Below are 72,089 nucleotides of genomic sequence, written 5' to 3'. Positions count from 1 at the left end.
GAGCATTGGTACAGGTGCAATTAGACCAGTTTATTGATGACCATTGCGCCACCATTAAAGTCTGTCAGAATTAAGGTGTTAGGCATTATATTGAGGGACTCCAAGAGATCATGGTAGGCATTGTAGGTGTCCTGGTTCATGGAGGGAGACATATAGTTGATAATAATATTACCTACAGATAGTTCTAGTTAGAGTAGTTCTTGGGCTCATTTAGCCTTAGCAATCTGCAGTCTGAAGGAGTATTTGTCTTTAATAAAAATTGATACTCCTCCTCCTTTGGATTTCCTGTTCTCCTTTGATGGTCTGAGCAAGTGGAAGGCATTGTAACCTGGAATGGCGAGGGCGCTCTCCACAGCCTTAAACCAGGTTTCTGTCACAGCACAGATGTCGGCATTCTCCAAGGTAAGGGCAGCTTCCAACTAGTGCAGCTTTAGGTTAAGACTCCTAGCATTTAGCAGCATGACCCTGATGTCAATTTTTGAGGAACTATTTGTGTTGAATATGTTGTACTTGTGACATTGCCTACAAAAGGCATTATGGAGAGGCAAAAGCCTTTGTCATAAGCTGAAAACCTAATGGAGACAGGTGGAAACTGTTTCTGGCAAAGCATCAAACTATCAACCATGTCATCCCATTCTGACAGGAATTGGATCCCCTTTGAATGACACCAGAAATTAAGCCAGTTGTTAAAATCAGTCATCTTTTGTTTGTATTGGGGCATCATCCTAGGTGAGGGTAGTATGCTGTTTAAGGCTAGGGACATACCTACCTAGGACACATAATCAGAGAGCTCAATCATGTTTGTCTTCATATAGTTCAGAGAGGTATGTCTCAAGTCATTCACACCAACATGTACTATTACAGAGTCATAACAGTACCTGCTGCTGAGAGACATGAGTGCATGTGTGATGTTGCAGATCCTAGCACCAGACAGACCGTTGACCGTGACCTTCTCCTTATCCAACCAGAGAATGGCATGTCAGTGTGTCTCACAATAGAGTCACTATGACTATTGTATTTGGTTTAGTGTTATGAATTAGGGGCTTACTTGATGAGACACTTTAATGTGAGTTTTGATATGCCCTGCATTTATCTGCAAGTGAGCTATGTGTGGTGTGGTTGAGTTTAGGAGGTCTTCATGCTTTGGGTTGGTTTTTAGAGTGGACCTCCGCATATGTGAGTTTACGTGTTGGTTACATGGTAGGTGGCTCTTCAGGCCTTTCATCATGTCTTCTCTCCAGGGCCTCTCAAGGTGTTCACATACAATACCACAGTGATGTGGTATATAAACAAACAGGGAGGAACAAGATCTTATTGTCTTTGCTGTTTGGAATTTCAGGTATGAGATTTTTCTGTTAAGTAACAAGTGATACTTCAGGCATTTTATATCCCTTCTGGTCAGAACATTGTGGCAGACACTCTGAGCAGGTCCTTAACTCAGTCCCACAAATTTATGCTTCACAGGAATGTTTTTCTGGACATTATCCACCATTGGGGTAATCTTCAAGTTAATCTTGTTGCCTTCCCCCTGAAGCGACAACTTCCTCTGTTTTGTGCCAGAGTCCCAGGTCCTCTGCTATGGAAGGTGGACACCCACTCATTTCTTGGAAGGGGATGTTTATGCATTCCCTCCCTTTCCTCTCATTCCAAAAGTCCTGGTAAAAATTCAACAGGATGCTCCAAAAATGTTGTTGCTGACTCCCTTTTGGCTGTGGCAGCACTGGTTCCCTCTACTTCTGCATCTAGCCAGGGGCAATCATCACAAGTTATCTTAGAAGGTGGATCTAATCACACAAAACAAGGGATCTATCATCCATCCCAGCTGTCCACATTTCATCTGACCCTGTGGGTAATAGGATTTTGATTCCTGATTGACACCTTTTGTATAAGGAAATGCTGCATATCCAGCAGGAGGCCAGGAAACATACTAATAGGAGATCATACTTATCAAAATGGAAGAGGTTTTTCCATTTGGTGTCCGTCTCGTAACCTGGACCCACTTACTGTGGATGTTTCTTTGATTATCTCTTATTTGTGTGAATTGCTTAATGCTGGTTTGGCCTATACTTCTATTAAAATACACTTATCAGCTGTCTCTGTTTGTCTGCCTTTTTCTCCTCCTTTAGCTTCTAGATTTGAGGTGAAACAGTTTCTTAAAGGCATTCTTAATATTACACCTCCCATGAAGCCTTTTCCTCCTCCCTGGGATCTTAATTTTGTTTTGGAGAAGTTGACTCAGACTTCATTTGAGCTGGCTACTTCATCTTCCTCGCAACATTGTTCTTGGAAGACTGTTCTTTTGTTAGCTATTCCTTATGTGTCTCATTTACAGGCCCTTATGGCTTTTCCTCCTTTTTTGATCTTTCATGGGGACAGAGTGTCCTTGCACATTAACCCTTCTTTTATGCCTAAGGTGGTTAATGAGCTATCACTTAACCAGTCTATTAATCTACCTACTTTTTTCCCCTCTCCACAAACTAACACTGAGAGGGTGCTGCATACTTTGGACGTGCATATACAATTCAGAGTTTATTTGGATAACACTAAGGCTAATGGAAAATCTGATCAGTTATTTTTTTTCTTTTTATAGTTTCATAGTTTAGTACTAGGCAATCTGCCCTGGGGCATTTATAAGCCTAGCCATAGTGATGTGGCTTTCGCCACCCCATGTAATGATACAAAAGTGTACAGAAAAGATTTAGAATACTGTGCCTCTGTCTAGTAGTGACACAGTGAAGACCCCCTTACATAATAGAATTAGTTTACTGTGCCTCTGTCTAGTAGTGACACAGAGATGACCCCTGGGGTAAACCTACGATCTCCCATCCACTCGTCAAGATTTCTCTTGAAGAGAGTCAGTGAGGGGCTCTGCCTAACATGAACTGGGATTCTGTTCCAGAGTATGGGAAGCCTCTGAGTTATGAATCTGTCCCTCCAGCATGTCCTATTCATATTTGTGCTGAGGTTTAAATCTTTAGCTCTCGTGGTTCTGATGGATTTGGATTTTTGAGGTGGAGCATGTCCATCAATTCCTGATTGGACATGGCCTTGTACGCCAGGCACAGATCACCTCTAAGTAGGCGGTATGCTACTGAATAGAGCTGGAGTTTCTTTAGTCTGGCAGCATATGACATATGTTGGAGACCCTTGATCCTCTTGGTGAGGTACTTTTGGGGTCTCTCTAGCTGTTGCAAGTGCCGGGTGAGGTACATACCAAATGGGGCATTGTACTCAATCATGGGCCTGATAAGGGAGGAGTATAGGGGTACAATGACCTCCATTGATCTGGATGTGAATTCCTTCATGATAAGGTGGGCAAGGTAGAAAGTCTTTCTAACCACTTTGGCAACATGGGTGTCAAATGAGAGGTCACTATCGACTTGGTTCCCCAGGTCACTGATTACTTTTTCCGTACTCAGTGGGTTACTGTCTATGTGATAATTTGTGGGTACTTTGTTTTTCCCAAAGGGGATGACTATACATTTTTTGGCATTTAGTTTAAGGCCATGACTCCGGCACCAGTTGTCCATTTCAGTGAGGCCTTTCTGTAGAATGTATGTGTCAGCTGGTGTATCGACTATGGCACCTAGTTTGCAGTCATCTGCGAACTTTGCCAGCCACAACCCTCCCATGTTTGCTTTCACATCTGAGAAAGAAATGCCGAACAAGAGGGGTCCCAGGACAGAGCCCTGTGGGACACCACTTGCGACTGGCTTTGAGTCTGACATGGCTCCAGCGATTTTGACTTTATGGGTTCTATCCTTTAGCCAGTTTGCAACCCATCTTGTGACATATGGATTTACATTTAAGCTGTTGAGCTTGTCTATGATGCCTGAGTTGGGTATTGTGTCGAAAGCTTTAGCCAAGTCCAGGTAGGCTGTATGGACTGCTTTGCCCTCGCCAATGGCTCTAGTGACTGTTTCAAAAAAGTCAACCAGGTTCAAAAGGCAGGATCTGCCCTTTACAAAGCCGAACTGGGTGGGATCAAGTGTCTGTAAGTCCCCAATGTCTCTGTTTATGAGTTCCATAATGATTCTTTCCATAACTTTGCAGACCAGGCTGGTTAAGCTTATGGGGCGGTAGTTACCAGGGTCTGTAGAGGTGCCTCCTTTGTGGAGTGGGACTACTGTTGCTGTACGCCAGTGTTCAGGTACATATCCTGTAGTAAGGCTAAGGTTAAATAGCATTTGTATGTGCGGGTTTAGCTCCTCTTGGAGTTCACGTAGCATAACCCGGATACCATCAGGTCCCATTGATGCTGTGTTTTTAGCTTTGCTGAGGGCGGTTCTCACCTGGACATCTGAGATGACAGGGAGGTTACATTCAGCTGGGATAAGTATTTCTTCTTTTGGGGGTGAGGGAGGGGAGAAATTTGCACTGAACCTGTCTGCCAGAATGTTGGCAATATCTGTGGGTTCAGTGTATTTTTTGTCATTGTGAACTAACTCTGAATATATTTGAGGGTTTCCACCCAGGTTTCTAACATAGCAGAAGAAGGCCTTGTGGTTATCTTTCATTCAAGACCTTTCATTCAAGACCTTTGGAACTTGCTGTATCCAAGCAAACTATTTGTTGTTGTATTTCTTGGCTATTTCTGTTTGTTACACTTTTCATGGCAAGAGCCTTCATTCTTCACTTCATGCTCATTCTACTAGAACTGTTGCTTCTGGTGCTTTTTTCAAGGGCTTAGATACTAATCCGATTCCTGAAGCAGCTACCAGGACTTGTGTGCATAGTTTTACCAAGCACTACAAGTTGCATGTTACCTATAGGCCTAGGGATAGTTTTACTAGTGGTAGTCTTTAGGGCTTTTTAGGCTGCTCTTTCCCCCTCCCAAGTTTCCTCTTGAGCTTCAGCACTCTCCCATATGTTAGAATACTGCAGCAGTGAGTGTAAGGACATAATGCAGTTGTGTAAAATCTTATCATAACAGTAGATGTCCTTGCGTTCACTGCTGCAATATTTGCTCCCTCCCTCCATCCCCCTAGTCCTTTGCCTTCCTGGATGTACAACTTACCTTCTGGGTTCCTTGGACTGGTGTTCCTACTGGGACAGTCAGTTCTGTTTTTGGTATCCCTGAACATCACCTTTATGCCTTATGCTGCGCAAGGAGCAATTGGGTGCAGTTCACCGTACTTTTAAAGAAATGGGAGTCTTTGGTACACTGTTCAGACATAGGCCTTCCATGGCAAGGAATCCCATATGTTAGAATACTGCAGCAGTGAAGGCAAGGACATCTACCATTATGGTAAGATTTTACACAACTGTACTTGAGAAACCTGAGTGCATGCATGACTTTGCAGACCCTAGCACCTGACAGGCAGCTGACCGTGACATTCTCCATGTACCTTGTGAGGAGGATATCTGTGTGTCTCACTATAGATTTGTCTATGACCAAGAGATTGGCTTGGAGGTGTTTTGACTTAAGTGCTTAATGAGTGAGACACTGATATGTTTATTTTTGTGTGTAGTGGGTTCTGTTGGGACTATAATGTGTGCAGAAGGTTTGCATTTGTGAGGTCTCTGCTCTTTTGTTAAGCTTCTAATAAGTACCTCTGCATATGTGGGTTTATATGTTATGCATTCAGTTTGTTGAGGAGATGAAGTGTGTGTGCTGACAACCTGTTTGATATCTGGTTTGCTGTTACCTGAGATAGAGAGCATTTATTCTAGATCCATTGTATATTTGCATCTATCACATATTGTATTGGTAAGCTGTAGGAGTACATAGTTGTCAATATGCATGAAGCAATAGACACCTAGCTGTGTAAAAATACAAGTATCCTTATTAATCATATGTAGATGGTCATTGTTAGCAGAGCAATTTTGTGAACAGCACCAACTGGGCCTGTCTATGAGGGACATAGGTGACACCCCAGAGGCTGAAATAGGTTCCCACTGTGTGTGAAGTAGTACTCCAAATTGACCCTATTCAATGGCTACCTTGACTACTGGTTGGGTGATTGTACAACTGCCTCTGAACTGGCACCTGTGTCACTCATGGACATGGTCAGCTGGTGCTGCTCACAAACACGTTCTGCTAAAAACAACCACCCAACTATGCTTATTAAGAGTACTTGTGTTTTACACAGCTAGGCTTCTACAGACCCCAGTGCTAATACTTTAGCCTTATATGAACCTATGAAGCTATGTTCCTATGCAGGCCTTACAACCTGTTGTCTCCCACATGGACTGCTGTCATCTTCTATAAGTTCACCTGCAGTCAGGTGTAAATCAGACTTGTGTTGAAGTGTGTGTGTTAAGTCCTGTGTTTTGTAGTCAGTGTACATAGATAGGTAGGGGTTCTGTTCTCACTGCAGCCAACTGTGTGTGTCTCGGCATAAGTGTGTACCCTACAGCTACTTCTTTGATGGCCAGTATTTTGATACTTACACATGCATACACATCCATTTCATGCAGGTTTCCCAACCTCTTGTCTTCCACATGGCCTGCTGATGTCAGCTACTATAAGTCCACCTGCAGTCGTGTATAAACCAGACTTGTGCTGTGGCATGTGTGTTAAGTCCTGTGGTCTGTAGCCTGTGTACTTAGATAGGTAGGAGTTCTATTCTCAATGCAGCTGCCTTGGGAGGGGAGGGTATGAGCTGGTGGCTGACATTAGAGAGTGTCTTTTTGTTGTTACCATGTTCTCCTCCCTAGACACTGTTGATGTCATCAGCTATTAAGTGTTGTTTGACACACACCAACTCAAACTTGAGCAGTGGCTTGTGTGTTAAGATCTGTAGTCTGTGCACTTAAGTAGGTGATGGTTCTATTCTCACTGCAGCTGACTTGGGGGGAGTATGAGTAAGAGAGCTGTTGCTTGATATTATATAGAGCATTTTACAACAGCAGGTGGGACACCGCTATCTTTCCTCAACAGACACTGCTGATGTCATCAGCTATAAAGTGTTCTTTGACACTCCAAGTCAGACTTCTGCCATGGCATGTGTTAAGTCTTGTGGTCTGTACTTGGTGCATGAAGCTGGTAGGGGTTCTCTTCTCACTGCAGCCAACTTGGGGGGAGTGTTTGTGAGACAGCTGTTGCTTGATACAACATAGACCATTTTACACCAGCATGTGGGACACTGCTATCTTGTCTGCAAGAGACACTACTGATGACATCAGCTACATTACATTTTTGGATAAGTATTACTAGCACCAGGGCAGGTCAGAGACTAGCCTAGGGGCCAGCAGAGGTCACGTCATTTTATACAATAACATTTACATTGACATGGCTTTTACTCTATCCACATACATCATGGCATAGTGTATAGGCCCTGTGTTATCTTGCTGAGAAAGCCCAATGGTATCTCCAGCTGCTACATGTGTCTGGGAAGATACATATGAAAAAGAGCATTATACTCTATATTAGTGCTGTAATGCAGTTTAACTACAGTGCTGTCATACAATCCTAAGATGTCAATATGATGTTGTGACTTATGATGTGCACAGCAGTTTGGACACTTGGTGGTCAAAGCTCAGATTGCTATATAAATGTGTTCCCAGTGCTTATACCACTGGGTTTGTGCATAGCAGGACTTTTGTCAATGCTGCAATTAACATGGAACTCCACTTTTCAGACAGACAACATTACAAGCAGACATTTCTACATTTATTTGTAAATCTTGTGCCAATATCAGCATTCAGTTCTGTGTGTTAACTCCTCCTGTACTATATTATCACCATTGGTGGACTCAGTGATTGCACAAAACATGCAAAAATCAGCAAACTTGGTAAGACAAACACAAATCTACTTTAGCCCGAACTGTAAAGAAATTCAGTTCAAACAGTGAATGGCCAAGAACAGATCCCTGTGGGTTTGCAAATGGTGACAGCTGTACTGGTACATGTTGATTCACCAACTGTCACATGATGTTTTCTGTCATTGAGCCAATTGTTTACTCATCAACTGACCTAAGGCTTAATCCCCAGCTTGGGGGGTTTGTCAATGATACTTGCATGTATAATTGTGTCAACACCCTACAGCAGATCACAATAGGCAATACGCACTGTCTTAGCTTACTCCAGGCCTATCACATGGAATCAATGTGCTGTGACTACATCACAGATCACATGTGGCATGACCAAGCACATACACTTTCCTGTTATAGTGGAATACACAGTTCAACACAGCCTCCACACTGCCTATATTCCCATACAAGGGTGTACATCAACAGGCATCCAGCTGCATTAGGGGGACAGCACTTGAAGCATGCATGTATAGAGACATCCTATCTCTCCTTAACTATGAGGTACACCAACACATCATCATGGACCTCATATATATATATATATATATATATATATATATATATATATATATGTATATATATATATATATATATATATATATATATATATATATATATATATATATATATATATACTAGTAATATTCCAGGAGTATGCAACAGATCTGTGTGAGATGGTACTACATTAGGTCCCTTACATCTGATGTCCTCAAAGAAGTCATCAAGGAATGCATGATGACAACAGTATCACCTTGTGGAGCTTGAACAGGACAAGGCATTTGTCAAAAAGTCACACTGTGATATTCAATCAACACTGTTACATATGGCCAGAGACAGCTAAATCAGCAAATGTTTAGACTAGTGTATGACATATGTGGCTTGCATATGTTCAAATGTTTGATGTGACATATATCTCAGGTCCAGTGATCAGGTCAGTACATCAGGGGAGTCTGCTAGGCCGTTGCATGCCCCTTAGTTAAGTAATGGACATCACAGATGATATACACATGCTGTGTTCAAACAGCTGCCTGAAGGACTACAGCTTGTAGACAATCATTGACTACAAATGTGATTTCAGTATAATACACACAGTATCAACACATACCAGGGACTGCTGCCACAGTCATGATAACACCTGCATTGACAAGACACATGGAGGGATGTGCTGCATCAGGAAACAAACACAAGTATAATGTGTACAGCACACCCTATAATCACACTAATATGCACGTGACCTGTTTCCTGGGGGTAGACGGTAAGTGGTACATTCATCAGCATCAAACCTCTCAAATGTCCAGATGTTTGCAAATGACCCTATTTTTGCCTCATATTTTCGGTCTGTCTCAATTAAAATTTGTGATTTTGTAGTAAATCACTGAGGACTGAAGTGACTAAATAGTGACATAAATTTGAGTTTCAGACTTCATAGCCTTCAGAAAATGCATGCTAACACAAACCATGTTACTATAGAAACTTTGTAAGTTTGTAAGATCAGTATGTAAAATCTGTCAATATTTTTGTGCCTTTGTCCACCCATATTTTAGACTTTGTCCTGATTTCTTGTGTGAAGAGGTGGTGAGGTATGACCAGCATGTGGTCAAAATGCTGACTCCTCCAATGACTGTAACACAAGTACTAATTATGTGAAGGACATGCACATCAGAGGGCATAATAACATCATGGTTCCCAGCGTTCATCACACCAATAACTGAATACAATGCACGCTTTACCATGTACCTCCTTACACATGTTCCAGTGATGTGTAACTCAAGTGTGCCACCTTTGTCACAGTGCACTATCACACAGCTTGTTGTCCTTACCTAGTTATTCTTTCTGTGGAATATACATGCCTGTCTGATGGTGCAGAACACCAATCAAGTTGTTACACCAGATGCATGTGTGCTACCTGTTCACCTTATGCATACACTGCATACATCTTTGTTTGACAACAATAATGGCATGTATATAATTTGTGACAGTGTGACTTGTACCATACTGTGGTGTCCATTCTGTCACAAACAGGTATAGCAGTGTCCCTCCTCACATCAACTGCAGATATTACATACCTGGACTGTGTGCGCAGTTACCCTCATAGATCATGGATGTCTCTTACTAGTTGTTGAGTGTATGTTGCAAGCTTATCTGTTATCACTCATTACATATGTTCTGTTAGAGGCATGGGATTGGTGGTGATATTATTCAGATATTGTCCATGATTATGCTTGGTTCTTGTAATGTTTGCCATGATCCTTTCACTGTGGCCACCGTGCCACCTCTGCTGAAAGTACAGTCATATTCAGGTCTATCAGTTTGCACAGCTTCCCAATATGCACCCTACCACAGTTGTATGCCAGATCTCTGATCATGTCCTCTGCATTATTCATATAAGGATGCTTATCTCACACACACATCCTCCCCATTTTATGTCACCTTGGGTGTCAGTAACAGACAACACATTTTCACTTTACAATCCATACTGTACCATAAAGATATGTGCTTGGTGTCGTTGCTACAACTATCTTCCATTGACATGCCCTCCTCTGCTGTACATGCGGGAGTTTCACCTATACTCTTTCCCTGTGTTCATTCCTGCAAGTCATCTGTGTGCCCCTATTCAATACACACACCTCCCCTGAGTGATAATTTTACATGGCAGCCCCATGTTCTGTTACAGATCATAACACAGCTTCAGTACAGAATGGCAGGAATGGGATGTCATGATACTCTGCACTGTAGGCACACTGTCCTGTAATGTGTTTGGGCCATATACTTCATATTCATACCTCTTAAATGTACAGATATTCCCAGGATGTCCAAATGTTTTCCTTATAGAATATGTGGCTTTCTGCCATATCACTGGGCTGATCTCTGGCTGCTGTGTCTCAGTATGACAGACATTTGGTGCATACCTCTCAACTGTCCTGATCTGTGCAGAATGACCAGTTTTTGTCTCATATTTGTGATCATTTCCTCATAGCATATTGTTCTCCTGGCAAATCATTGGCATGTCATTGCAGAGTGAACTCAGTAACTGATAACTGACATTTGAGTTTCAAACTTCATGCTCTTCAGAAAGTTTATGCTAACGTACAGCCTATATATTCTATCAACTTCATAAATTTCAACATGGAATATTATCAATCTGTTCCTATTTGGGGCCCTTTACCTCCATTTTTATGGCTTTGCCCACATTTCTTTTTCTAAGAGGTTGAGAGTGTTACATTCAAACACATTCCCATGTGACATTTCTTGTCATATATGTCCCTATTACTGGTTGTTTCCCCCTCTCGTTAAGTTGGCCTTTGTTCAGATATGTTGTACTAACAGAATGACAGTTATTTGTATAGCCATGTCTCTCAACTGTATAGATTTATTTCCCAATGTCCAGATTTTGCCTCATATTTTGTTCTATTTCTCATACAATTGTGGTTTTCTGGCAAATCATTGTTAAAGTATTGAAGGATGAAGTCAGAAAATAGTGACATACATTTAAGTCTCAAACTTCATACCCTTCTGAAAATTCATGGTAATGCAAAACCCGCCATTCTATCAACGTTCTAAGTTTGCAAGAGCAATATTTAATAAGTGTATCCCTAGCATACTCTCAACTGTCTAGATTTTCACAGAATGTCCAGCTTTTTGCCTCTTACTTTTGGCCTGTTCCTCATACACTTTTTGGTTTTCTGACAAATCACTAGTATGATCTGAGGATTAAAGTCACTAAATAATGACATGCCTTTGAGTTGCAGACTTCATGACCTTCAGACAATGCATGATAACACAAATTCTGTTATTCTAGCAATTTTCTACATTTATAAGAGCAATATTTACCATGTGTCCCTATATTTGGCCCTTTGTCCCCACATTATGCCATGCATTATTCAGATGTCTTTCCTTAAGAGGTTGAGAGGTATGATCAGCATTACTTACAATGTGCACCATTCATTTGGGGGCGGGGCAACAAAGCTGCATTCTGCAAACCTGTCCTTCTATCCATTTTTTAAGTTTGTAAAACAATATTTAAAAAGTATCCCTATTTCTGGCCTTTTCACCCTCCCCCATTATTGATGGCTTTCTCCAGATTTCTTGCTCTAAGAATTTGAGAGGTATGCTGTGTAGACTAGTTCCGTGCATACCTCTCAACTGTCCAGATTTTCGCAGAATGTCCAGATTTTTCCATCATATTTTTGGCCTGTTCCTCATAATATTTGTGACTTTCTGGGAAATGATTGAGATGATCTTTGAACTGAAGTCACAAATAATGATATACATTTGACTTTCAGACTTCAAATCCTTCAGAAAATGTATGTTAACACAAACCCCATTTTAGCAACTTTCTAAGTTTATATGAGCAATATTTAAAATTTGTCCCTATTTTTGGGCATCCCTCCCCATTTTGTCAGGCTTTGTCTCAGCTTTGTCCAGATTTCTTGCACTAAGAGGGTGAGAGCTATGATTTGTATGGCCCTGGTGATCATTGTGGCATTCTGAAGAAATCTGCAGACTGTATGTGCTCTCCTTTACATGGATTCAATATCCGTGTGTTGGTTTATAAGGTTTCATGGACTGCAATACTGTTACGAGCCACAAAACCTAACTTAGGCATGCCACACCTCATAGGTTCATAGGTAGGTACTAGGCTATCTGCCCGAGGACATTTATAAGCCTAGCCAAAGTGTGTCGGCTTTCGCCACCCCATTGATTAATTAACTGAGCCTCTGTCAAGCAGAGCCAATGAAGTGATCCCAGGGGTGTATTTTCTGTTACCCATCCACTCGTCAAGGTTTTTCTTGAAGAGTGTTAGTGAGGGGCCCTGCCTAATGTAGTTAGGAATTTTGTTCCAAAGCATGGGGAGTTTCTGTGACAGGAATCTATCCCTCCAGCATGTTCTATTTATTGTTGTGGTGAGGTTTTGCTCACTAGACCACGTGGCTCACAGTGACTTGGATTTCTTTATGTGGAGCATGTCCATCAATTCTGAGTTAGACATGGCTTTGTAAGTCAGGCAGAGATCACCTCTGAGTAAGTGATATGCCACTGAGTACAGCTGGAGTTTTTTCAGTCGGGCTGCATAGGACATATGTTTGAGGCCAGTAATCCTCTTGGTGAGGTACTTTTGTGGTCTTTCCAGCTGTTGGAAGTGTCTTGTGAGGTACATCACAAATGGGGCATTGTACTTTATGATGGGTCTGATGAGTGATGAGTAGAGGGGCACTATAACCTCTTTATTTCTAGATGCAAACCCTTTAGTAATTATATGGGCCACATAGAAGGATTTCCTAATTACTTTGGCAATATGATTGTCAAAGGAGAGATTACTATCTACCTGGGTCCCCAGATCTCTTATTACCTCTTCTGTATTAAAGGGGCTGCCACCTATGTGGTAATTCGTGTGTGTTTTGTTTTTCCCAAATGGGATGACTATGCATTTTTTGGCATTTATCTTGAGGCCATGACTTTGACACCAGGTTTCCATCTCAGTAAGGCCTTTTTGGAGGATGACCGTGTCAGCCGGAGAGTCAGTTATGGCTCCCAGTTTGCAGTCATCGGTGAACTTGGTTAGCCATAGTCCTCCTGTGTTTGCCTGTACTTCTAAGAGGTATATGTTGAACAGTAGGGTTCCCAGGACCAAGCCTTGCGGGACACCACTTGTGACTGGTTTAGAGTTGGACCTGGAGCCTACTATTCTTACCGTGTGAGTTCTGTCTGTAAGCCAGTTGGCAACCCATCTTGTGACGTAGGGGTTTATGTTGAGGCTGGTGAGTTTTTCTATAATACCCGAGTGAGGAATGGTGTTGAACACCTTGACGAGGTCATGGTAGGCTGTGTGAACCACCTTTCCATCATCTATGGCCTTGGTGACTGTCTCAAAGAAGTCAACCAGGTTTAGTAGGCATGATCTGCCCTTAACAAATCTGAACTGGGTCAGGTTAAGTGTTTGGAGGTTCATTAATATGTATTGTGCACGGCCCACCGTGGTGTTCGTGGATACACTCCAAAGTTTAATGAATCCTGGTAATAGATAGCAGAAACAAATATTGGAATTGCTCACAGAGATGAAAATTGTTCCACTATAAGTACTTGAGTCCCAGGTGCTTGAAACCCACTGTTTCAAAGCTGGAGAAGTGAATATCTTGTAGGTCAGTTAGGCTGCTGCTCACACATGAAACTGAATATGAGTCTGGGTAAGCAGCCATGGGAAGGGAGCACTGCTTCTGCTCAAAGCTAAGTATAAGTTCAGCCAAACAGCCATGGGGAGGGAGCACTGCTTGTGCTCAAAGCTGAATATGAGTTTGGGCAAGCAGTCATGGGGTGGGAGCACTGCTTGTGCTCAAAACTGAATATAAGCTCGGGCAAGCAACTGTAGGGAGATGGTGAGAGGGTGGTTTAGGATTAGGGAGTGAAGGGGAATTTTAGGACTAGGGACTGTGAAGAGAGTTTTAGGAAGGGACTAGGGAATTGTATGTTTAGGTAGGGTGGTTAGAGTTTTATGTCTGGGGAGCAGGAAAGTAGTTTTAGGGTTGGGAAATTATTGGAGAATGTAGGTTTTGGGTGTTTGAAGTTTTAGGTTTGTGGAGTGGGAAGAAAGTTCACATGTTAGCTAGGGATTTGGGAATTTAGGTTTAGGGAATGGTGTTGGGAGTTTTAGGTTTAAGCAGAGATTGGGTCTCTAGGGTTAAGGAGGAGAAGGATGGTCGAGGTATACAGTTGTAGACCAAGAGTCCAATTGGGAATTAGGTGATGGTTTTAGGCTTAGGGTGTAAGTTCTATAGTGTATAGGTTATGCAGAAATGGGGAAATCAGGCAAGTGGGAGTTCAAGCACTTGCTTTTTTTTGACTAAATGGCATGAGCAGGTGTACTGCAAGCTATTAGCAAACAAACACCTGTAGTAGATCAATAAAAATCCAAATGCATTTAAACATGAAAAGTATATACTTTATTTTATATAAATCTCAGCTTCATGAACAAAGGACAGTGCAACATTTAGAATAAGGCCTTACTGTGAGCATTCATGCGTTTTATTCCAATCCTTTGGTTTCTTCTTTTCTTTTCTGTAAAATGGAAGTAGTCTTACATTTTCAGTTATGCATTATGCATTCTGCTTTTCTTTCTCAAAACAGGACTGCTAATGCACATATTCTTGGCTACAAACCAACCTTCCTTCTAAATTATAACATTTTATTCTTTGCCAAAAATTCAACAAAGTTGGCAACCAAGATAAAGCACTTTTTAATAATTACAGTGTATTAATGTCAGCATTTCATGACTTTCTGCATCTGATGCAAACATATAATATCAAAACTGCAAGCTATCATATCCCTTCCAACCAGCTTTCAGATTTTTAAGAGAACAGAATAGAAAACATTGATTAAAGAACTGATCACCTGAATTTTAAAGTAAGCCATAGAAGTCATTAATGGTAATGGGCAAAGTACATTTATTCATGATGTATTGTACACTTTTTATGTAGACAGCTATCCCTGAGACACCAGATGGTCTACGGTATATCATGTTCTAAAGGCTACACTGAATACACTCCACAGTCTACTATTATTTCCAAATTCTGATCGTTAAATATTAAATTTTTATCCTAAATTTTGTCAGTCATTACACTGTTCTTGCACTAGCTTATGTAGGAAAGAATTTTATCGATCAATATCTAGCTGATATTTTTACTTTGGGTAGAATAGAGAACTTCACATTAACCAACTGGTAACACTACTGCCGAAATGTGTACATCTTTGCATTTCATATCATGATCAAATCTCGGATTATAATCATGGTACTATAAATTTGAGAAATGGATTCAAGAAATTAATTTAGGGAGCAAAGCTTGAGAGGTCAATTTCTTGTACCTGCTTAAGAAACACATAAAACAACATTATGATGTAAGACCCATCAGTGTGGCGGTGTGAGGTGTGTACAGTTTTTAAAGCTGTTAGGTTATTTTCCCATCTCTTTTATTTGCTTAAAACTTAATGTTGGGACTGCATCATATTGCTAACTGCTGGTGTGCTGCAAACTCAGTAAACAATCAAGACTTGTTGTACTTAAACAGTTTTAGAATACAACAATGATCAGTATTAGCATGCTCATATGATATAGTGCCTTTAGGATTTCACATCTGTAATATGGCATAACACAACAGCTGGCTGAAGATAAAATATATTTTTACAATTTTCAATACATTATTTACAAAGCTTTGTGTCTATGTGACTACTGTATGTGTAACACTGTAATGTTTACTTTGCTGTAACTGTAAGGTTCATATGTAAGAACCTCATTATAATAAGCTTGTTATAGTGAGGTTCTTACATATGAATCTTGTCATAACAAGGTTAGATTTCTCTTTAATTCAGAGCATAATCGACACCCTCTGTGTGTCACATATTTTAGTAGAATGTGCATTTAAATATGGCTGCATATGTAAAGCAGTTTTCAAAAAGTATTTATCATATCGTAGTTATTCAGAATGTTGTTTTACTCTTTGTTTAGTAATATGGTTAGATGTTGGATATATTCTAGGGTAACATTATTTGCTTTATGGACATTTTTTAACATTTACTTAGAAGCAGTTGTATTTCCACTTTGTAGTTGCTTGTAGATTGTTCAGAAGTACTGTGTGGACCACAGTGGTCTCGTCAGTGGTGGGTTCCCCCTGCACATTCAAAGTGTGGCTTCCTGATGCCACTTTTTCTTCCTTAGGGTTCATCACTTTACTTCATACTGCCACATGAGATGTAGGGTGGTAATTCAGACCTCTACTCCAAAGGCACCTTTTAGGGTACTATACAATAATGTAAGGTCCACCCATAACAAGAGTTGAATTATTTTAGATTTCTTGCTGGATGCCAACCTCAAACTTGTTTTTTTTTTTTTTAATTATGCTGTATCCCAGGAGGGGTAAGACTTGTGGTGGAGTTGCTGTTTTTTTTTTTTTTTTTTTTTTTTTTTTTTGAGGACTGGATTAAGACTAGCACTAGAGACACAACTCATTTGAGCATACCTTAGTTAAAAAATATAGGTTTCTCTACCATCCACTCTGCTAGGTGAGGAGTTTCTTACAGGAGTTCACTTATTTTCTCCTTGACTCGATCATTGGATATGATCATGTGTTACTACCTGGGGTATGATCATGTGTTACTACCTGGCAATTTCAAACTTTAGTTGAGGATGAGTCTTGTTGATAATTTAGTTGTATAGTGAAAGGCTTGGAATTTATTTGGGTTGTTACCTCTGCAACTAGATTGGGTCACACCACGGATTTAGTGTTCCTACTAGGTGTGATGATGAGAAATTTAGTCATGGAACTGGTTTTGTGATTTGATCATTTCTTCTTAAGTTCATAGAGTGTTTCTAAGCTAATGACCACTAGGGCCTTTACAAGCCTAGCCACGCACCCCAAACCATTTGGGTCCCAGGTTTCATAGAGGGTGGGCATCTTAGAAGGCAGGAAGCGGGTAATACTTTTCTTATTAATGGCTTCTGTCCATAAGAGACATGGGGGCCAAACCAGGGTAAATTTACAATTTCCCATCCAATTGTTAAGGTTTTGTTTGAATAGGGGCAGGAATAAAGTCTGCTTTAGATGGATGGGGTGTCTATTTCATAGTGCAGAGATCCTTTGGCACGCATATCTGTCTCTCCAGAATGTTCTGTTTATGCCACAAGTGAAGTTCATATCCCTGGATCTAGTGTTTCTCATGTTGTTTTGCACATGTGCACGTGATCCATCAGGGCTATGTCTTAGAAAGCCTGGAAAGCCAGGCAAAGATTCCCTTTCAGCAGCCTGTAGGTGATTGAATACATAATTTTTGGTCTCCCACACTTAGGCCTTCTTAATTTAGGAAGGAATGTTGATCCACTCCACTAGACATATTATTCCAGTGCATTTCTCATCAACAATCCCTCAATTCCTTTTGGAAGATTTTGCAAGTTCTCTGGATGTTTTGATTGATACCTATAATTCTTCTCTATCCATGATTCTAGATACTCATACTCAAAATCATCAGGGCTGGTGTTAGCATTTTGGGGGCCCCCAGCAGATGTCAAACTTGGGTCCCCCTACGCACTTGCAGTCTACTTATCACCCTGTCACTGCCACCCTTCCTACGCAACCTTTTAGTTCATGCTGCAAACTTTTAGTAGTAGTACACACAGACTGTAGCTACAATACTATTTCATTACAACAAGCCTGTGTACCACACTATGCTGGCCCATGCCACTTAACAACATTTACAGTTACTGGCATTTAGTTACAGCAACAATACATTGCAGCAATTCTTTGTACAAGTCTGGACTTAGGTGAAATGGCACCCTAGGCTTACTGTTTCAACCCCACCCCATACACACACCCCATCTTGGACTCCCCATACCATAAACATTCATTTTTTCTTACTTTTCCCACATTATGTCTCACTTTTCAGGTTTTTTCAAGAAGCCATAACTTCCTATATAGTCTGAAGTGCATTTTTAAGTTTTTTCTTTTGCCTTGGACTTTTCATCCAATGAAGGCTTGAACAGAAACTATGATTAAGGAAGGAAATTCAGCTTTAGTTTTCCTTGCATCCTTTCAACACACCCTTCCTGACCAAGGCGGCACAGTACTAAACATTTAGGAAATAACTCAAATAAACCAGGGCTGTAGATGTTTGGGGATGTATTTAGAGCATTTCCCCAGCCTTTTAATCCAATGGTAAACTAAACAAAAAACATGAGTAAGAAAAGAATTTCCGTCTTACTTTTTTTTTCTTTCAATGAAGACATAAGATGTATTCAAGGCTTAATGTTCAAAAATGACAAAATAGTATCTCACAACAAACTAACTAGCCAGTTGCTGTCTGGATACATAGACCCTATCTGTGAAATGCCTGCCTCCCTACCATATGCTAGTTTAGAATCTGAATCTATTGCTTGTTTTTTTTTCCAGCAAGGTTGCTGCTGTCAGAGCTGCTCTGCCACCTCTAGACTCCATGGATATTGCTGTAGTGCCAGATTGCTTTACTCTTACACCTTGGAAGGTATTCAGTTTTCTCGCTTACAATGAGCTAATTTCTATGGTCTTATGTATGCAATCAACGACCTGCAGCTTGGATTCATATCCTATCAGATTAGTCCTATCTAGTCTTGCTGTAATGGGTCCATTGGTTTATCATATACTGTCTTGAGATCTGGGATTTTTTTAATCTGCCTTAAAAGAATCCATGATTGTCTATACATTCAAGACACCAGCATTATATCCCAGTTAACTCAATAATTTCCACCATCTCTAAACTTCCATTTCTAGGTAACTTTATTGGGAAGGTTAATGTTAGACAGAGTATGATCTATGTTACAGACAATGGGCTCATGAACCCATAGAGAATAGAGAAACTGCCCTTATCTGGATATTAAATCATCTGATAGCTAGAGACCAGCGTTTCTATTCATTTTTTGTCCTCCTGGAACTTTCAGCAGCATTTCATACTGTTGATCATGACATTTTGATTGAATGCTAAAAGTCATACTGTGGCCTCTCCTCTGTGGTCTTAGACTGATTTCCATCACATCTCTCAGACCATTTCCAAAGGGTTTTGTTCAGGGCTCAACAAGTCTTCAGCATACCACCTGGAATGAGGAGTTTCACAGGATTCAGACTTAGGCCCTTTATTGTTCATAATTTGCAAGCTTTCATTGGGAGACTTTATCAGGAAGATGAGACTACCATACCATAGTTATGTAGATGACACCCATGTTGACCTCTCTTTCCCGAAGATGAAATGATAAGTGTGTACTCCTTAGCTGATCATGTTAATGCCATACACTTATGTTTATCTTGAAATTGGTTGAAGATGAACACCTGCAAATCTAAAACCATGATGGTCCATGCTGTTTGAAACACTCATGTGCATCTTCAGTCCATATTTTCTGTGACGGGAATAAGCTTGATTTTTTTTCAAAAAGGTACATGACATTGGTGTTAGCTTAGATTCCAGGCTGATGCTATGGATCAAATGTTAGCTGTTGTAAAATCTTTGAATTTCTAATTGCAAAATATATCTAAGATAAAGCACTTTTTCTCCCATGCTGATTTTTTAGCAGTAGTTCATGGCTGGTCTCATCATGACTGGATTATTGTAATGCCTGTTACCTGGGACTTTGCAACATGGAACATGATTACTTACAGTTGGTGCAGAACGTTGCTGCCAGGTTACTGACTGGTACTTAAAATTATGGACATACTATTATTGTAATGTGTACACTGCATTGGTAGTCAATTCAATTTAAGATTATTTTTAAAGCTGTGTTGGTACATTTGTCTTTACGTGACGTGTGTCCATTTTACTTGAAAGTGCTGACGGAACAATACAACTCAACTAGGGTACTATGCCTGCCCACTAAAAGGCTGTTGGTGGTCACACAGATGTGTTTTCAGAGCACTAGCATGTGTGTCATTTGCATATCAAGTACTCCACTTGTGTAACCTACTACCTCAATGGCTTCAGGAGTGAGTAACACTGAATGTATTTTATAGATCCCATAGATATTCCTTTGTGACATAACAAATGAAGGGGAAGTATGATTATGCCCTGTTCATATGTTAGTACTAGGCTAACTGCCCTTGCAAGCCTAGCCAATTATCCCTTGTGAGACTCAAACCCTGCACTTTGTGTGTGTAAGGCAAACACCTTAACCATTAGGCCACTCTCCCAACCCTTCAATTTACGATTATCTTTAAAGCTGTGTTGGTACATTTGTCTTTATGTGACCTGTGTCCATTTTACTTGAAAGTGTCTAATCTTTTTAAGTTAGTGTATTTGCTTTACTATTCATTAACTTATATTCATTTTTATATTGTATTTTGTGGAAAGAAACACCTAAATAAAGTGAACTTGAATCTGATACATAAAACAAGATTGCTATTTACATCTGCACCTTTTCCCTTGTTACTGGATGTTTGTTTTTCATTTTAGCATACAGATAACGTTAATCTTGCATTATTAGCTATACCATCTGACAGTAAAACAACAACTTTTAAAACATGAAATTCTGTTTCTAGCTCTGTTCTGCTGCTACATGTTGAAAAAACAGGATTTATATTTTCAAGATTGCATTTGGCATATGCAGCCTGTTGTTTTGCAGCTTATTTATTTATTTATTTATTTATTTCCAGTTTGATAACCGGGGAAGTCCACTGGGCCCGAAAGCCCGTTTTCAGTGGAGGCCCGGGGAGAAAAGCTCCATGATAATACATTACACACAAAAACACAGCAGAACAGATCTAAACTAATACACACAAAAACACACTCTGTTCTAATAGCATAATACTTTAACAATTTCCAAACAAGAATGAGGTGCATTGGGCACTATACATAAGAAAAAGATATATTAGTGCAACTGTGAATGTTAGTAAAGTAGGAAAGGAAAGGAAATTATAGATAGAGTTTGAATGCAAGAGCAGGGATGCATGGGAGAAACGAATAAGAAGCAAAGAAAATTAAAGGAGAGGTGTCAGAAGAGGATAGAAAAAGAACAGATAACTAATGTTCAAATTGTGGTTGAGTCCAGGAGACCACCTTGAGAAAAAAGTCAAAAGATTTAAGGTGAGAGTAAGCATAGCACTTGAAGGAAAATAAAGGGTTTATTCAGGGAGGAAGGAGGAGATAATGAAGAAGAGAGGGGAGCTAGGGAGAGAGTCAGAAGAAGGGGAACCTGGGGGGTGGGATGGAACTAGGATAAATTGAGATCTAGGTAGGAAGTATACAATTACATTTCTGATTTTGGAAAAGGTGAGAATGAAGAAGAGATTTAAAGAGTTTATAGTTTCTTTTTATGTGGAAAGAACAAGTCCCTCATTTAGGTAACATAGCCTTACTATTAAACACATACCCATATTATCAACAGACTCCACATTTCAGTGTTATACTGTGGTAATTGGATAGGACAGTTAAAATTTCAATGCTTAAACAGGTTATATTGTATAGAATATGTTCCCTGAACAGTTAAGATCCTATTTTATAGAAATACCATGTGCCCAATGTGAATAATCTGAAAAGTACCAATCAGCAATATAGTGACAATATTTACTTAAGCAATGCTATCATTGTTGTTTAGTAGCTATGTGGGATTTTTGTTTGTTTCTTCATTTGTTTGTATGTTTCTTTGTTTGTGCTCTGTTAATTGGATTGTCTTGATGGATTGGGTCTCCTTTTCAGAGAAGGCCTGAAGAAGAAACTGTTTATATTCATTTTGGAATAGATTTTCATACATAATATGAGGAAACATAGACATGGCAGCAAAAGCAGTGAAGAGTGTCACCACTAGTAATAAATGGACACACTGATGTCCCACTCACCAGGCTAAACAAGGAGAAGGTTACTGTCGGCTGCCTATCGGGTGCCAGGATCCGCCACATAACCCACGCACTCAGGTCACTCCAAAACAAGTACAAGTATGACTCTGTCATTGTCCATGTTGGTGTGAATGACCTGAGCCATACCTCCCTGGACTACATAAAAAGAGACATGGAAGAGCTCTCCAATCTTGTAGCCCAGGCAGGTATGACCCTAGCCCTGAATAGCATTCTGCCATTGCCCAGAATGATACCGCAGTACAAGGACAAAATGATTGACTTCAACAATTGGCTAAGCTTCTGGTGTCATTCTAAGAGGATCTAGTATCTGTCTGCTTGCAATGACATGGTCGACAGACCACAATGCTTTGCCACATATGGCCTGCACCTGTCACTCCTGGGATTCCGGATACTGGCTAAGGCTCTTACTGCCCCTATAGTGCCTTTTTTTGGCAAGGTTCAAATAACAAATTCACCACTGTAACAGGAACAGGCAAGCAAAAACTGAGGGTAATGCTACTCAATGCTAGAAGTCTAAATCTCAAAATGCACTCACTTGAGGCACTCCTTAAAATGGAGAACATCGATATCTGTGCAGTGACTGAGACCTGGTTCAAGGGTCCAGAGAGCACCCCTGCACTACCAGGCTACAACTCATACCACACTTTTCGGCCATGTAACCTGGACCAAAACACCAAAGGTGGACGTGTGTCCATATTCATTAAGGATATCCACACCTCCAGGCTAGTTGCTCAGCATAATGCATCCAAGGTTATCCAAGTGCAACTAACTCTGGAAAAATCTGCAATCCAAATTGTAGCTTGTTACAGATCCCCCACCATGCCCCAGGATTCCCACTCCTCTTTTCTTGATGCACTGGAAAATATTAGGGTTCAGCCAAACACCCTAATAATGGGCGACTTCAACTACCCCACCATTAACTGGGAAAACTACTCGTGTACCAACACCTTAGCTCAATGCTTTCTGGAATTCATAAACTCCAATGCCCTGGGTCAACTTATCCACACCCCCACCAGGGGCAACAATATCCTAGACCTAGTTATTACCAACATAAGTGACCAGTGTTCCATACCTGAAATCAACTCCTCGTTGGTCCGATCCGACCATAAGCTAATCACCCTTGATATCCACTTCCCACCCCACCCCCCATTAAGGAAACCATGGTAAAGAATTTCTCCAAAGCCAACTTCATGCTTCTTAAGACAGAAGTGGTGAACTTCATGACACCCATGCAGATGGACAATACCATTACAACTGCTGAATCCTACACAAATGCACTCTATAAGCACTTACATGAGTGCATGGATTGTGCTATCCCAAACAGAACCAAGACGCAATCCTCCAAACAAGGAAGCCAATCTGTTGGTCCCCTGCCATAAACAAACTGCACAACAGAAGGAAGAAACTGTTGCAAAAGAGAGTAAAATCCCATAAGTGGAGGAGCTCCCTGGTCAGCCTCAGTAAGAAGCTGAGATCCCTTATAAGATCCTCCAAAACTAGCTACGAAAACGAAATCGCCACTAATTGTAAGGACAACCACAAAGCATTCTATAGCTATGTCAAGAATCTCGATGGCAACACCCAGATCTGCTCTGAGTTACAGCACAACAGCACAAAAATTACAGAACCAACTGATATTGCCAACATCCTGGCAGATAGGTTCAGTGCTAACTTTACCCCCCCTCACTCCCTAAAGGGCCCATATCTATACAGGAAGAATGCAGAGTCCCTGTAATCACAACTATGCAGAGTACGGAGAGTATATCATTTCATAAAGGGATTGTTATGTGAAGAATGACTAGAGATCAGAAGTTAATGGCTTGGATAACTAAAATCCTCTCTTGCATGTGTTTAAATGTAGAACACTCTAATGTTGCTAGAAGGTAAAAGTTGCAAGTTTGTTGGGTTCACTGGGTAACAAATAGTAAATATTTGTGATATATCTGTTCATGTCTGTTTAGTAACCATAATGTAAGGCCACTGTTCACAATACAGAACAACTTCAACAAACCAACAGACATGGCACTGAAGCATCGACAACTCCATATTTTACTTAAAGAGGCACACTGCTTCAAATGTTGACAAGCATTGCACAACAAGCCATTCAATTCCTATGCATTGGCTTGCCTGTACTTTATTGCCCACAAACTGGATGAGCTTCTTTCTAAGGTCATCTTGCAGTGCAGATGTCCAATTCCCTCTTTGCTGTTTTGTATCAGAGATCACTGCTGGTGCAGCTTTAAGAATGCTTCCCCAGCGATAATGTGATACTGTGGAATTTCCTTTTACTTTGCAATTCTGCAGCTGTGGCTGGGTTTTGCCTGACATGTGGGGGTGCAAAGGGTGTTTTTTTCTTGTTGTTGTTTATTTGAATCCTTGATGAATTGTACTGTATGAGTTGGCATGCCACCAAGAAAGATGAATAATGAGACCTTATAGAGGAAGCATTTTCATAAAATGATTTACAAGCAAGTGTTACTTCCAAGACTAAGATATAGCAGAGTGTTGCCTATGCAGTTTATACATCACACAATAAATCATTCAGGACAGCTGTTAGGCAGCTATGATATTAATGTATGTACAGAACACAGTCAGTGCAACTTGGTGGGACCCCAGGGATAATGCATGACTTACAGAGGGACCACATGTACAATGCATGGAATAGTGTACTTGTAGCCACTATGAACTGCAATATCTAGTGTGGCAGCCTGAGGCAATATCATTTGCCATGTGCAGGTAACAGTCTGACCATGGGGTATGGATACAACAGAAGTTGGCTTGTACCTGGCCAGGGTATTGTGAGTTGCACAAAGATAGCATGTTGAAACAGGAGAACCCTAAGCATACATTAGTACACCAAGGACTGTGTCCCATTTTCAGAGAAGGCCTGAGGACAAAAAAAACACTTCATATTAATTTTGGAAAGATTTTGACACATAAGATGAGCAAACCTAGACTTGCAAGCAAAAGTAGTGAAAGATGTGACCCCTAGTTCTCACAGTAATAAATGGACACAGAAGTTACATTGTACAAAAGCAGGCAGTGTCTTGTTTTAACCTAGATTTACTTTCTTATCACATATATTACAATCACTACCTAGATCATACCTGAGGATTCAACCGTGAACTAATTTCTAAAGATTTTTGTGGTAGCTTTCAGGTTCAGATGTCAAATAATGGTAAAGCGAAAGTGGCATAACCATCCTGTTATATACTCACTAAAAGAGTCCTCCAAGGTTTTTCTAACAATCAGATATAACAATTAGCTTTTATCAGGTACAAAATAATATTGTCGCAAATAAATTCAACTTTCTTAATTAACATACCAATTATATCCTTGAATTTCTGAGTCCCTTATTTTTTTGCCAATAGCTCTAAATATAATACAAATAAAAAAGGGAAAAGAGGACACCTCTGTCTGTTTCCTATTTTCATACATAACTGACAGGAACCTTCCCACTTTGTTTTTTGCCTCCAGTTCTTCATATGCCCTCCTAAGTAACCTTATTATTGTTTCAGGGAATGCAAATTCTTCCATTGTCCTAATCAGAAATTTCCAGCTTACTTTGTCAAATGCTTTTCTCTGCTTTAAGATCCAACAACAACAAAAACAGCAGTATTTTCTTACATTTTGCTTCCATTTGGATCATTATTGTTTCATTAATGTTGTTAAATGTTTGCCTCCACTCACAAAACCACATTGATCCATCTCTATCAATTTTGGCAACACCTTTCCAATTCTTTTAGCCGTTATAGACATACACACTTAATAATCGGGGATTAAAATTGAAATGGGCCTATATAAAACTAGGTCTGATGGATCTTTATGGTTATAAACACCACAGCTTCCTTGCATGTTTGTGTGTCCCCTCTTTCTAAAATACTGTTAAACAAAACCTTCCAGATCTTTATCACTGTATTTCCTCCTAACTTCCAAACACCTGCAGGAATACCATATATTCCAGGCCACTTTCCTGCAGCTAGATTATGCATCACTGTTTTTATCTCATCTCCTCTTATCTTAACTGTTAATTGTTGAGCCTCATCTACCTCTAACCTTATACAAATTTCCATTCTGAATATCTCTAATACCTCTATAGGATTTCTGGTTATTTTTCTTTATATAGGCTGCATATATTTGGCAACAACCCTTTCCACTTTCTGTTGCCTAAGTCAATGTGCTAAGAGTTTTTGTGGTCTGGAGTTATTATCAAAAAACAGTTGCTTAACAGCAATCTTTCTAACACATGTACATTATCCAAATAGTCCCTTATTTTCTCTTTAGCATTCTGCAATTGCATCTCTTCTTATTCTGAGAGATTCCCCTTATTCTTCAATACTTTCAGCCCCACTAAATAAGTTGTGTCACTTCTTAACCATATCTTCTTTTCTTTTATTTCTGCCTATTTTTAATCTCCATATTCATTTTATCCTACTCACTAGCTATAACGTCTGAAGAAATTTCTATCTTCCATAATATCTCTTGAATAGTTTCCACTTCCCATTCCTTAAATTCTTCTCTTTTTAACAGGCAGATGGGGAACCACCAGTGTCTCATTTTATTTCATTATCTTGCGTTTTCATCCTAGTTATTACTGGCATGATCTGAAACAGTTATTGGATGCGTGTTGAAGCTCTCAATCAAATTCATATGTTCCTGTGAAATATAATTTCTGTCTAGTCCAGTTATTGTACCTTGGGGATTAATATGTAAAGTCCTTCCAAGTCCCACTACTGATTTTGCTTCTTCTATACCAAATATTTTAATAAATATCTTCAGAAATCTACCGTCTTTTGTTTTACTTTCCCTTCTAGATCCCCAGAAACATCATCATTGTTGCAAATCAAGTTTCAATCCCCAATTATAAATAATATTTCCTGTTGAAAGCTGATTATTCCTCCCTAATAGCAGTTTTAGACAAAATATAAATACATGCCAGTATAATCCTCTTCCCTTGCCAGTAGACAATTACTACCACAAATCTACCATTACTATATTTTCTTTCTTCTGTCACTATTGGAGCTCATCTAGCAACTAATACAGGTACTCTTATTTTCCTTTGTCTCTGGTATTCTGCTGAAAATCCATCCTAAAATCCCTTCTTTATCAAATTAACATTCTCACTTCATTCTAAATGTGTCTCCTGTTGCACTGCTGTTTGCACTCCACATTTCTTAATATGATTCAGTACTGTTACTTTTTCATCTATACCTGTAAAGCCATTCATGCTCCAAAATAATATGCTTAGTGTAGCCATTATGATAAAACATCATTATTCGCACCTATTATATAACAGTTTTTTAATTGCCTACTTCCAGCTTTTTTGAGATATGCTCCAACTAACATTTGGCAGGTCAAGCCTTTATACAGATGTTTCCTGTTATCTCCATTTGAACCTATGTCACATTTTACAAGAGTTTCTGTTTTAATGAAAACACTAAAATAAAAAAAAAACACCTCCACATCATATTAACTTAAAACAGGCACACACAACTAAGTACATCTTCAAATAATAAAGTTTAATCTGACTATAAGGGACAATTATCTCAAATTGACAGCTGCACCCACATGCATTAATTAACCTAAAATTAATAATTCAGAGAAACTCTGCCAAACATAGCAAGGAACAGGAAGTCAATCCAAACAGACACCTGACTGAACCTTCAAAGTTTATTAAGCACAAAAGTACAAAGTTGAGTGCTTTCAACCTTCTTTAAATAGGATTTCATCAGAACTAAGTAAAACATTTCTGACACTCATTATAAAACAGAAATGTAATCAGGTGATACTCAACCAACATAATAACCAGTTTCATTAAAACAAATAAGTCAAGGTCCTAAGATCCTACTTAAAGAGATAGCATTTTAAATATATCTAAAATGAATTGAAATACATTTAAAATGTGTATTTGAAGTAAGTGTAAAATGTGTTTAAAAACTATTAAATCTGTGTAAATACAGCAGTTTCTATACTACCAAGATATTAAAATAGTATTGTAATAATATGAAAACATAAAGGTGGACAGAAACAATTTGCAGATTTAAACTGGAGCTATAAAAAAACAAATAACTTAATAAATATATGTGGTTTGAACTAATATGAAAATACCTTAGGGTATTTGTTTTTAAAAATTAACCTTGGAGCTGATCTTAACTTTAATACACTATTTATCGACATGTTGTTTACTTTGAGGCATGCTATCTATCTCCCTGTCTTCCTTCCAGAATGTAAACATGAGGAAGAAAAGAATCTTCATAGACTTGATGTCCACAGACAATTTAGATATAATCTGCAATAAGTCCTTGAGAGAAAAGAAAAAAGGGCAACGTGTTAAAGCAGGCTATTATTAGTATTCCAAAAGCAGCAACTTGGTCCTCTGTGCATACTTTCGCAAAGAACTATAAGCATGCCCCTCATCATTCCTTCTCCAAGTCATTATATTGGATGGCACAGTGGTGCAGCGGTAGCATTGTTGCCTCACAGCAAGAGGTTTTCTGGTTTGATTCTTGGCTGGGGTTTCTTCTGTGCGGAGTCTGCATGTCCTCCCTGCATTCATGTGGGTTTCCTCCAGGTGCTCTGGTTTCCTCCTATGTTACAAAGACATGCATCTGGAGCATTTCTCCTCGGGCCTCTGCTGAAAATTGGCTTAGTTCCAAGCCGGGCTTTCCCGACTAACAAATGTTAAATAAATAAACAAAATTTATAAGCTATGTAGTCTACTCATATATCTAAGACAATGGCAGTAATGGTCATTTGATGAACATTTGTTCAACTGTAGTTTACATTGTCAAAGTGAAGAACACACTAATTTATACAAACATGACAGCATGAAAGTGGTGATGAAGGGAAATAATTAAATTATTTTTAAAGTGTACATAATCATCCAGTTTATTACTTTGAACTGAATAGTTTACATGCTAGCGAAATCTGATTCCAGACAAATAGAACTGAAAGCAATACTTAAGATAAGTTTCTAGCATAATTGGTTTTGCCTATGTAAAATGAATGGCATGAAACACAATCAGCTAGGTATACTATATTTCTTGTATGGCAATCTGCATACCCTTTTAATGAATATTTTTTACCTGTTAACGGATGTTCAAATATATTATTATTCCTAATAAACTGACAAGCTTTACAGTGTCTGCATGGAAAAGTACCTTGCCGTCCTATACACTGAGTAGTGTTACTTTGTCTATCATTACACAAAAGGTCCTTTAAGTTCTTACCTCACTTAAAACAAAACCGGGGTGAATCAGTTAAGATACCACCTAAGCGGTCATCTGTTAATAATACCCTCCAGTTCCGTCGTATAATGTCACACACCCCGTGTATATTATTGCTATAACGTAAATTCACTCAATTGTAAACTAAAGGAAGGAATTTTACAACATATGTCAGCTATTCGTAATGGGAATATGCACAATGCATTGTTTCAACATATAAAATATAATGAGAATCATTCTTTTAATTTCATGGTTTTGCAAGTGATAAAATTATCAAAAAAGGGAGGGATTTTGGTGAATGAAAAGGAATATAATGAGACTAAATGGATCATTGAATTAGGAGCTGACAGGCTTCCTGGTTTAAATGGGGTTGTTACCCTTAAACCAGCCTTAAAGAAAAGGCAAGTAGTTTACTAAATTCTGATTGGTGCTGAATTGATTTAAATACACTTATGTGTTTTTATGCATTGTAATGTCTGAGGAAGGGTTTTTAACCTGAAAGCGCTAACATTGTTTTTGGGTTTCTATAATAAATCAACGTTTTTACAGCCTTGTGTTCCAGACTTCATTATTTTCATATTTTACTAAATAATTAGAAACATCTACTATGAAGGCAAAGAAGAACTATCCTAGGATTCAGAAACATTTTATGCATCATGGTGAGTGATTATACATAACAAGTGAGTACTCACAGGATGTTGTTGATTCAGAGGAAAAATTAACATGGGCAAAGAAGTCAGAGAAGTCCCACAAACCACACAGTATGCTAATGGTGGTATAATGACATGGTATTGAGTAACATTATTAAAATGAGGGGCGTCACAGATACAAATGAGGGTAAATAATGTGACACAGCAATTCAGAGTTGTCCAAACAGGCGAACAGAAAGGTAACAAACATAAAAAAATCTTCAGCCAAGGGAGGTAAAGCCACAAGAACTCTGGGTTATTGAGTACTTTTGTTCCAAACATAAAACAGGAACTTCATACAATTAAACATTCATTCACCATTTCCTCTTTTACAGACTTGTCCACTGCCACCATATGGCCGAAAAGTTAATTACATCAATGCACAAATATTTTCTTTCAAACCATACCACACACATTAGAGTTACATTTTAAACGTGTAATTAAAACATATTACATTATTTACACAGCAACAATATATGTTTTGTATAAAAAAGTAGTAAAAAATCATAATTAAGCCATTGTAAGTGTTAACAGGCTATTTATTGAAATCTTATCATTTATGCCTGAGGGTTAGAGGCATCTAGTTCAATCTGCCGTTGAAGCTTACTGACTTCAATCCTGGCATGCCAATTCCCCTTTCTTAAATCTGGGACTACCCTTTCCAAAATAAAAAAAAAAAAACTTTTTATATTGCATTGCACAGAATCCATAAAGTGCTTACACAAAATGTTAGACAAATCACCCTTTTTGCAGCATATAAATGTCGATACAGTCTTTTTCCCAGCATTTGGTCACTTACCCATCTAAAAATAATGGCAAGAGGAACACTGCATCAAATATACTACCCACTGACACTACAATGAAAACAACCACTGGGGCAATACTATGTGGATATCCTGCCACATTATTATTTTCCATGTCTAAACTGAGATCCACATCTGTACATACACCTATTGACAATGTCCTTAACATTTTTGTTAATCTCAAACAAGACTTTTAATTTTTTTCCTTTTTTTGAAAGTAAACCTTGGCACATAGCCAAGTCTACCAGTTAACCAATAGGTACCAAAACTGAATGCTCAGTTCCTTGTAAAATCTCCTTAACATCCACATGTCTACTATTGTATTCCAACACCAGGGTTCTAGAAATATCTTTGTCATCTTTCTGAGTGGGTAAGTTAGATGGATTTCTAATCAAGCATGGATATTTTATAATCCTAAGACCTGTCACCTCTTTGTAACGACTATCAAACAGAGCCTGTGAGTACCCACTACCTAAAAAATGTTTTTAAAATGCACACTCTTCCAGAAATCTATGCTTTTCAGAGACCAACTTGGACAATCTTACCAGCTGCCCTTTCACAATGTTTTTCTTCTGCAGCAGGGGGTGATAGCTGTTAACATTAAATAAACTGTTTGATTAAGTTGCCTTATGGTAAATAGAGGATTTGAAAGAACCCACACCATAATTATTATACAACAATGCATCCAAAAAGCTCAACTTGTCCTTATCAATCTCAATAATGAAACTCAAGAAGTCTGTAGTCTGGTTGCTATAACACAGAAATTCATTCAACTCCTTACTGGCATGCCTTTTTCAATCCAAGCCTTTCTTCTATTGCCCCCCTTTTTCCTCCTACACACTCTTACCTCATATAACTCTCACCTAACTCCAACTTACTTTGATCCTGCAAATACTAATGCCAATGTCTTCACACATCCTCTGCAATATTTCCCTATCTGCTTATCTATCTTTCCTCTAAATACTGTCCTCCCTAGAATCAAAATACCCCCTTCCCCTACCACCTCTTTAGAAAATAAAATAAAACACCTACTTTACAAACAACATTTCCTCCCTAAGTCTCTACTGCTATCAGGTGACATTCACCCAAACCCTGGCCCAACCCCCCCCCCCGTTATTCAATAAAGCTAACTCCCCAAACCAGCCTTACACTACTCCTCCAAAAAAGCAAGTATCTTTTTACTCCATGAATCTTTGAAGCATCCTAAACCAGATTAGTGATTTTCATGTCTTGATGGCTAACCACACCCCTGATATAGTCGCCCTGACTGAAACCTGTCTGAAGCCACAAAACCATGACAGCGATATCCTCCCTCCTGGATATAATATTCTTAGACTTGATAGACAAAAGAAAAAGGGGGTGGAGTGGCTATTGTATATTCAAATCATTTTACTCCTTCAAGTCTAAACCAACCCTCTCTCTCCTTCTCACCTGCTGAACTCCTGACAGCTAACTTTAAATTTAACAATTACACCACTATCACAGTTGTAGCTGTCTACATTCCCCCTGGAGATAACATTACCCTTCTAGAAAATATTCTCGCTTACCATTCTCAAAACATTCGCAATTAAACTATTCTTCTTGGGGATGTAAATATTAACTGGCTGACTCTTCAGTCCCCAAACACTACTTTATGCATCAACTTACATGGCTTTGTACAACTTATCTCAAACCCCACCCATATGAACAGATCACATACCCCCAGCTCTCTCATCAATTGAATTTTAGTCATAGATCACCACAAATACCATAAGCTTGAGACCCAACCCAACTCCCTGAGTAATCACTTCCCTGTGAAAGTTCTTAGATACACTCCTCATTTCACTAGGCCTCACAGATACATAACCTGTTGCAAACTATCCACCTTCTGTCCTGAGACATTTAATGCCCCCCTATCCAGGATAAACTTGACAGATCTAACCTGTCTTCCACTTGATGAAGCAGTCCACTCTTTCAGCTTTACTTTCCTTAACATCCTTAACTCTCTTGCACCACCATGCACTGTTCACATCAAATCTAATATATCCCCTTGGCTTACCAATGCCACTGGCACCCTAATGAAAACTAGAGATAGGGCATGGAAAAGGTGGGTAAAAACTAAGCTCCCTTCCCATTTGCAAAAATATAAAGAACTAAGAAATCAGGCAAAATACACATCCACAAAGACAAAAAGAACTTCTACTTTAACCCACCAACTGCCCAAAAAACAGATCCTAAGAACTTTTGGAACTCTATAAACCAAATTATGTACTCTGGTAACCCTTTTTATCACAATGCCTGCCCAAGCAAGTCACCAGAAGAAACAGCTACCTCATTCAATTCTTATTTCATTGAATCCATATCTATGTTAATAAAATCCTTTCCATCTACTATCAACCGAACTGATGTTTCCAAATCCTCTGCTACTCTCAACTCCTTTAACATTTTCTCTCTTACAACTGCACCCACTAACTATATAAAATCCTTGCTCTCTAATCTTAAATCCTGCTCTGCTTCTGCTGACAACCTGTCTCCCTATTTCCTACAAATTGCTGCTGAATCCCTTGCCCTCCCTGTAGCAATCCTAATAAATCTCTCCATCTCAGAATCTAAGGTTCCATCTATCTGGAAAGCATTCTACCCCATACCCATTCACAAAGGAGGTAACTCCACTGATATTACAAACTTCAGACCCATTGTGATCCTCTCACCACTCTCAAAAATACTGGAAAAATGCATACAAATCATGGAATACCTTCTACAGGAAAACTTCCTCACTCCTACACAGCATGGCTTTCACTGTAATCATAGCACTACAACTGCCCTTATATACTTCATTAATACTATTTCTCTAACCAGAGACAGTAATAAGTTGGTCTCCTGCCTATTCCTCCACCTTACAAAAGCCTTTGATAAGGTCTCTCACCCTCTTCTGCTGAACAAACTGGCTAACCTAAACTTCTCTGCCTCTACTACTACCATCTGTTTTCCAGCTATCTCACTGACCATCTACAATCAGTGAGATGGCTCTCAGCTCTCTCCCCTTCTCTTCCTGTCAAAATGGGAGTCCCCCAAGGATCTATCCTTGGCCCATTACTATTCAATATATTCACTAATCTACTCTGCACCTCCTGTCCACAGTCTTCCCTTGTACAATACACAGATAACTCCATCGTCATCACCATCATAGATACTCCTTCTGACTTTATCTCTGTAACTCAAGCATCTTTTAACTCAGTCAAATTCTGGCTCTGTGACAACCAACTAATTCTTAACCCTAAAAAGACAAAACTCTTACTATTTCTCCTAAAGAACTTCACCCACCATAAATCTACATTTTCTGTACTGTCCCTCAATAACACCCCCGTTAATGTTGAGTCTAGTACAAGACTACCAGGAGTAATGATTGATGTCCAACTCAAGTTTGATCTACATGTAAACAACTGCATCAAAATGACACACCAAATACTTGGCCTTCTTTATCAAAACAAAATGTTTCTAACTAACAAAGCAAAAATAACCATTTATCATGTCTACCTTCTACCTAGCCTTCTATATAGCTGCCAAATTCTTACTAATCTTAACTCCACACTGCTAACTAAACTAGAGTCTACCTACAACAAGGTTGCCAGATTTGCTGCTCACCAAACTTATAAATCGCATCATTGTCTTTCACTAAGATGCCTAAACTGTCTGGAATTACCTCACCAGCTTCTACTCTCTCAATTACAAATAATTCACTGTATACTATACCTGAAATCTTTCTGCCCTAGCCTATCTCCCCTCATCTCTTAATATTCCCTCACTAGGTCCCTTCGTAGCTCTGACCTTAACCTACTACAAATATATATAACCTAAGACTAAAATTGGCTGCAACCTCTACAGCTGCAATCGAACCATATCATGGAACAAATTACCACTAGAAATCAGGTCCCTCAAACATCCAAATCATTTAAAAACTGCCACTACAGTGCCTCCAAACTCACTGGTCCTGCCCCTGCACTCATCATCCCTGATCTATCTCATTAATTCCTAAGTAATCACCAAAACTTCAAACCTTTTTAGCTTGTAAACCTCTTCAAACTATCACTCTTCTCCATCTCTTATCTCAACAACTTCCTGGCAGCAAGTAGAAAATGAAGTTGTTCCCCTTTAAATGGTTAAGTGAAGGGCACGCCCTTGACTGTTGCAGTATTTAAAGAGTGCAACTGCAGCATTTGAGTTTTTAAGGTCTGAGGAAGCAGTACATGAAAGCACTAACCTGTTGGATTTATGTGAATAAAAGATCTTTGCTTTTATACATTCTTTGAGTATTCTGGATAATTCAAGTGAGCCTGGTCGCCTCATACGTGGTGCTGTTGTTGGACTTAGTATTTTCCACAAACAGAATGAAAGGCACACCACGACAATCGAAGCAAACCTTGTAGTTAACCAATCCTTTGATTCAGTAAGCGCTTTCACGCCTCACTGGGCACTTCCTCAGACTTCAATAAAACCAAAAAGCATAAGCCCATTAAATACTCTTAAGTGAACACATTCCTAACCAATAAAATCACTTGATTAATCCAATCACAATACCAGTTAAACATAAAAAACTATGTACAAAATCACTAATACGCTCATGAGTAAACCTTATAAAATTAAAATCTTCCCTGATGGAACATAAATTACATTTAAAAAATATATATACATTAAAACTGGCAGCATTATTCATGTATATGTATATATATATATATATATATATATATATATATATATATATATATATTATTATATTGCTAAAATATGTATATTGAACAATATATATATATATATATATATATATATATATATATATATATATATATATATATATATATATAAAGATGTGAAATGTAATATATAATAATCTTAAACACATCTAGTCTCTCAGGGGTCTGTCTTTCAAGAAAGGTTTTATGGAAACTCTGTCATTGAGGCCATGTCCTGTATCAGCCTGTAGCCTAATAATCCATCTATTCTCTTCCTTTTCCGTAAAGTTACTGGTATTTCCTAGTCTCATGGTAGTATGTATGAGTACCAAAACCATAAATTTAAATTTATGTGTAGTGTCATTTTGAATGACATGTCTGGCTAAGGCATTGGTCTCATTCTCCTTGCTTATAGCGTATAAATGTTCCCTGATTCTTTCTCTTAGTGTTCTATTAGTTTTCCCCACATAAAAATCATTGCACCTTTGGCAGACTCCTAAATATACAACATTTCTTGATACGCAACTAGCATAAAAATCAAATTTGTAGCATATATTTGTATTAGGATGTATAAAATTATCCATTTTAAGAATATATTGACAGTGATTACAATTATAACAGGGAAAAGTCCCCTTCCTCACCAAAAATATTCTTTCTTCATTATGTTCATAACATAAGAGTCTCTTTAGTGATTTGGTATTCTTGTAGCTAAAACTTGGATGTTGGCCTACCAGTTTAGTAATCTCCTCATCTAAAGTTAAGATTCCCCAATTCTGTTTAATTATACTAGTTATCATTTTATTGTGGTTTGTATATGGAATGACAACTCTGTTGCCTGTGGTATTATTTCTTCTCTTATGTGTTATCCTATTCTGATTCTGAGTATTAATCCTATTGATATAAGGGCATCCACTATTGTTTCTATCAACATGATGTAATATCTCGAGCTCCTTTTTATGGTAGCCTCTCATTAAGAGGTCCTTCTGTATGTCTTCCACAGCTGTATCGAAAACATCATTCCTACTAGTTAGCCTAGAGCATCTTAATCCCTCATTCTTCACCACATTCTTGTGTACATGGGGGGGATGCATACTATTTCTATGCAGAAATGCATTCCTTCTGCATGGTTTTCTATATATTACTGAGTGTATTGCATCTCTTTCCTTCAGTAATAAAACATCTAGGAACTCTATAGAATCTCTTGAGTACTTACTAGTTAATGTCAAAAAACTAGTAGTGCCATTGATGTAAGTAATAAAATCTGTCAACGAATTCTGGTCACCTCCCCAGATAAAGAAGAGGTAATCTACAAACCTCTTATAAAGTTTAATGTGTTGTGAAAAAAGGGGTGTTCAAGAATATAAGTATTTTCCCAATATGCAAGTACTAAATTCGCATATGAGTTGGCGCATGGAGTACCCATCGCCACTCCTGTTACTTGTAGGAAATACTTGTCTGCAAACATAAAAGCATTATTGCTTAATTACAATTCTAATAACATGGTAATCCTGATTACTTGGTCCCTAGGAAGCCCTTTCTGTATTAGAAATAATCTAAGATAATCAATGCCTATATCATTAGGTATACAAGTAAACAAGGACTTCACATCCAGGGTTACTAAGTAGTCTGCTTCCATTATGAGATTATCTTTATTTAGTAATTATAGTGCTTCTAGAAATTGGTGTGTGTCCCTAAGAATGGAGTCTGTTGATTCTACAGCTGGTTTCAGTTGTTTCTCTAAAAAAATAGAGATGCTCTCCATTAACCAACCTTTGCCTGAAACAATAGGTCTCAATGGTGGTTTCTCGAAATTCTTATGAATTTTGGGTAATCCTCTAAATATAGGAACTAAAGGTTTTTCAATAAGAAATTATTTATATAGATTTTTATCTATGATAGCACACATTAACATATCATACAAGTCTGCATAAACATTTTTAATTAAATCATTCAGTGCTTTAGATGTTAAATTCTTATAAGTGGCTTGGTCTGATAACGTATCATTCATTTCTTTCTCATAAAAATCTCTTTCCAATATTACTGTGGCCCCTCCTTTATCTGCTGGCTGAATCACTATCCTTTTATTGCTCTGTAAATTATTTATAGCTTGCATCTCTTCTTTACTTAAATTGAAAAAGTCTGGTTTAGGTTTGTTACATTTGTCACTAAACATCTTTAAAAAATCAGAAATACGTGCTTTTTCAAAACATTCCAAATATGCATGAAGTTGTGGTACAAAAGTAGAAGGTTTAGAAAATGTATAGTCAGTTTCAGTATCAGGAGTCTGCTCATTCCTATATAACAGTCCTAATGACGCATTTCTAGTAAAATGTTTAATATCAGCTGTAATATTACTAATATCAGTAGTCTGTGAGGGAATAAAATATAGTCCCTTATTTAAAACAGATACCTCTGCCAATGTCAGGGTATATCCAGATAAGTTGACGACTAAGTCCTCTGTGTTGGTTTCAAGACCTTCCTCTGGAATTCAAATGGTTCCTCAGACATCTTCCTTTTCCGTCCCTTGTAATTCTGGTTCCATTCTTGTCGACTCATTGTTCTGAACGATAATGGAAAATGGAGTTCATTATCGATCTCATCATTCTCCGTTGTATTTTCCCCTGTGTTGGATGTCGTTTTTCTACGAACAACAGGTTGTGCAATGTCATTGGTACAAACATTTGATTCTTGGTGTGCTGGTAACTCAGTCTCCTTCTCTGTTCTCATTCTCTGGGGCGGAAGTGACACAGGAGGACCAGTATAAGTGGTAGGAGCTATTTCCCGTTCATACTGTACTGCTGTTTGCTCAGTCATGGATGGGGTTTCAGTATTTCTTGCTCGAGTGGATTCTTTCGGCCAAGAAAAGAAGTTCCCCCGTGTGAAATCTAGACAGTCCCTTTCTAATTTTCATTTTTTGGCCATGAGTAGTCTATTATCAGGGACTATCTTTTATTCCCTCACAGACTACTGATATTAGTAATATTATAGCTGATATTAAACATTTTACTAGAAGTGCGGCATTAGGACTGTTATATAGGAATGAGCAGACTCCTGATACTGAAACTGACTATATATTTCCTAAACCTTCTACTTTTGTTCCACAACTTCATGCATATTTGGAATGTTTTGAAAAAGCACGTATTTCTGAATTTTTAAAGATGTTTGGTGATAAATGTAACAAACCTAAACCAGAATTTTTCAATTTAAGTAAAGAAGAGATGCAAGCTATAAATAATTTACAGAGCAATAAAAGGATAGTGACTCGGCCAGCAGATAAAGGAGGGGCCACAGTAATACTGGATAGAGATTTTTATGAGAAAGAAATGAATGATACGTTATCAGACCAAGCCACTTATAAGAATTTAACATCTAAAGCACTGAATGATTTAATTAAAAATGCTTATGCAGACTTGTATGATATGCTAATGTGTGCTATCATAGATGATCTATATAAATATTTTCTTATTGAAAAACCTTTAGTCCCTATATTTAGAGGATTACCCAAAATTCATAAGAATTTCGAGAAACCACCATTGAGACCTATTGTTTCAGGCAAAGGTTGGTTAACGGAGAGCATCTCTATTTTTTTAGAGAAACAACTGAAATCACCTGTAGAATCAACAGACTCCATTCTTAGGGACCCACAACAATTCTAGAAGCACTCTCATTACTAAATAAAGATAATCTCATAATGGAAGCAGACTACTTAGTAACCCTGGATGTGAAGTCCTTGTTTACTTATATACCTAATGATATAGGCATTGATTATCTTAGATTATTTCTAATACAGAAAGGGTTTCCTAGGGACCAAGTAATTAGGATTACCATGTTATTAGAATTGGTATTAAGCAATAATGCTTTTATGTTTGCAGACAAGTATTTCCTACAAGTAACAGGAGTGGCGATGGGTACTCCATGCGCCAACTCATATCAATTTAGTACTTGCATATTGGGAACATACTTATATTCTTGAACACCCCTTTTTTTCACAACACATTAAACTTTATAAGAGGTTTGTAGATGACCTCTTCCTTATCTGGGGAGGTGACCAGAATTCATTGACAGATTTTATTACTTACATCAATGGCACTACTAGTTTTTTGACATTAACTAGTAAGTACTCAAGAGATTCTATAGAGTTCCTAGATGTTTTATTACTGAAGGAAAGAGATGCAATACACTCAGTAATATATAGAAAACCATGCAGAAGGAATGCATTTCTGCATAGAAATAGTATGCATCCCCCCCATGTACACAAGAATGTGGTGGAGAATGAGGGATTAAGATGCTCTAGGCTAACTAGTAGGAATGATGTTTTCGATACAGCTGTGGAAGACATACAGAAGGACCTCTTAATGAGAGGCTACCATAAAAGGAGCTCGAGATATTACATCATGTTGATAGAAACAATAGTGGATGCCCTTATATCAATAGGATTAATACTCAGAATCAGAATAGGATAACACATAAGAGAAGAAATAATACCACAGGCAAGAGAGTTGTCATTCCATATACAAACCACAATAAAATGATAACTAGTATAATTAAACAGAATTGGGGAATCTTAACTTTAGATGAGGAGATTACTAAACTGGTAGGCCAACATCCAAGTTTTAGCTACAAGAATACCAAATCACTAAAGAGACTCTTATGTTATGAACATAATGAAGAAAGAATATTTTTTGTGAGGAAGAGGACTTTTCCCTGTTATAATTGTAATCACTGTCAATATATTCTTAAAATGGATAATTTTATACATCCTGATACAGATATATGCTACAAATTTGATTTTTATGCTAGTTGTATATCAAGAAATGTTGTATATTTAGGAGTCTGCCAAAGGTGCAATGCTTTTTATGTGGGGAAAGCTAATAAAACACTAAGAGAAAGAATCAGGGAACATTTATACGCTATAAGCAAGGAGAATGAGACCAATGCCTTAGCCAGACATGTCATTCAAAATGACACTACACATAAATTTAAATTTATGGTTTTGGAACTCATACATACTACCATGAGACTAGGAAATACCAGTAACTTTACAGAAAAGGAAGAGAACAGATGGATTATTAGGCTACAGGCTGATACAGGACATGGCCTCAATGACAGAGTTTCCATAAAACCTTTCTTGAAAGACAGACCCCTGAGACACTAGATGTGTTTAAGATTATTATATATTACATTTCACATCTTTTTATATATATATATATATATTGTTCAATATACATATTTTATCAATATAATAATATATATATGTATATATATATATATATATATATATATATATATATATATATATATATATACATGAATAATGCTGCCAATTTTAATGTATATATATTTTTTAAATGTAATTTATGTTCCATCAGGGAAGATTTTAATTTTATAAGGTTTACTCATGAGCGTATTAGTGATTTTGTACATAGTTTTTTATGTTTAACTGGTATTGTGATTGGATTAATCAAGTGATTTTATTGGTTAGGAATGTGTTCAGTTAAGGGTATTTAATGGGCTTATGCTTTTTGGTTTTACTGAAGTCTGAGGAAGCGCCCAGTGAGGCGTGAAAGCGCTTACTGAAATAAAGGATTGGTTAACTACAAGGTTTGCTTCGATTGTCGTGGTGTGCCTTTCATTCTGTTTGTGGATACTACTTCTTTGATATTTTGTTTGGAGGCAATTCACCCCAGCAGTATATTTTTTCCTGGACTTAGTATTTTACTGTATGTAGACATTGCAACTCACTGGCACTATTAACACTAAAATTGTAATACTGTGGAGCTTTTCTCCCCAGGCCTCTGCTGAAAAAGGGCTACTTACCTCAGTCGGACTAACCTGGTCAACAAATGTAAAATAAATAATATAAAATAAGTAAATATTGGAGTTCTCAGTCCATAAAATAAAAACATCATCCAGGAATCTCAAATACTGTGAAATGTAATTCCAAAACCTAGAGTTGTATACAAAATTGTGTTCCCACCTCCAAAGAATAATGTTGGCAAAAGTTGGTGCTGAGAAAACCCCATTGTTACCCCATCTATATTTTTAAAATATTCATTCTTGAAATATACAAAATTATTTGTTAACACAAGATCCATACGTTAACAAATGACTCTATTTTCATTTTTAATTAGATTTGTACTACATGTTAATGCCTCATAGAACCACTCCATTCCAATGTCATGTGATATTGCCAGAAATAACTCCTTGACATCAGTAGTGACCATCAACACATCAGGATCAAACACAGTTGCAAAAAGTGCCAGGAGTTTTTTAAATGTGTGGGCTTTTGTGTCACTGAAGAAGCCCTTAAAGTGAAAATTCAACAGTTTTTCCATTTGCTCAGTAGTCTTGGATCCCCCTGATGCTACAATTGGATGTATAGTTGGATTGTCAACAGATTTGTGAGTTTTGGGGATCACAAATTTGGATGTCACTATTGGATTCTCAACCTTCATGTATTTAATGAGCTCATTTGTGAATCCCAATTCAAGGCCTAAATCATTCAACCATAGGTCTAGCTTGGAGGAGCTAATACAGACTTCATTCAACATTTCTCAAGTAACACATTTTTTGATTGTACATATAAGTATCAATTATAACCAGCCCACCACTCTTGTCAGGCTTCATAATTTGAATTGACTTGTCCCTGGAAAGCTCTTTCAACAACAAAATTAACGGAAAATAGCAGCACGGACTGTACAAATAAAATCCTTTAATGATTCTGGTACCTCGGCCTTCGCCTTCTCATGGAATAATTTACATTCACAAACACAGTCCTTTTTAAACCATTAAATATTAAGTACTTAATTGAATTAATTAATTTTTTCCAAAATTTAAAGTCACAAATCCTAAAACACATTTATTTATACAACTTTAATTAACTTTATTACATATTTTATCACAACTCCCTATACAAACAATTTTAAACATAAATAATTATTTTTTATGCCTCTAAATTCATACCATTAGGATAGAGGGTGTTGAACTTAATAATAAACTTTGATTCCATATCTAATAACCTTCTATGAAAATTATTGTTCTTCACTCCCACCCCATAGGGCTTGACTATGACACTAAAAATCAAATCTTTCATCAATCCTCCATGCTTCTCATGAAAATGACTTGCTACCGGACTATCCAATCTTGCATTTCTTATATCACCCAGGTGTTCTAAAATTCAAAGTTAATTAAAGTTGTATAAACAAATGTATTTTAGGATTTGTGACCTTAAATTTTAGAAAAAAGTTTATTAATTCAATTAAGCACTTAATATTAAATGGTTTAAATAGGACTGTGTTTGTGAATGTAAATTATTCCATGAGAAGGCGAAGGCTGAGGTACCAGAATCAATAAAGAATTTTATTTGTACAGTCCGTGCTGCTATTTTCCCGTTAAATTTGTTGTTTGCAGTTTAGTCCTTTTTGTGGCTGTTTAGCCGTATTGCTTGGTATTTGGTGTGAATATGCCAATTAACAGAGCAGCGGGAGCACCGGGGGTGCCAGAAATAATCAGAATGCATTCAGTTTTACTACCATTTGGCGAGATAGAGAGGAGAAATTTGCCTCCAGTGACCCCTGGGTATGTGGTGGTAATGATTGGTCTATGAAATATGAAGAACTTGAGAAAATGATGATTAAAGAAGTGACTATTTTTTATGACCTCAGGTTATTGGAGAAGTATGTCATCTCCAATATAACACCAAGGGGGCTAAGAGTGGACCATTTACCAGCTTATGATTTTTCAGATGAAGAGTCTGATCTCTTTTCCGAGTGGAAAGAGATCTCTTTACATTCTACGTTAAGTTAGTTGAAGGTGCTTATCAAACGTAATGAAAGAGCACTTACTTAGAGCTTCAAGAGACACTAATAAAAGAATCATCAGAAGTGACATTTGCAAAAAATCTAAATGATATTAGAGCCAGGGTTTCTAAGGTTGAAGCACATGTCATTCAGTGTAAGAGGAAGAAATTTGCACGAGATGCCAATGACTATAAAACAGGAAAAATATTCTCATGACAGTACAACTTGAAGAAGGGGCGTGGTAGAACTGAAGCCAAGAGAAGCTGGTGTAGATCTCGCGGCTCTAGAGACACTTCAATTTCATCTATAGAGACAGCACCTGTGGGGAGAAAAAGTGTTTCTTTTGACGAGTTGAATGTAGAAGATGCATCTAGTTCCAACGGTCCGAATGAGGTAGTGTCCACCGTGAACCAGAGTCCGACACAGAGAAGAGGGCGAGGTCGGCGGTTTCAAGGAAAGGGAAAAAGAAGATGATTCCATTGCTTGTTTTCATGGAACTGTTGATCAGAGACTTTTTTCATGTTCTAATTTTGAGGTGGAAGGTTTTTCTGTTAGCCACTTGGACAATAGTGCAGGTGAGAACGTAAGCATCATCAATTTATCTGATTTATACGTAACTGAAAGCATGAGAAATGTTTTATGCAAAGGCATAAAGTTTGTTCCGACTTATACTCCTTCTTTGGCAGATGTGATTTTAGAAGCCAAGGAGTTTTGTAGAAAGCTATATTTAAAAAAAAAATTGTTAACAATATAAAAGAGGTGGAAAATCAGACTACTAGCACTAATAGTGTTTCCGTGTTTGAAAGTTCATTAATGGACATGTCTTTGCACGAAAATGATGTAATAGATATTTTTTCGGATGCACAGATGCAGCTGGCCTCTGCCTCTGGTTTTGAATTTTTTACAGGATATGGGAGGTTTAAAATACCGAAGGTTCCATATGTAAGTGATTTTGTTCCTCCAAAAGTAAACAGCAGTATTAATGTTTTCGAGAAAACACTATGCAAACAAATTGAAACTGAGTTTAAGTTGTTTAAGAAGGGTAAAAAATGTTTCAATTTATTGAAAGAGGAATGGCAAGCCCTATGTGAATTAAGGGAGCTTATTGATAAATTTATATTTACTGAATCTGATAAAGGAGGTAACTGGGTAATTTTACCCAGGGAAAGATATAATTCTATTGCTTTAGATTTACTGTCTGACAGTAATACTTATGTATGTTTGCCAGCTAACCCTGTAGCGGAATTCAACAGCGCTTTACATGATTTATTTGAACATCTGGGATTTTTTACATCAAGAGATGTTAAAAAATTATATATTAAGAATCTTAAAGATGCAAAATTTTTTATCATCCCTAAGGTGCACAAGGATTTGAGAAATCCACCTGGATGATCGATTGTGTCGGGCAGAGGTGCTTATTTACAAAATGTTGGCATATTTTTGGATTCAGAGTTAAAGTGTCATCTTCCAAGGATACCCTCATATGTAAAAAATACTAGAGAGATCTGTAATCATGTGGAAGGCAGTAGGCAAAATTTTGGGCGAAGGACCACGTACCTCTTTTATTGTTAGCATGTTGGAATTTTGCCTTACGCATAATTATTTTGAGTATGAAAAAAAGTTTTTTCTACAGAAGGATGGCACTGCGATGGGTGCCTCTTTCGCTCCATCATATGCCATTTTATTTATGGCGCATTTTGAAAACTTGTTTGTTTATTCTAAAAGTTTTTTCCACAACAAGGTGGTAAAATATAAAAGATGCATTGATGACCTTTTATTTTTGTGTAGGGGTGACCCCAAGGAATTTGATGAGTTTATTTCTGATTTAAGTACTAATCCATGTGGGTTGGACTTTACCTTTACTTTAGGTGGGAATAGGACACAATTTTTAGATGTGGAATTTTATGTAGGATCGGATGGAAAAATACAACATAGACCCTTTCATAAGACCACAGCGGTGAACAATTTTTTACATGCATCCAGTATGCATAGCCTGCATCTTATTGAATCATTGCCAGTAGGGGAATTTAAGCGCATTGCTGGCAATACTTCAGAGAAAGATAGGATAATGATAGAATTCAACCAAGTTTATGAGAAATTATGTGTTAGAGGGTATTCCCATGAATTGGTGAGGACAGCTAGAAACAAGGTGGAAAAAGATCTTGGGTTAGGTCGACATGAACAAAGTACTTTATCAAAAGGAAGAAAGCATAATAACACTTATAAGGGGTTTTTGGAAGATAGTAAAGGAGATGAAGAGGAAGATAAAATATTTTTGTAAACAGGTTTTCAGTTTTTTATCCCATTTTAAAGAATGTGATGAGTTCATTATCGCCCATAATTAGTATGGACGATAATTTAAAGAGTATATTCCCTAAGAAAGTCACTTTTTCTTATGGCAGGTTTCAGAATTTAAAGGAGTTAGTTAGAAGTAGAGATAGAAGGAAGAAAGTGGGCAATGCAGGTGCATATGCCTGCGGTAGATGTAAGGTTTGTGAAAAAATCAGGAATTTAGATGGTACGAGGATCAATGGCAATTTATATAATGCCATTGATCACTTTGACTGTAATTTGTTTGGAGTAATTTATGCCATTGGGTGCAATTGTCCAGTACAGAAATGGTATATTGGACAAACCAAGCGTAAGGTCAAATTAAGAATTTTAGAACACTTGGGTGATATAAGAAATGCAAGGTCGGATAGTCTGGTAACAAGTCATTTTCATGAGAAGCATGGAGGATTGATGAACGATTTGATTTTTAGTGTCATAGCCAAGCCCTATGGGGTGGGAGGGAAGAACAATAACTTTCATAAAAGGTTATTAGATATGGAATCAAAGTTTATTATTAATTTCAACACCCTCTATCCTAATGGTATGAATTTAGAGGCATAGAAAAGAATTATTTATGCTTAAAATTGTTTGTAGGGAGTTGTGATAAAATATGTAATAAAGTTAATTAAAGTTGTATAAACAAATGTGTTTTAGGATTTGTGACTTTAAATTTTGGAAAAAAGTTAATTAATTCAATTAAGTACTTAATATTTAATGGTTTAAATAGGACTGTGTTTGTGAATGTAAATTATTCCATGAGAAGGCGAAGGCCGAGGTACCAGAATCAATAAAGAATTTTATTTGTACAGTCCATGCTACTATTTTCCATTAATTTTGTTGTTTGCAGTTTAGTCCTTTTTGCGGCTGTTTAGCTGTATCGCTTGGTATTTGGTGTAAAGCTCTTTCAACAGTTTATATTCATGATATTCATGGGGTGTCAGGTTATGGTACCTTGTTGTATTAGTGACATCAAGACCCTCAGATCATTATCACACAGTTTTTCAAACAATGCCACAGGTGGAATCAATGGAGGGTTAAAAGTACTCTTACATAGTAAGGCTGCCTGATGCAGCCCATTGTTCCCTTACAGAAGCAAATTTAGATTCAGTTTCCTGGAATACAATTTGAGCACTTTCAAAATATTAGTAACCTCCATCTTCTTAGAGTGATCAAAAGTAAACCCCTTGAACAACAATTCACCACATGTTGGTGCGATTTCCAAATGACCAAGTTAAATATTTTAAAACTACAAAATGATATTACATTATCCTGTTGACAGGTGCCTGCAGTGGTGTTCAGGAACTCGGCTCTAATACCTGCCGCTTTTCCATTCACAATATCTGCCATGACCCCTCAGTGAGCACCTGTGCTCCTGCTGATGGATTGGATCATTCCTGGCTGTTGACAAAGCCCCCTGATTATTGTTGGCATATCTTTCCATTAACTGGGGAGATCTCTGCGGAACAAGATGTCAGTCTAAAAAATCCATTTCTTGCCTGCTACCATCATTGGCTGGATGAAGAAACTCCTCTTCACCCACTGTATAACCTCTTAACTCCTGTACCACCTTCTTCAGCCGCTGAGGTAGTCAGTATGCCTGCTTATTTTTATACGAGTCTCATCAAGCATCAGTTTCTTCTCTTTACATTTTCTCACAATTTCACAATGTTGTTCAACATCCTGAAATACCCGGTTGAACATTACTGAAGATTTTTGTTTGTAAGGCACAAAGTTATCTCAGATTTAAGGACCCTAATCTTGTCTTCCATTTTTTCCTTATGCCTTTCCTTGTCCACTATTAACAGACCCATTATCTCAAGATTAGGCCTACTGAACAAATGCAAAGAGATGCATACAGACCATCACCAAAGCTGTGCACATTCATGTAGAAACTGGCCATGTTGCATGTCAAGCATAGGCTACCTAAGTAACAAAGTATAGAGGGCAGTGTCCAGTGTGCTGAAGGTAGGTACCCCTATTTTACATCTGTGGTCTACAACACATAGACATGCATAGCCATAAACAGTGTTTCTATATCTATAATGCATTGTGCTCTGTCAAGAAAAAAGATGGTAAAACACACACCTCATGTCAAGTCTGGAGTTGACAATGTCAGGCAATGACCTGCAACAAAACTGCATGGTAAGCTAACATCTGTATAATGATTAACAGTGGATGACCTTTCAAATGGCATTCTATTGACAGCACATGATTGTATAAACATTTGGTTATTATAAATACATAAACAGAGAGGTGCATCAGTTGCAGAAACAGAAAGAACACTTTAAGGGCAGACTGCCATCAGTGATAGTACAGATACCTCATTAAGTAGGAGCAAGCTGTGCATTTCAATTGCAGAGTGGGTCAAGCAGATGCATTGTTATGCATCTATGTATTGATAGTTTATGATGCGTAAAGCACTGCCATTATACACACACACACTCACACACACACACACACACACACACACACACACACACACACACACACACACACACACACACATATATATATATATATATATGTGTGTGTAAATACATAATCTGTAATTCTGGAATGCTGCTAGCATAAAGAATTCAAAGCACATATACATAAGTCATAGCATAATCTTTCCTACAGATGCTGTTCACATGTGCTCCATCATACTGGAGCATTGTGTCCCTACAGATACTGTTCACCTGGGCTCCATCATACTAGAGCATTGTGTCCCTACAGATGCTGTTCACCTGCACTCCATCATCCTAGACGATCGTGTCCCTACAGATGCTGTTCATTTATACACCATCACACTGGAGCAATGTGTCCCTCACCCTCTCATGCAAAATTACAAAACACACACACACACACACACACACACACACACACACACACACACACACACACACACACACACACACACACACACACACACACACACACACACACACACACGCACACACACACACACACACACACAAACACTACCAGTAAGTATGCATATGATATGAAGTGGAATTTTACTGAGGAAAATACAACCTGTATGTGGCCTCACACAACAACAGCATGCACAACTGATACCTATATAATTGCACTTGTGCCATGGATAAAGTTGACAAGGCCACATATTAACAAAATATATACTGTGAAGTTTATTGTAGAAATTTTTATGGACTCCCACCCATTTTCTTAAGATAACTTTCTGTTGCTTGAAATACCTTACAGTAATGCACTTGAATGCACCCACAACTTGTAAACATTAGCAAGCACTTCAATAATCACATTCCTTATGCAGTTTTACCTTAACATTTTAGGTGGGGGCAATAGAAACTTTTTAAGTTTACACTTACCTCATAAAGAAGTGTAGTCAGTAGTAAATAAAGTTTCTGTACCAGCAAAAGCAGCCTGGATGATTTCCACAATGTAATCTTCAGTAGTACAATGAAGGTCATGGTGGCTGATGACTGTGAGTCACCCTAACACCCAATGTCTGTGATTCACCCTCATACCCAATAACTATGATTCACCCTCATATCTGATAACTGTGATTCACCCTCATACCTAATGACTGTGATTTATCCTCATACCTGATAACTGTGATTTACCCTCATACCCAATGACTATGATTCACCCTTAAACCCAATGACTGTGATTTATCCTCATACCTGAAAACTGTGATTCACCCTCATATCCAGTGACTGTGGTTCACCCTCAAACCTGATGACTGTGATTCATTCTCATATCTGAAGATTGTGGGTCACCCTCATACCCAATGAATATGATTTACCTTCACACCTGATGACTGTGTTTGACCCTCATACCAGACGACTGTGATTCAACCTTATACCCAATGACTGTGATTCACTCTCACACCCGATTACTGTGATTTACCCCCATACCTGATAATTGTGATTTACCCTCATACCTAATGACTGTGATTCACCCTCATACCTGATGACTGTGATTCACCCTCCTACTCAATGACTGTCATTCACCATCATACCTGATAACTGTGATTTACCCTCATACCTGATGACTGATTCATCTTCATAGTCGATGACTGTCATTCACCCTCTTACCTGACGACTGTAGTTCTCCGTCATATGCAATGACTATGATTTACCCTAACACCTGATGAGTGTGATTGACCCTTATACTCGATGACTGTGATTCACCCTTATACCCTATGACTATGATTGACCCTCATACCTGATGACTGTGATTCCTTTATTAACTTGGCACTCATTTATGACATTCATGCAGATGGGCATAAAATTGTATACTGCTAGGCACCTCTGAGATTCATGCTTATAAAGTGACGTAGTCCCTGGTAGCATATTAGCCATACCATAGGCATAGAATTGTGTACTGCTAAGGACCACTGATATTCATGCTTATAAACTGAGGCAGTCCCTTGCAGCACATTATCCACAGTGTGGGCATGGAATTGTATACTGTTAGGCACCACTGATATTCATGCTTAAAAACGAGGTAGTCCCGGCAGAATATTACTCACACTATGGGCATAGAATCGTATACTGCTAAGGACCACTGATATCCATGCTTATATACTGAGGTAGTCCCTTGCAGAACATTATCCACAGTGTGGGCATGGAATTGTATACTGTTAGGCACCACTGATATTCATGCTTATAAAATGAGGTATTCCCTGGCAGAATATTACCCACAATTTACAAGATGCATTTAGACATCTGCTCACTATGTTTATGAACTCTGCAGCCATATTGCAAAATAACTTCTAGAGCAGTCTGGTATCCCTGCAGTCACCAAGTTATTTGTTCTCTCCAAGCTTCAGTCCCTGCATATGGGAAGTTACAAAGATAAGAAAAAGCCAAAGCAGAGCCCATAGAAAGTGTTTCTAATTAATTTAATTTTTTTCCTACCAGATGTAATGCATATCAGACCCACCCCCTTCATTAATGATCTAGAAGTATATCTTCTGAACAAAATATGTAATGGTTCTTTTTATTAACTGGCCTCATAAAAGATAATGAATAAAGGCTTTTTAGTACTTCACTGAAGAATGGTAGACATTCTGTCTACCATTCTCTGCCCTGCATGCACTGAATAGTGATGTAGGGTCTGTCTTTCCCATGAGAGTGAGTTGGATTAAATGGGTAATCCAAGAATTAAAAAAAAAAACTTACTTGAGTAGCTATAGCAATGCTGGAGTTTGATAATGCTGTTAAAACAAATGGAAAAGTACAGATAAAATGCAGTGTAATACAATTTTTCAGTATGTTAGCAAACAATTTAGTTGCAGTAAGAATAAAAGCAGACTATAAATGTTGACATTTATGGTGTAATATAGTTGTGATTTTATTCCATAGAAGAAACTCAACATGGGACCATCGAGGTTGCCCTTCTTTCAGGACAGCAACCTATGTACCTATAAATCTGAACATCATTTTGTTCCTGATTAGAGATGAACCAGCGCATGCCCTAGTCTTTGTGGGTTAAACTTTCTCATGGCATATGTTGGAAAATTAGCCAGTGCAATGTGCATTATGTTAGTTAAAATTAGTGCATTTGTGGGATATGGACATGTGTTCAAATGACTGCAGTTTAATTTAGAAGTGATTGAAAGTGGCTGTTCAGATTTTTGATGACAAATAAATGATTCTATCCAATTAAGGGACTTGAAACTTTTAGCCTTACAACTACAAAAAAAGTATAATGTCCAATAAGTACAACAAAAATCTTAAATGGTTGTTCATAGGTTCATAGGATTGTACTACACTAACAACCACTGTGGCCTTTTTAAGCCTAGCCATGTATCCCAAATCTCTGTCAAGTTCTGGTATAGTTAGCAGGTGAAATCAGGGACTTGGGAGTTGAAATATTAACAAGTAGGAGCCTGGGAGATCAGCCATTTATAGGCTGCCTTTGTCCATTAGAGAAATAGTTGCCAAACCAGGGATGACTTTCCTGTTCCCCATCCAATTGTCTGAATTACACTTGAATCAGGTTGGGGAAGAACTTTGCTTCACATGGATGAACAGACTGCTGTAGAGGAAGGGTAATCTCTTGCACATATCTGAATTACTGAATCTGAGTTTTTTGCTAACTCCTGACCCTTTACTCTCTCTTCTCATGTTACAATATGTAATAATGCTAAAGATGATAGTATTTAGATAGTCTAGGTAGTTTAATCCTTTGTAATCTAGTTTTAGGTTTCAATGTTTTAGTTCTTTTTCCCTGGTCTTTCTTATTATTTTCTCGGTTTTTAGAAGTTGTAATGATGTTTAATATAATGTATTTTAGTTTTATCTTGAAATTTTTTAGTCGCCTTCTTTTTTGTAATCAAGATGCATTTGTTGAAGTGCTACAAGTCTGTAACCTGTTATTTGTACTCATTATAAATCTCTTATGTCCATATGTGGAGCTTTTCTCCCCGGGCCTCTGCTGAAAATGGAAATATATCCAGTCAGACTAGCCCGGTTAACAAATGTAAAATAAATAAATAAATAAAATAAAACATATACCTAGCTCTATAGCAGCCCTATTTATAACACAGGCAAGGTTTACATGTTTAGAATAGGTAATTCTGGTGCATACTTGCAGGAGGTCCATAAGAGCGGGGTCCAATGCTGCCTTGTATGCAAGGCATAGATCTTCCCTCAAAAGCCTGTATGAGATAGAATACAGGGAGAAGGTTATAAGGTGGTCTGCACAGGACATGTTATTTATGCCCTGCATTCTTTTAGTGAGTAACCTCAGTGGAAATTCCAGTTGTTGGATGTGTCTGGTTAGGTAAATACCAAAGGGGTCAATGTATTCAATGATAGTTCTGATGAATGCCAAATACAGTGGAGTAATAACTTTCTTGGACCTAGATGTCATACCTTTATTTGCAAGTTGCACAACATAGAATGATTTCCTCACTACTGTAGACACATAATGGTCAAAGGCTAGATCATTGTCTATGTGTATCCCCGAGTCCCTGACTACTGTGTGTGTTGTCAATATGATAGTTACCAGGAGTGGCTGATTTCATGAAGGATAATATTATCCATTTCTTGGCATTTAGTTACTTCAGTCCCTACAGGACATATATTCAAACAGATGCTATGGCAAAGTCCAAAAACGATTGAGAGATATACATCATCTGGTGGGCTGTTCAAACTCCTACCAACATGGAAGCACTACAGAAGCATTGGATGTAGGAGATCTAGATTCCATAATAGCTTCTGTCCACATGCTATCAGACTGCAGAATAACAAACCCATAGCCTAATGCGCTACATGGGTAAAACATTATTTGTGTGCAATATGTCACTGTTGATTGCATAAACTGTCTGAAAGGCTCACTTCATATATCTCTAACTAAACTAGGAAAACTGTGAACTGTAAGTTTATGGTATATGATGGTGGTGGGTAGGTTTACATGTGTGCCTCTTTTATTTATTATAGCACTGCTTTTTCCATATCCTTATTTTTCTATTGAGTCTATTCCTGCTGTTGTATTTGTTGTGTTTCTGATGTAAATAGACCTTTCAAATTTGTTTTACTTTACTTTTTTGTATCTTACTTTTTATTTATTTTAATTTAATTTAATTTAAATTTTTTTTATTAATTTAATCTAGCTTCTTTCTGTAAACTGTTGTTCATATGGTACAAGCCTGAGTATCAAAATTTTGTGCAGTGTTACACACTTTTTCCTCTGTGTTGATCTGTATGACAATAAAGTTTACTTTGACTTTGACTTTAGTCCATGGCTCTGACACCATTTACTGGTCTGTGTCAGTCCTTCTTGAAGAGCATTAGTGTCAAGGGAATTCAATGGCTGCTTCTAATTTGCAATCAGCTTCAAATCTGGTCAGCCAAAGGCTCTTAACATTAGCCTTGACATCAGAGAAGTAGATGTTAAAAAGGAGCAGTTCTAAGACTGATCCCTCAGGGACTCTGCCAGTGGCTGGACTGTTTGCAGAGGTGGACTCCCCAATTCTAATTTTCTGGGTCCTGCCAGTGAGACAGTTGGCTATCCATTGGGTAACATTGAGGTTTATACAAAACCTCTTGAGTTTTTCAACAATGTCTAAGTGGTGTATTGTCTGAAATGCCTTGGCCAGGTCAAGGTATGCAGTGTGAACCATTTTGCCCTTGTCCATTGTTTTGTTGACCATCTCAAAGAATTCTAGGCTACGTAGGCATGACCTGCCTATGATGAAGCCAAATTGGGTTGGGTCCAGTGTCTGGAAGTTTCCTATGGCATTATTGATTATTTCCATGATAATTCTTTCAATGGCTTTGCATATGAGGCTAGTGAGACTCATAGGTCTGTAATTTCCAGACTATAGATGGCCCATCTTTGTGCAGAGGAATAATGGCTGCTGTTCTCCATTTGTGAGGCATGAACCCTTTTTGGTGGCTATGCTTCAGTTGTGATTCCAGATTGCCTGGTAGGTCATGTTTCATTCTATTTAGTAGGCATCTCAGGATATTATCAGGGATCATCAATGCAGTGTTCTTGGCTTTAGAGAGAGCATTGAAGACTATTCTACAGTGATAGTAGGGAGAGTTATATTTGAGGGAATTTTCTGAGAGGAGTCTGGAGGAGAGAGGGATACAGTTAGAGTTAAATTTGTCTGCTGGTAGGTTTGCTATATCTTTTGGCTCAGTATAGGTGGCTCCATTAACAGTGAGCTCTGCACACAATTCTGTATTGCGTTTCATGTTGCTGACATACTCAAAGAATGCCTTGTGGTTGTCCTTGGCCTGGGAGGTAAAATTTACCTCAACTTTGGCTTTGGCAGACTTTATTTGTCTCCTCAGTTGTTTGTTTAGTTTGGTGAGAGTGCTTTTCTCCTACTGGCTGCTACACCTCTTAATTTTTGCCATAATTTTTTTCCTACTGTTATACAGCCTACTGATGCTGTGATTCCACCAGGGTGGCTTGTTTTTTGAATTAGTTCTATATGTATTCCTAGTGAGTACAGCTGCCTCTATGTAGCTATTAACATGCTTGTATAGGGTTTCTGTGGACAGTTCCATGTAGCCAGAAGTGTTCTCATGCTTTAGGGGGGCTTGAAATTTTGCCAGGTTATCCGTTAATATTAGGAAGTTAGCCTTAGAGAAGTTCATGAACATGGCAGGGTTAGCTGGGGTTCCAGGTTTTATTTTTCCTTCAATGCTGACCTTTTTGTTTGGTTTGACCTTACCAAAGAAGACATTACACTAGAGAGTATGAAGTGCTCTGCCATATTAGTGAGGACTAGAGCCAGTATGTTTGCGCCATGGTTGATGTATTGACACCTGATCCATGGAGTTTGTGTTCACAAAATCCAGAAATCCCTGTGCCAGCACATTTGGTATCATATTTGATTCTTATTTAATAGTGGGGTAATTAAATTCTCCCATGAATATGGCATTGGGTTGGATAATAAGTTTTTCCAGTAAGCTTAAATATATGTTATGGTTTTCCAGGGTCATACAGGAGGACCTGTAGCTTGCAAGGCACTGGTATGGGATTAGCCTATAGTGATCTGAACATGGAAAAGCTCAAGTGCGTCATCCTTTCTGGCCAGCTTTGAGGTATATTTATTTATATGTAAATAGAGACACCTCCATGTTTAGTCCCTTCATGTGTAGTAGCTGATCTAAATGTATGGAAATCATTATAGCCTTACATTGCTGGGGTGCTCTTCCCAGTTTTAATCCATGTGCCAGTGACTCTGCAAAAGTTTTCATTCTCTTTGGTGTGAAAAACTTGTAGGGAGTGGAGTTTCTTGTTTAGATTCCTATCATTGGGCAGTAACACCTTTAGATTTCCTTGGTTTTGATTTGCTATGATGGAAGTATTTTCAGTTTGGCATCGCCTAAAACAGACACTATGGGGGAGGACAATGTTGTAGCTAATATTAAAAAGCCTAAAGGGGAGAGATGCAGGCCATCCCTGGCAAAGCTTAGCGGGTGAGGTGTAGACCATCCTTGGCAAAGCTTTGCGGAGAGGTGCAGGCCATCCCTGGCAAAGCTTAGCAGGAGAGGTGCAGAACATCCCTGGCAAAGCATAGCGGGAGAGGTGCAAGCCATCCCTGGAAAGGCAGCGTGGTCTGTTGACTATCTCTTTCCATGCTCACAAATATTGCACCCCCTTAGAATTACACCAAAAATGAAGCCAGTTATTAGAGCCAGTAATCTTCTGTTCACATTGTAACATCATCCTTGAAGAAGGTCGAATGCTGCTCAATGCTAGGCTCATACCAGCCTGAGACACATATTCCAAGCACTTTGTGATGTTGCTCTTCATATAGTCTAGGCAGTATGTCTCAGGTCAGTTACACCTACATGGACTATGACTGAGTCATACTGGTACTTGTGATCCAGTGATTTGAGTGCCTGAGAAATATGATGAATCCTGGCCCTGATTAGCAACTGACTGTGACTTTCTCCTTACTCAGCCTGGTGAGATGAACATCAGTGTCTCTCACAGTGGAGTCTCCAATGACCAGAATGTTGGGTTTTATGGTGGGTTGCCTTATGGGCTTAAAAGCAGAGGATTTATGAGATGTGGTTGCATGTGTTGATGTGGGTGTTGTTTTGAAATAATGCATTTGGGTCTGCTGTGGGCATTTGTTATGTGTGCTTCATGTAAGAGGTCTTTGGTGTTTAGGAAGGTAACATTTAAGTGCCTCAGCATATGCAGGTCTATGTGTCTGCTTTACATTGTGTGTGATGGGTGCAGAGTGTGTACTACTGACAACCTGACTGACATTAGGAGTGCTTTTAATTGAGATCTTAGCCTCCAGTGATACTGTGCAAATAAATCTTTCACATATCTTATCAGTTTGAGAATTAACTGGCTGTCAGTAAACATAAGGCAATTTCTACATTGCCTCATGATGCCTATCCACAAATCTGCTAACAGAGATAGTGAGAAAGCTTACATCAATGGCAACAGGCCCTTTTTTATTGATGAGACAGTTGTGGTGAGAATATAAAGTCAGAAGTATCTGGTTTGCAACTTTGGGGGCAATGGTTGTCATTGTGCAACCTAGTTGCCCTTTGTATAGCAAGGTACTGGTAAAATTTCAAGGGTGCATTTCAAGGAAAATTGTCAACTCATGGTGGCTATGTCCATATAAGGCACTGCCAAATACTTGAGAAAAAAGTACTAAAGTAGACCCTGATGATTTACAGATGAAGTATTTAGGGAGATATTTTTAACTTGGGTTAGACAGTTGCTAATCAAGCAATACTTATGAAAATAAATAATTAGTATTCTCAAAAATGACGAATAGTGTGGATTCACCTAATTGGCTACTACCTAGCTAATAGCAGTGCTGATCTCACCACATCTTCAAGTTGCTAGGATACAATGCTCCTTTTCTTCTTCTCTCACCAGAAGCAAAACAGTAACTATAATCTAATTCCAAGAGGAGCAGACCACAGACTCTTTGGTGATCAACAGTCTTGTCCCAGATGATGTAGACCTATATAGAATTAATACAGCATTTTCCTGGAAAATTCCCTGAATAGAAACCAGACCAATCAGAAAGGTTCCACACAGACACTCACTGCCCAAATCAGAGACAGTCAGGAATCAATGCCTTCCTTTTCTCACCAGAAGCAAAACAGTAGTACAAATCCAAGTCTGGCACCTATGAGATGGATATCATGCTTTCTGGTGTTCATCAGTCTTGAGAAAATAAGGCTCCTATGCTCCATCTCATAACAGGAGCAAAACAGAAGCACTAATCCGAAGATTACTACTGAGAAGTAGAATGTGGGCTCTTCAATTATTGCTGGTCTTGGACCAGATGAAGCAGGTTTTAAAAGTAAGATGGAAAAAATAGGTTAATATCCTCAGAGGTGCAGTATGCACTAAGTAGTTAGACATGAAAGAGGGAGTAATTCATGCTTTAGCAGTCTAAGGGGGCAGCCACTAATTTTAAAAGAGCAAGATACTTTGGATAGGGGAGGGCACTTAGTATTCTAGCTCTGTGGAATACAGTGGGCAGGCCAACAAATTTAAATAGGTAAAGTGACTTCCCAAAATGTGAATTCTGTATTTACTGACAATAGCCAATGAATGATGAGAGGGAAGGAAATATGTGGTCAAATTAACAAAAGTGGTGGGCAACTAAAGGAACAGTGAGTTTAAAAACATAACAGCACAATGGAGGGGTGGGTGAGGAAAACTTAAATTTCTGTGTGGCTGACAAGAGATAAAGCTCTGGTTGCTTTACTAGTTTAAATATGCAGTAGAAAACAAAATTACAATTAAAATGCAATGTAAGGAAAGTATACCATAATATACAAAATGCCTTCAAAACATATTTCAGACTCCCTCACATGCCACCATATATTTATGCTTCTTTTATAGATTAACATTGTAATTACTGTACCTAATAGTAAGGGGAATAATTCTAGGTACTGCCGACACATGGCTGTGTTCTTGCTTAGCCCATGGCTAGACAAAAATTCCTGTCCATCCCCACAGTATATTTTAAGCTATCCGTCACCTTATCTAAGGATGCTATACTGATGTACTATATCTACAGCCTGTGTCTCTATCATCCTTTTCCATAAACAACTTACTTTCCATTCCTCTTTGCTTACAAATTCCTACTCTTCTCCTGACATCCTCCCATTATTTTTATTATAACCTGCTATTGATATTCCTTTTCAACATCTCCTGGTTCATTACCTTGATTTTTCTCTATCCTCTTACTTCATACCCTTTCAAATCACATCCCATATGCATCTCCAGCTATCAAGCCACAGACCACACACAGCCATTTTACAGCCTGTTTTCATGACAGTAATCTTAGATCTTACTCAACCTTCACCAGCCTTTGACTCACTCAGCTTATCCACTAATCATCTATTTCAGCTTCTGCCACATCCAAAGCCTGATCCAATCACTTTCTCTGCTAACACCCCTGCCTATTCCCCAGGTCTTGCCTTTCAAACTTACCTTTTTACTTCACTCTTTCTGCACACTGCTGTATAACTAATGCTTCCACCAATGTGCTAAATACTTCTGCCCTCAAACATCTCTTCTTAAAAACTTGTTCTTGCAACCTACTTTTTCCTTAGACTTTCTTTGTTAAGAACTATTGTTGTACTCAAGTATTAGATTGTATTCATGACTTAGAAAAATGTTTTATTTTTTTATATGTACTGTTGTCTTTTATAAAACTCTGTTTATGTTTTATTATGTGTTCTCTTTGCATTTATTCTGTTAAATTGCTTAAAGTCATTGTACTTTTTCTTATACAGTATGCTTTCTGCACTGTTTGCATGTGTATTATACTTGGAGCTTTACTACCCGGGCTTCTGCTGAAAATGGGCAACTTATATTGAGACAGGAAATCCTGGTTAACAAATGATACTAAATAAGTAAATAAATAAATAATAACACAGACTTGGTATATATATGTCATATAATTGCAGTTTCAGTCATATTTTCTTAAGGGATACAGTCTGGGGCCTCAGGATGTCAGCATGAATCCAAATCAAATATTTAATTTTCTCCAAGAGGGTGTAACCACACAGAGAGTTGGTATAATAATGTAATGGGGAATATAAGGAGGGGCTGTCCTTCTTAAAAAATGTTTGACAGATGTCAACCATCTGTGCCCCAGTTTACTGACATTCAAACGTGTTTTGGCTACAAGCAATAAGTAGCAAAAAAAGAAAATAGTATCACAGTAATGTGTTTCGCTGCACTCACTGTGGAATTAACATATATCTGTAAGAAAACTAATTTAGTTACTAAACCTGGAATCCAGTTCCAATACAAAACAAAGAATACAGTAAAACTAAAACCTCACCGGCTTTACAGACACTAGAGTTTAGCTCTAAAGTCTAGTAATTAAAACAAAAAAATAACTCAACCCAGTTTTAAAAGAAAGTCAGTGTTAGAACTATTCATTTTTAGGAAAAAATCTTTTTCCAACAGCTAGAAAATGCAACTGCTTAACTTGGAGAATTAAACATGTAAGACTGATTTTGAGCATACATTAATCTGTATCCAAGATATTGATAAAATGAAAATGTATTTGAGCAAAAATGTTGTGTCTTTCGGCTTTTCCCGGTTAGGGGTCGCCACAGTGGAACTCCGGTCCACTAATGATTGGTAGTTGATTTTTACGTGCCAAGTTACCAGCCCTGATGCACAACCTTCAACGAAGGTACGCCCATTTACACATATCTCCATGCTGAAGACCTCTAGCTGAGAATTGAACTGGACAGCGTCTTACTGTGAGACGACAATGCTACCGCAGCACCACCACTGCGGGATAAGTGAAAAATAAAATTAGAAATAAATAAGGAAATAAACAGTTGTGTATGCTTAAGTCATGCTAATTGACTGCAACAGACTGATGTCAGACTATGACAGCAAATGGTTTCTTGAATATATTGCCCCTCAATGACAGGTTTACTTCAATGTGAGGCCATAGGTGATTCTTCTTCAATCTATCACTGATTGAATATTTTAAAAAGAGTAGAGAACAGATAAAACAGATATGAAGGACTAAAGAACACGTTTAGTAAAAGACAACCTTTTTCTCTGATTGACATACCTCTCAACCTAAGTGGTAGCAGTAGAACCAGTAGAGAAACAGTCCACGCCAACCAAAATATAATCCAACCGTTTATAAAGCACTTTCGTCATCTCCGTCACCTGAATTCTTCAGAATACATACATCACTAAACATCGGGATATTTACAGTAAAAAAGTATCACATGACAGTAATTGGACTTTTGACCCTAACCACTAAACAACTTGAACAATACAGGACATATCATACTTCATAATGAACACTATAAACAATTGAATATATGTAAAAATCAAATTAAATACATAAACCTTCATAAATAGTTGTAAAAACAATAAAAACCATCCTAGTGCTTGAATTAACTAAAAAAAAGAATGCAATTTCAAAAAAACTAGTAAAGCTAACACTATCATTAAGACAGGGTGGGTTGGTGGCATTAAGTTTGATTTACCATCATAATTATTGAAAATTGAGTATGTCCTCCCATGAACCACCCCGTGGATCTGGTGTAACTTTTTCTACAACTAAAAATTTAAAGTTGTGACCAGGATATTGTAGCACATGTTTGCAAATGGCACTATTGGGACTAGCAATTCTTATATCCCGAATATGCTTGTAAACCAAATCCTTAAAACTCCTCTTGGTTTAACCAATGTAAAACCCTGTACATTGACAACAAATAGCAGCATATACCACTCCCTTCATAATACGAGTAGTTATCATGTGCATAAACCTTTATTCCATTAATTATTATCTTATCCGCTGAATGGATATATGTACACTGTGCACAAAAACACAAGCATCGGTAACCCCTACCTTGCCGAGCTCCGACATTATTTGTACTCTGCAGTAGCTCCTTAAAGGTCTTGCCCCTTCTAAAAATTACACTAGGGAATGGCCCTGATTTGTCAATAATATCACCTTGGCTATTAAATATAGTCTAATTCTTCCTCACTACATCAATAATGGCAGTGTGGTCAATGGAAAAATTTGTTACAAAAGAGGACCTGGAAAAATCTACGTTTCTGTTTATCTGCCTCATAATGAGTAATTGAATTGCCTTGAATACTCTGTGGGCAAAAAGTCTCACTCAAAAGTGGACTAAATGCCCCTAATGACCTCTTGTTAGTTACTTCCTCCAAGGCTTTCTCAATAAGCTTAATCGGGTAGTCTCTCGCTAATAGCATTTCTTCCAAAATTTTACAATGGACTTGATAGTCCATCTCCCTACTTACCATACGTGAAATACGAACAAATTGTCCTTTTACGAGGCCCTTCTTAACATGTTCTTGATGGCAACTAGTGTAGTGTTATAAACTGTTACTATATGTAGGCTTTCTATATAAATTACTGACCAAACCCACGTTATCAGACCTTTTACTGACAAGGACATCCAAATAATTCATACTTTCCTTGTTGTAATTATACATAAATTTGAGAAAGCCTGTGATGCCATTCATGAAACCTAAAAATTCCTTAACATCATTCTCATCTCCTTTCCATACAAAAAACAGATCATTAATATATCTTAGATATAAATCCCATGATCCTAAAAAAATGAAGTTAAAAAGAAACTTCCATTCCCACATTACCATTATGATGTTTGCAAAAATGGGGGCACAACATGCCCACATAGCTACCCCTGTTAGTTGTTTGAAAAACTGTCCTTCAAAAAACACAGAATTGTGTTTTAGAACTAGCTCCATAAGGGTAACTAATACTCCAACATCACTGCTGCTGAACCTATTAGAGTCAAATAGGCATTCCTCAAACCATTCGAGCCCCAATGTATGTGGAATAATGTTAAACAAGTTCACCACATCCACTGTTAGGAAAGAAACATCTTCTACTTCACCTAGCCCATTTAATCTTTTTAAGAAATGCCACAAATCAATACAGAGATGCTGTTCATCTATCAGAACAGACTTCAGCCTGAAGTCAATGTATTTACCTATGAAAAAAGTTTTTGAGCCCGCTACACTAACTATAGGCCTCATGGGGGGTAGGGGGGTGGGGGGGGTTAAAAAGATTTTTATGTATCTTAGGGATACCAAAAATGTTCGGTACCCTAGGGTGGTTGACGCTCAAAAAATTGTATACCTCCATATCAATTTAGCCTTGATCCACCAAATCCTTCAGGGACAAATCTATTTGGTGATGGGAAATGTTAACATAATTACGTGACACTTCCTCATAAAGCGTGTCATCCCATAACATTGTATTCATTCTATTGTTATAGTCAGTTTTGGTCATTAAAACCACCCCTCCCCCTTTATCGGGCTTCATTACTCTCAAGGTTTTATCAGACACTAATTTATTAAGTAACTTTCTTTCATTGGTATTGATGTTCCACATATTATCGTCAACATTCTTATTTCTAATAATGGCTCTAAAATCAAAATCACAAACCGTTTCAAGCAAACTTAAAACACTAGGTAATGGGGGATTCCACGCACTGCTTCTACGCAGATGGTTATGAGTAAATGCTTAATTTCCAAACATTAACTCTATAATCCATTTAACCAAGTTGGATCTAGCAGTAGGAACAAATTTAAAACCTTTACAAAGTATCTCCTGTAAATTCACATCAAACGGCTGCATAGAATAATTATGTACAACAAAATCACCTTTCATGTTACTGTAAGCCGTAAAACCACTTGCATTGAAATCATTTAAATTGCTATTAATATCATCAAAACATTCTAAATTAGTGCAAAAATTAAAGTCCGTAGGCTTACCAAAAGGTAGGTCAAAGTTATTGTTTAATTCCACCTGTCAATGATAATATGTGGAACCTCAATATCAATTAAAGAATGTTACTGAATAAATTAGTGTCTGATAAAACCTTGAGAGTGATGAAGTCCGATAAAGGGGGAGGGTGGTTTTAATGACCAAAACTGACTATAACAATAGAATGAATACAATGTTATGGGCTGACATGCTTTATGAGGAAGTGTCACGTAATTATGTTAACATTTCCCATCACCAAATAGATTTGGCCCTGAAGGATTTGGTGCATCAAGGCCAAACTGATATGGAGGTATACAATTTTTTGAGTGTCAACCACCATAGGGTACCGAACATTTTCGGTATCCCTAAGATACATAAAAATCTTTTTAACCCCCCCATGAGACCTATAGTTAGTGTAGTGGGCTCAAAACCTTTTTTTCATAGGTAAATACATTGACTTCAGGCTGAAGTCTTTTCTGATAGATGAGCAACATCTCTGTATTGATTCATGGCATTTCCTAAAAAGATTAAATGGGCTAGGTGAAGTAGAAGATGTTTCTTTCCTAACAGTGGATGTGGTGAACTTGTTTAATGTTATTCCACATACATTGGGACTTGAATACTTTGAGGAATACCTATTTGACTCCAATAGGTTCGGCAACAGTGATGTTGGAGTATTAGTTACCCTTATGGAGCTAGTTCTAAAACACAATTTTGTGTTTTTTGAAGGACAGTTTTTCAAACAACTAACAGGGGTAGCTATGGGGGCATGTTATGCCCCCATTTTTGTGAACATCATAATGGTAATGTGGGAACGGAAGTTTCTTTTTAACTCCATTTTTTTAGGATCATGGAATATATAACTAAGATATATTGATGATCTGTTTTTTGTATGGAAGTGAGATGAGAATGATGTTAAGGAATTTTTTAGGTTTCATGAATGGCACCACAGGCTTTCTCAAACTTATGTATAATTAGAACAAGGAAAGTATGAATTATTTGGATGTCCTTGCCAGTAAAAGGTCTGATAACATGGGTTTGGTCAGTAATTTATATAGAAAGCCTACATGTAGTAACAGTTTATTACACTACACTAGTTGCCATCCAGAACATGTTAAGAAGGGCCTCATAAAAGGACAATTTGTTTGTATTTCACATATGGTAAGTAGGGAGATGGACTATCAAGTCCAGTGTAAAATTTTGAAAGAAATGTTATTAGCGAGGGACTACCCGATTAAGCTTATTTGAGAAAGCCTTGGAGGAAGTAACTAACAAGAGGGTTTTAAAGGTATTTAGTCCACTTTTGAGTGAGACTTTTTGCCCACAGAGTACTAAAGGCAATTCAATTACTCATTATGAGGCGGATAAACAGAAACATGTAGAATTTTCCAGGTCCTCTTTTGTAACAAATTTTTCCATTGACCACACTGCCATTATTGATGTAGTGAGGAAGAATTGGACTATATTTAGTAGCCAAGGTGATATTATTGACAAATTAGGACCATTCCCTAGTGTAATTTTTAGAAGGGGCAAGACCTTTAAGGAGCTACTGCAGAGTACAAATAATGTCGGAGCTTGGCAAGGTAGGGGTACCCATGCTTGTGTTTTTTGTGCACAGTGTACATATATCCATTCAGTGGATAAGATAATAATTAATGGAATAAAGGTTTATGCACAAGGGATCTACTCATGTATTATGAAGGGAGTGGTATATGCTGCTATTTGTTGTCAATGTACACGGTTTTACATTGGTAAAACCAAGAGGAGTTTTAAGGATAGGGATTACGAGCATATTCGGGATATAAGAATTGCTAGTCCCAATAGTGCCTTTTACAAACATGTGCTACAATATCCTGGTCACAACTTTAAATTTTTAGTTGTAGAAAAAGTTACACCAGATCCACGGTGTGGTCCATGGGTGGACATACTCAATTTTAAAGAATTATGGTGGCAAATCAAACTTAATGCCAACAACCCACCCAGTCTTAATGATAGTGTTAGTATTACTAGTTTTCTGAAATTGCGGCCTTTTTTTGGTTAATTCAAGCACTAGGATGGTTTTTATTGTTTTTACAACTATTTATGAAGGTTTATGTATTTAATTATATTTTTACATATATTCAATTGTTTATAGTGTTCATTATGAAGTATGATATGGCCTGTATTGATGTTAATCAATTTGTTTAGTGGTTAGGGTCAAAAGTCTGATTACTGTCATGTGATACTTTTTTACTGTAAATATCCCGATGTTTAGTGATGTATGTATTCTGAAGAAGTCAGGTGATGGAGTTGACAAAACGCTTAATAAACGGTTGGATTATATTTTGGTTGGCGTGGACTGTTTCTCTGCTGGTTCTACTGCTGCCACTTGGTTTGATTTCTTTATACCTCTCAACCTCTTAGCTGAAGAAATACAGACAAAGCTAAAAATAATGGGGGGACAATGGCCAAAAAATAGGGACACAGTTTAAATATTACTCTTATAAACTTTGAAAGTTGCTAGAATGACAGGTTTTGATTTAGAATGTATTTTCGGAAGGATATGAAGTCAGAAAGTCAAATGGCTGCCAGTATTTCATGATTTCAGTTTTCAATGGTTTGCCAGAAATTCACAAATTTTATGACCAGCAGACCAAAAATATAAGGCAAAAATTTGGGCATTCTGCAAAAATCTAAAAAGTTGAGAGGTATGCTGATTGATCATCCTTTGAAAACAGATTGCAAAACAGACAGATACAAGTTAGCTTTCTCTCTTTGCTTAAAAAAGTCATATATTAGTATGAAAATGCTTAATGAAACACTCCTCTTAATTACTGCCCTCTATGACCCTCATTGTTAATTTCATATGAAGGCCATTTCAAGTATTTAGCATATGAAATGCCTTGTGATTAATGCCACAGCTTGGCTCTACCTTCTGTTGTGTTTCTGTTATTGCAATAAAGGCGGGGAAGGCAGTTAAAAAAAGTATTGAAACCTCATTACTGCTTTCTACATCATATTTTGCATTATAAAAGACAGCTGTGATCTAATGTTTGCTTAACACGAGAAACATACAGAAAAGAGAACTAGAAAGTGTACTTTCAAAATAATGAGTACATTAGTATCATTAGACAATTCAAAGAGAAATCAGGAAAAGGTGACTGTATAATATGAATATTTCTGAAGTCCTTATTCCTGACTAATGTTGTCACTCACGTATACCTGTATTCTTTAATTTTTTCCTTGCTGATCTTTACAGATTATAATCTCAGCAGTCAGTTCAATCAGGTATGGCTAGTATCAGTGAAGGGGTGATAGTACTAATGTGGATTTGGTTGCCTTGCTTATTATCAAAATTGCTGATTCTTGTCCCATAATAGTAGTGCATTTCCATTTCAAATGCACTGGTGACAAGAAGTCCTATCAAAGCTGCCAAATTAAAGATGAAGAAAACTGACAATATAAAATAAAATAAACATAAGTGTACATGCATTGTTTCTTTGTGTCTTTCGGCTTTTCCCGGTTAGGGGTCGCCACAGTGGAACTCCGGTCCTCTAATGATTGGCAGTTGATTTTTACTTACCGGCTTGCCAGGCCTGATGCACAACATTCAACGAAGGTACACCCATTCATGCATGTCTCCACGCAGAAGGTGTTCTAGCTGAGAATCAAACCGGACAGCGTCGTACTGTTAGGCAACAACACTACCGCAACACAAGTGTACATGCATACATATGCAAATTTGTAGGAAGAGAACTATGTAACGCAATTTTGAAATAATCTTACAAACCCACACAACACTACATTCAGGGTATATAAACAGCAACACTGTTACTTCATATAGATGTATTATGATTATTCTTACTATTACTATTACTCTATTATTATTACTATTACTATTATTATTATTTATTTACTATACTAGGTACTTTGTTTATGAGACAAAGTTCACACAAGCACTGATGAATCTTCTTTGTACTGAAGCTGGGCATTAGAAAAATATAAACAATATTTGAATATTCACAGTTACTGCACAAATCAAGACCATTGTACAATTTACTAGCTTTTCCCTATGGCAAATAATCCATAGACTTTGTTTATAGACAATACTATCTAGCTTTTCTTCTGGTACAAATTAAATAATAGTTTATTGTTTTTGTGTATTCTTTGTCATCTCTAGACAGCTAGTAAATGTGTCAAAAGTAATTTTCGTACTGTCTACAGAAATAAATATTTTGTGATTATAGAAAAAAATATTTGTGTAATTTGCACAAGCTGTAATGGCTTAGCCTTTTACAAGTATCAGGCTGACCTGCAACTATAGAAGAACTTTGTAATGAATAATTATTTGCACTTCTTAAACCCAAGTTTCATCCTGATCACTGAGAAGTCTGACATTGATTTATTTTACAGTGAGTTATGTTAACAACCTCCTAATTATATGTTGTAGCTTACAGGGCCTGGCCATCTTTATGGCACATTACATCTACTGACATCCCTCGATGTGATACAAGACATTAAACATATCTTAAAGTCATGCATGAATGCATACCCAGTGTGTTGCCCTAGGAGTACATTAGAATCAGCAATCATTACTGCTCTATTTAAAACACTAGAAATGTATTCCCACAAACAATTCAGCATATGTCACACTATTTTCATTTCATGGTGGGTTACTTTTTACAGAATTCTTGTCTTGCAAGAGCATGCAGTTATGGAATTACAGCTTGGTGCTTATCCGTTTGCATACATATATTTTGTTAGGCTTTCATCCCAGAACAAAACCAATGATATTCTGATTTAGTGGAAAAATTAAAAAAACATGATAACAGCATTAGATGATGTAACTATCCTTTGAAGAATCACAACTCAATATACAAAATTCTGTACAAATCCCAGCATGTGAAGAATGAAATAAGTGTATACACCATACTGTATAGTAACAGCGGTTGAGAAAGGGAAGTAGCAGGTAAAGAAAAGTGAAGAACAAAGCAAGTGAAAGCAGTTGAAGTTGGGCACACATACTAAACCCTCTTTCCCCAATATTTTACATATTTGAGATATCCTGTGTTTGATTTTGGAGCTAAAAGATACAGACAAAAATTTCATTGACCATGAAGATACATGCCACATCCAAGAATGACAATCCTGGGCTCAGATTGATTAGAACAGACTAAAAAAATTCAGCAGTGGTACATAGCTATGAACCGGAATGATCTAGATGATGCACTCAAAGAACATTAGAAATGAAATGCCTACAGATTATCTAGGGTCAACAGATCAACAATAAAGAAAACTCTGTATAACCCATAAATCTGAACATTTTAATGATCTGTTACATACTTGGTTGCCAGGAAGGTAGCTACTATGACCAAGTAATCTCACCTGCATTGAATAGTGGATTCCAAAAGTTCATAAACAAACAATACAACAACCAAGAATCACTATATGATTTCTAAAAAAGTTAGAGTATGTCTAAATTATCCTTTATGTATAGGTATGTTAATCCTGTCTGGCACTTACATTACAAGTTCAGTAAAAATGAATAACTTGATAAAAAGAAACAAACATATGAAAACTGTCAAACAGATTTAAAGCAATAAATAAAGAATTAAATTGTCATCATAGTATTATAAAACATCAGATGCTTGCTTTTACAGACTATCGTCAGTGCTTTTCACAATTATTGCAGACAACTAGCAGTCCAGATGCCAAGAATGTGAAATAAAAGTAAATAATGTATCTGAGCAAGCTTTAGGGCTCTCCAGCCGATCGCCAGAAGAAGGACATATAGGCGGCATGGTAATATAAGGATGCAATAATCTGGAATGTGTCCATGTATGACTCTGTAGCTCTAGGTACCTACCTTGCAGGAAGTATATCATATGACTAAAAGCCACTCCAGTACAAGGAGTGTTCTTGTAATGCAGTGTACAAGGTCATGAAAAAAGTCAAAAGCAATGTATACACATAAGTGGGAACTATAACTGATTTGAACTGCTGCCTTTAACTTTCAGCATTCAAAGATGCACGAACAAGAAGATTTAATCAAAATGACAAAAGTTTTATGTAACATTTGTTGACCAGGAATGTCCAACTAGGAAAGAGCCTATTGTCTCTGGAATATGGGAGGAAACCAGAGCACTGGAGGAAACCAATGTGAACACATGGAGGACATGCAGACTCCACACAGAAGGCACTCCAGCCAAGAATCAAAACAGAGCACCTTTTGCTGTGAGGTGGCAATGTTAACCACTGCACCACTGTGTGTGTGTATATATATATATATATATATATATCTATATCTATATATATATATATATATATATATATATATATATATGTATATCTATATATATATATATATATATATATATATATATATCTATATATATATATATATATATATATATATATATATATATATAAAATACAATATATAAATGAGTTCTACCCATAATAGCTATGAATAGGAAGAGACTAAAATAAAACTGAAGTAGCCATTCAAGTCCACTGAATATTTTTGTGGAAAGGAGAATTGCTAGACAGTCATATAACCTTTAACAACTGCTCTTTTATGGGGAATAGCCATGCTGGTTGCAAAGCACATCTGAAAATGCTGTCACCCATGGGTGTAATTGAAATGATGATGTTTGAAAATATTGCAGATCACAGGCAAAACAGTATCAGAGACATCTTTGGGCGTCAGAAATTTTCCAAGAGGGAAAGTACAGAATATCCCCAAGTCACATGTTTGAGCTTCAGGGAACAACACTTGAGGCCAATTTGCTGCTATGTGTATCTTGCTTTGTTAGCCACTAAAGCTGAGTGTGTGCAATGATAAGGGTTTACCTCAAAGTAAGATCATTAAAATGTTTTAACCCGACTAAACTTGGGCTCAGTGTGCTTAGCACATGTTACAAAAGTATGAAAGGAAAATCACTGATAAGGCAAAATTAAAACAGATGAAATACATGGAGCATGTAAGAAGATAGTGGAGCTAAAGAGGAAGCTTGTACAGCAGAGCATTAAATGCTTAAATTGGATTAGTAAGTAAGCAAGACTATGCCCATCAGTCTGAAAAACGTGTGGACATATTATAAAGTTCTACGAAATAAAACAAGAGAAAAAATCTGGTGTGTCTAAAGAGTGAAAATTATGAATAAACACATTTAAGGTTATAAATAGCAAACACAATAATAATGAATTTAGTAAGTAATGAAATACAGTCGTTGTGAAGGATGAGGAGTGCTGAGAAGGAAAAATGTTAGTGTGATTATTTCATGTCTAATATGCTCCCATAGCAAAATGAATTCCTGAATGTTCTTCAGTATATATTTGTTGATCTCCTTCCTGTTTAATACTAGTAAGTGCTGACAGGGTTAGAAAAGTTTTGACCTACCATAAAACTCATCCCAACCTCTTACATCAAATTACTCCTTAAACTGAAGCCCTGTTCTTCAGTAGATAAACACCTAACAGAGTATCTCAGTTTGGCTGCCAGTCCCATAGCCTATCCTGTGTCTCTTCTAATTAACACATCTATCAATTAATCATGCATTCCTTCTGTATGGAAAAAAAATAGTCATCATTCCCCTACATAAAGGAGGAACCTAATCTGATATAACCAATTTCAATCTATCGCCATATTATACCTTTTGTTAAAAATTCTGGTGAAGTGCCTTTACAAGCAACTTCTTCAACATTTTATTCAGAAAAAGCTCCTGAGTCCCACACAGAATGGTTTGAGATCTGCCCATAGCACTACCATTGCCTGATTAACTTTCACATATACTAACAAAGCCAGACACAAAGGGAAACTTGTTTTGTTTGCATTCATTGATCTCTCTAAAGCTTTTGATCTAGTCATTCACCAACAACTCCTTTACCAACTGTCTTCTATCAAGCTATCACAACTCATACTACTACTATGATTTAATAATTACTTAACTGACAGATACCAATCTGTTAAATGGCTCTCCACTTTTTCTCCCTTCCTTCTTTCCTGTCAATACTAGCATGCCACAAGGATCTGTTCTTGGCCCTCTACTCTTCAATATATGCACTAACAACCTATATAACTCCTCTCAGCAAGCTTTCATACAATATACTGGCAACCTGACCCTAATATGCACTTCAGGTAACCTCATACATCTTCAGTGAATTTACTTAGGAAGCCTTTAACTCTAAATCCCCCCAAAAATAAGTTATTTCTCCTTTTTCCAAAACAATATTTCCATGAAAAAAAAACGACTTTAACATTTCTTCATTCAATAATATCATGATTGAAGTTGCCCCACATGCAAAACTACTTGGTATCTCAATCGATGATAGATGATTACTTATCTACAACAGCATCAAGAAAACTCTTCAAAAGCTAGGCATCCCACACATAGTAATGCAATTCCTTACAAACTCTGCCAAGGTAACTCTAGCTACCATTTGCCTCTTATCCTTTCTCCTGTATGGAGACCCTATCATGACCAATCTAAAAACATCACTTTGTCCTAAACTTGACTAGTGCTTTAACAAAATGTCCAGATTCGCTAGCAACAAACCTCAATGGACTTACCACTGTTTAGTACTAAAAACACTTAAATGGCTTAAGCTTCCTCACTACCTATCCTATACTCAGTTCACCTTAACCCATAACATCATCCATACACCCATACACCTGCCCAACAATTAGACCACTATGCCAATACTTTCTTCCAAATAGCCTCCTTCAGTCAAATAATAAGCAACTACTTACCATCTACAAACCACAAAGGGCTGCTGGGGTCAGTCCCTATTCCAATAGTGTAGGTAGATCTTGGAATAAAATTCATATATCAGTTAGGTCTATCACACACCTTCATCTTTTCAAACCATTACTAAAAGACTTCCTCTCTGCCTCCTACCTTTGTCCCTGTTCCTCATCTGGAACATAGATCTCTAACACCCTTCATCACCTTTCTTATACTTCCCTTTAAAGCACTAAATCACCTAACCTGCTTATCCCATTCTAATACCTCACATTATTGTACTTCTTAAACTACTATACCTACTTCTAATTAGCACAACCAAATTACTATTCCTTCACTACTTCTCTGTTAACTCTCCGATTTGCTTATCTCCTCTAATACCTCACTCAATTGTATTTCTTAAATTACTCTTACCTATTTTTATACCACATTTCTATCTGTCAAGTCTCAGTACAAGGTTTGTAAGTT

This window comes from Protopterus annectens, chromosome 3.part0 (assembly GCF_019279795.1).
Source record: "Protopterus annectens isolate FY-2018-M chromosome 3.part0, PAN1.0, whole genome shotgun sequence".
Taxonomy (NCBI): domain Eukaryota; kingdom Metazoa; phylum Chordata; order Ceratodontiformes; family Protopteridae; genus Protopterus; species Protopterus annectens.
This window is presented reverse-complemented; position numbering follows the sequence as displayed.